This window comes from Xyrauchen texanus, chromosome 3, assembly GCF_025860055.1.
Source record: "Xyrauchen texanus isolate HMW12.3.18 chromosome 3, RBS_HiC_50CHRs, whole genome shotgun sequence".
Taxonomy (NCBI): domain Eukaryota; kingdom Metazoa; phylum Chordata; class Actinopteri; order Cypriniformes; family Catostomidae; genus Xyrauchen; species Xyrauchen texanus.
The window spans coordinates 36,241,451-36,298,991 of NC_068278.1; the positions used below are offsets into that span (position 1 = coordinate 36,241,451).

General features: G+C 36.9%; 4 protein-coding genes across 7 annotated transcripts; 3 read left to right on the top strand and 1 right to left on the bottom strand.

Annotated features, from left to right (window-relative positions):
- Positions 1-3,890: 3,890 nt before the first annotated feature.
- c9 (complement component 9) lies at positions 3,891-9,174 on the bottom strand. The gene is made up of 11 exons (XM_052093933.1): positions 9,027-9,174; positions 8,748-8,856; positions 8,460-8,610; positions 7,338-7,488; positions 6,924-7,062; positions 6,425-6,679; positions 5,601-5,841; positions 5,145-5,276; positions 4,623-4,798; positions 4,297-4,525; positions 3,891-4,209 (listed from the first exon to the last, which is right to left on the bottom strand). Exons 1-11 carry the CDS (start codon positions 9,101-9,103, stop codon positions 4,058-4,060), a joined length of 1,812 nt encoding a protein of 603 aa, XP_051949893.1. The 5' UTR covers positions 9,104-9,174; the 3' UTR covers positions 3,891-4,057.
- A 13,240-nt stretch (positions 9,175-22,414) lies between these two features.
- On the top strand, positions 22,415-33,613 carry dab2 (DAB adaptor protein 2). 4 transcript variants are annotated; one of them, XM_052107795.1, is made up of 15 exons: positions 22,415-22,640; positions 25,612-25,874; positions 26,368-26,507; positions 26,670-26,768; positions 26,880-27,011; positions 27,220-27,303; positions 27,733-27,759; positions 27,845-27,895; positions 28,021-28,083; positions 30,310-30,354; positions 30,798-30,933; positions 31,106-31,747; positions 31,841-32,016; positions 32,121-32,218; positions 33,425-33,613. In XM_052107795.1, the coding sequence occupies exons 2-14, from the start codon at positions 25,736-25,738 to the stop codon at positions 32,193-32,195; spliced, it is 1,809 nt and encodes a 602-aa protein (XP_051963755.1). In that variant the 5' UTR covers positions 22,415-22,640; positions 25,612-25,735; the 3' UTR covers positions 32,196-32,218; positions 33,425-33,613. The 4 variants fall into 4 exon arrangements, with proteins under 4 accessions (XP_051963755.1, XP_051963739.1, XP_051963764.1 ...); XM_052107779.1 differs by having other exon boundaries at positions 25,606-25,874; positions 33,425-33,612; XM_052107786.1 differs by lacking the exon at positions 22,415-22,640 and adding an exon at positions 24,529-24,568 and having other exon boundaries at positions 25,606-25,874.
- A 158-nt stretch (positions 33,614-33,771) lies between these two features.
- Positions 33,772-37,634, top strand: hspb15 (heat shock protein, alpha-crystallin-related, b15). Its single transcript, XM_052107814.1, has 3 exons — positions 33,772-35,170; positions 35,327-35,390; positions 36,082-37,634. The coding sequence occupies exons 1-3, from the start codon at positions 34,804-34,806 to the stop codon at positions 36,239-36,241; spliced, it is 591 nt and encodes a 196-aa protein (XP_051963774.1). The 5' UTR covers positions 33,772-34,803; the 3' UTR covers positions 36,242-37,634.
- A 4,013-nt stretch (positions 37,635-41,647) lies between these two features.
- Positions 41,648-53,018, top strand: LOC127630375 (myosin heavy chain, fast skeletal muscle-like). Its single transcript, XM_052107833.1, has 39 exons — positions 41,648-41,854; positions 41,956-42,099; positions 42,332-42,488; positions 42,630-42,657; positions 42,767-42,878; positions 42,979-43,071; positions 43,198-43,261; positions 43,350-43,448; positions 44,474-44,577; positions 44,661-44,799; positions 44,911-45,029; positions 45,135-45,284; positions 45,381-45,551; positions 45,640-45,940; positions 46,041-46,105; positions 46,189-46,276; positions 46,384-46,501; positions 46,589-46,712; positions 46,813-46,949; positions 47,298-47,553; positions 47,662-47,904; positions 47,995-48,171; positions 48,266-48,411; positions 48,517-48,607; positions 48,682-49,071; positions 49,144-49,270; positions 49,552-49,670; positions 49,752-49,948; positions 50,035-50,218; positions 50,313-50,478; positions 50,893-51,017; positions 51,113-51,421; positions 51,531-51,734; positions 51,839-51,964; positions 52,057-52,227; positions 52,380-52,484; positions 52,558-52,653; positions 52,729-52,860; positions 52,991-53,018. The coding sequence occupies exons 1-39, from the start codon at positions 41,648-41,650 to the stop codon at positions 53,009-53,011; spliced, it is 5,805 nt and encodes a 1,934-aa protein (XP_051963793.1). The 3' UTR covers positions 53,012-53,018.
- Positions 53,019-57,541: the final 4,523 nt, after the last annotated feature.

A 57,541-nucleotide genomic window follows, 5' to 3' on the forward strand; every position in this document is an offset into this window, starting at 1 on the left:
TTTTCATTGTGAGTAGCACTTGGGCAGTACAAATCTGCTCTTGGATTCCATATGCTATTTTGTTCTGTGAAGTTTAATGCTTAAATAACAATACCAGCATAATAGTTAGCATTCACAATATAAAAGAGCAGAAAGTTTTTAGCCAATATATAATAGAATTTGTCCTATCCCTCCACACCTTAAAAATAAAGGTCAGCCTCTCACGGAGATGAGTCATTGAAAAAATGGAGAATCTTTATGCTTGTGTCACATGAGCTCTAGAGATCCAAGATTGCAGCCATGGTGCTTAGTTCATTTCAAGGCAAAAGTAGGACAAGGGTCCTCAGTTTTAATGAATGAAGAAAAAGTCGAGTGGCACTTCTGTCATGCTAATATTAAACATACAATAGAGGCACCAAACAATAACCTGGCACTTCATTCTGTCTTCTAGCTGACACCTCTATAAAGAGCGGCGTGAAAGAGGAGATAGTACAATGTAAATTATGTTAATCTGGTTCAAATGAACAAGTGGAGAAGCTTTTTCAAAAACAATGTTTTATAATATTTTCTACTTTTTGTTTGTCATTAGGTAAATAAAAATTTTGTTTAAATAGGATATGAAGGGGCAATTTATTGCCAAGATATCCCTTTCCAACACACACACATTCCAAAATCCACATATGGAATGTATTGTCCTATCTCTTGAATGTTTAATTTTTATTTTGAAAAGGAGCTTTGGGGTTTCAAATGCCTTATGATGTACAAGTTTTTATATAATAATTATTTAATAGTCCAGATTTTGGTTAATCAAATATGTATAAGACAGCAATTACATATGTATACTGTATATCTACAAATATTAAAGAACCACAAAGAAAAGGACAAAAACTTTATTTTTATAATTCAGATATTTTGTTATTATTTACGGCATGTTGCATAATGGAAGAATTCCTAAATAATTCCTGTTGACCCCTAACTGAATGTTTGTGCTTGTTTTCTGTCATTCAGAGTAGTAACAACCTGAGGTGAAGTGAAGATCCATTCTCATCAGTTTGAGGGCCCCCTTGAGACCCTTCCAAAAGGAAGATCAGACCTGCTGCATTAAAACTGTCACATCCAGTTGTTGTTATGGACAGGACCCTTTAAAACTGACAGCACAGTTGTTAATCCATTTATGTCCACTGATTTAAGAAAAGTGGAGAGAGAAATAAGCAACATTGCAGATATAATTTCTATCTTTAATATTCCTAGTACTGTAAAAGTTTTTATGTTTCTTGTGTATCTTCTTATGTGGCTGAAGTATAGATAAAAGTTAGCTTTAATGTAAGATTGGGGATTCACAACTCTTCCCTCAGATGAACATAATACATCTACACTATGGTGTTACATCTCAGTGATGCCATCTTTAGCTATTGAGATAGAGAGCAGTCACACTTTTTGGAAACCCATAAACAACATACCACAAGACTGGGCAGCATCTATGGGATTTAACAACTTCTCCCATAGCCCATTTCATTTGTAGACTAGAGCATAAACTGAAACCTCAGAGGGTAGGGGGTGGGAGGAAAGATTTACACACAGACTAGCCTTAAGGCCGGTCACTTGGTGTATACGAAAGTGATAGAGGGAAAAGGTTACGTCTGGTTGTCAGGGAATGGGAAGAGGTTGGGGGTTTAAACGGGTTCTTTAAGAAGGAATTTGGGGGAAGGGCAGTCAGAGAAGGGCCTTTGCTGGATGACCTACTTTGACAAATAGAGTTCCCCTCCACACATATACATGCATAAGCCTGAAATGGTGAGCTAGAGACTTGATTGCACTTATATGCCCATTCTTTCTTCAATCATCCTTTATTAAAATGGGGGTGGAGTAGGTGTTTTGTTCAAAAGCTTTGTTAAGACATTTTCCAGTTGTCTATGAAAAGGTGATCAATATCACTAATCACATACATTTTATTTATTTAAATTTATTTTGTAATTATTGCTATGGAATTGGAAAAGAAACATCAGGCAATAGCCATACCAAAGGCCACGTACACATCAATTTGTTTTGTCTCAAAAGTCAGTTGACCTTTACCTAACATCATTGTTTTCCAAAGTATGTAGTATTAAAGAGCATTTTCAAAAGTTTCCATTAACAGTGGAGGAAGTTGCAGTTCCAGTGTGGATGAGAGGTGTAAACGTAGCATAATCAATGTGTTTTTAAAACCGAAAAAATCTTTGTGCAATAAAATGTTAACATCAAACATTTCACAAAAATTAATATCTTTACAGCTATTTACTGTTAAATAATTTCTAACATGCCCTTCTCACTCACCGCTGGCTTTGAACTTTTTATTTTCTTTACTATATTATATATTGTATAGGTCAAATATCAAAGGTGCATAAAGTTCACAGATATTTTTCCTGTGGGTCGATTCCTCTTTGTGTGAATTTTGTGAGCTTTATCTATAGTGGCTTTATACTCAGGGCTGGGAGGGTTACTTTTGAAATGTATTCCACTACAGATTACAGAAAACATACTGTAAAATATCATTTGAAACGTATTCTTTTAGATTATTCAAATTCAGTAATGTATTCTAAATACTTTGGATTACTTCTTCAGCACTGGGAGATTTTTTTCACTTGTTTTGACCATTAAAACTCTGGCAGTACAGAAAGACAAAATACACGTGTTAAAAAATATATTCTCTGAAAAACCTGAATATCTTATACAGTGTTGTTTTTAAAACAAGAAAAATCTAATTGATCTTGTTTTAAGGATTTTTAGATATTTTTACAATACAAAAACTATTATCAAGAATATGATTTTTGCCCTAATATCAAAGATCTTGCTAGAAAAAAGAAATTATGAAAAAAATGTATAAATAAAATATGATCGTGCCTGGTAACGTGCATGTAAAATGGCTAGAAATAGCATTTTATCTTAGCGTAAAGCTGACAATTTACACAGGGTTTATTTCTATTTCTTCTGCTCCAAACATCAAACGTACTTTTCCGTCTGCTCGTATGAATGTAACAACATAAGAAAGTGTTTCACTGCTGTTCAAATGCACTTTGGATCACATCATTTATAAATGTTTTCCATCTGAAAGGACTAAATATTAAATGAAACAAATGACAATAAAATGCAAAGTAATCTCAGTAATCAAAATACTTTTTGAATGTAACTATTCTAAATACCAATGATTTAAATTTGAACTGTAGTGGAATATAGTTACTTATATTTTGTATTTTAAATACGTATTCCCGTTACATGTATTCCGTTACTGATTACCCTGTTTATAATCAATAGGCCTACTGACAGAGAGCACAAGTACTTACCACACACACACACACACACACACACACACACACACTCTCACGGTTTTGCCTTTCCAAAAGTGACTTTTCTCATATCACTTAAATTTAGTTGGTATGTGGGAGAGGTTCAAGCACAGATGACTCAGGCCTATCTAACCTTTGTTAATGTAAATACCATGGTACATGAATATGGAAATCATTCAGTTCCACTGTATCAAAGTATGCCATCACTGTACCACCATGGTACAGCTACAGAACATTTTTGTAACGGAAGGTGCTGACATTGTCCAGTATTCGAAAAGCTCCCTTTTGGAAGATTGCAATGTCACAGTCAAATTATTCATTTTGCACTACCTATTATGACCACAAGCTGGCAGTGTTGTTATAATTGCACATTGCCAATGTGTCCCATTTAGAATTTAATATGTGTGTGTGTCATTGTGACTTCTTTGTCGCGGCCCTATGCTTTTGAATCAATTTTATACTCCACATTAGATCCTCCTCCAGTACTGATGTTTTAAGGCCTATTGTTTCTCCCTAGCATAAAAGAATCATGTAAGTGCAGCAATTCTACTCTTGTCATTCTTTCGATGTGCACAAAAGACGTTGTCCTTTATGTGACATGATACATCACTTGTTTTTTATTTTGTTTGATTTAATTGTACAGCACTTTGGTAAACATTGGTTTCTTTTTAAATATGCTATAGAAATACATGTGACATGACTAATTTTTAAAGAATCAATGATAATTCATGTTTGTATGTGTGAGTTTATGTTTCTTAGCAGTATTCTTCATTGACTGTATCTCCTTTGCATATTCCATTTTGGACGCCTTGACTATTGCAGCTACGTGACCGTGTGTGACGGCCCCCAGTGCATATGGACCAGGCAGACCAGCAGCCCCAGTTCCCCAGCTGTTCAAAGGCTTTACCTAAAAGAAAGAGCAACTGAATGAACATGCAACGAGCAAATGCTAAACTCAAACAAACAGTAAATCATGTTTCACACAAACAAAAACCTTTCGCCAGTTCTGTGTCAATGATCTGGCACGCGACACCCTCAGTCCCTGGTGAGCACATGCATTTACAATCCCCATCTATCTGCATCACAGTGCCACCGTTCTGGCATGGCTGGCATTTACACACACTGTACTCAGCCACATAGTCATCCAGGGCCCTTCGAAGATTGTCCCGCCTCGGCTGAGCATCAGGAAAGTCCAAAGGGATGGCGTTGTAGATTGGTTCAGGCTGCCAGCAAAATGAAAGATGGAAAACACATTTTCTTCACTTATAGCGGCTACCACACATACACTGGCATGTAAAGTGAAGGGAGGTGCATTCTCACATCACTGTGAATGAGAGCAGGCAGAAGAGAGATGGTCTTTGCCCAATTCACATATTGAGTATAATCTAGTATGCCCTCTTTAGTAAGCTGAGACTTCATGGCTACTGCTGACTCTGAACTGCCCCCACTCACTGAGATCAGCACCTTATCGATAAGCCCCTTCTTGGTCTTCTCATCTGGTGAATAAAGTTATGTACAAACATTAAAAAATCTTTTTATCTTTAATTTTTAATAACATTTTGCCTTGCATAATTTATTTTAAATGGTCCTGCAGTGTGACAAATTAATTTGTAAAAGGACAAATATTTTTATGTAGTCTCTGAATTGAGGTCATGAATGTTGCATGAACAATTTGTATTATTATTAGGATTTTTTTTACAATAGTTTTATATTAATTATATATGCATTTCATTCTGCAGGACACCATTGAAAATGTTCGAACAAACCTTGTGTCTGTTGTATTTGATAGCATGCTCTTAAATCACAAAAATAGATTAAACAATAACATACACACACACACACCTGTGGGCTTTGTATTCACACTCTTGCAGTAATTTGGTTTTACGTGTCCTTCTATCCCAACGTCTTTGATTAGCTGGAAGTCAGCTTTAATTCCAAACTCAAAACAGTCCTTCAGCATTTTTTCACTGACCTCTAAATTCAGATAGAAGTTGATTCATCAAAATAGGTTCACTGTTTGGTCATGGCCACATTCCTTTAATGTCGAGTGTGCTACTTTAAACAAATTTCTAATAAGTAGGGGGCATGCATAGGTCTTTAAATCATGCATATCTTAGTGAACATTACATGAGATAGCAGCTAAATTAATTACAAATACTGATATTTCTTCTAAATTCAGTGCCATTGCAGCATTGCTATCAAGAGTGAACTGATGAAGGAATTTTAATGATTGCCCCTAGCCCCCAGACTTATCCAATCTGTAAAGACAAGACTGTTTAAAAGCAAATTTCAACTTACGTTTTTGTTTGACCACATCCTCATTCATTATGTAAACAAGTTCATATTCTCCACCAGACCTTCCATTCTTGGTGAAGTGTGTTCCGTAGTCCTCCAAGAAAGAAAAATACTGTCCCTTCTCATATTTGAGTGGCAGTGCATCCACATCATCCAGAAATGTTGGCGTTACTTCCAAGCCTCGCTGCCTCATCCTGTATGTGGCTAACTGCACTTTGCCTTTAACTCTCATGAAGGACTTTCGCTGAAAGAGAATGTGTGCCAAAGAAGCAGAAGCAACACATAGTTATACAAACTGCCAGATTCAAGCTAAGATTTAGTCTACATCCTACTTGGAAAAAAAAAATTAAAACACCTATATTATTTACCATTTTTCAGATGTACTTGTACAAGATGTGAAATTCAGTCTGTTCCCTGCACATGCTTCATCAAAACCCAAAAGATATGTTACAGTGGTGCCACTGATTGTTTGTTGCGTGTGCTATCTCTGTGACGTGTTATGGTCTCATGGCAACCAGAAAGTTGCGTTCACATAAACAATGGTGAGAGTGATTTGGAGGTTTAAAATTATATTTTTACTCCACTGATAGTTTAGGTTTGGGATTTGGGTTAAGAGTGGGGTTGAGGACATTTCACCTTAACAACACTTTCAACTTCGGCCACTGAGGGCAGTGGTTAAAATTTCAGTAAGCACAGACCGATTTCAGCAGGAGACTTTCAACCTCCAGTCACCAAATTCACAGTGTGATCAGCCTGCTGCAACAGGGTCAAAAACAGCTGCTAAAAGAACAAGCATAAACCTACAAATAAGCCTGATTTTCTTTTACCTTGATCTCTGTGTATTCTGAAAGCTCTTTGATTATTTTTGTTTTTTCATAATTAGCACTGATCCCTCCTGATATGCTAGGCTTGAAGCCATTGCCAGCAGCATCGTCGCCCTCACCAGCACCGGAGTGCTCAGTGAGTGTTATCTTGAAGTTCAAGCCCATGTCAACACCAAAGCTGGTTTCTGTAGTTATCTCTCTTATTAAAGAGTGGATGTCCTCATATACCTCCTTAGAGCTACTCTCTTCCACCTTTGTCTGAGGATAAAAAGAAATTGGTCAGGGCTGTTTTTTTCAGATGGTTGTTTTTGTCAGAATTTCAGTGCATTAATTTACCGATCTGTTGTTTTGTTTGTCTCTTAAATAAAATAAGTGGATTTACACCTAAACACTGCATATTGCATTTGTTTATCCACCTAAGTGGATTTCTTCTTCTTTTTTTTGCAATAAATAATCTAAAACGAGAGTGTAATATCACATTACAGTACACAGAGAGACCCACCTCATAGCTAAGAACTCCAACGTTCCAGGGTAATCTGTTATATTCCAATGTGGTTGGGTCTCTGATGCGGTTACATTGGCCATTATAGAATCTATTATTAAATGGATTCATTCGAGGATCAGATCCCAGAATATTTATTCTGTTGAGACAAGAATAAAATATTTTAAGAATATTTTTAGAACTTTAAATATATAATAAACAAATAAATTCGTTTAATTTTAATTGCAATATAAGATTCTTTTTTCTATTCCAAAGTTTGTTATAGTCTGAAGTGGAAATGTAGTTTTACCTTATTACATTATGTTTTATACGATTATTTGGTTCCATAATGGCCCATAAAAAATGTCAAAGTAATTTCCCCACAATGTTGAGCTCTATTTAAATGTGTTCACTCTATTCACTAAAGGTACTGACCCGTATCCAGCTTTAGAGGCTATGTCAGACTCCACTGGTGACGATTTGCCACAAGGTGCCCTGATGATGTCACAGTCCTCCTCATCAGACAAATCAGACTCACTGCAGTCGTAATCCCCATTACACATCAGATTTTTGTTTATACACAGCCCTGAGGGGAAAATAATATAATTAAGGCTGTGGCTATTTGCACTACATGTAAATAGAAAAAAAAAAAGTATGCTCTTTAGTGTTAGATGCTATTTGCAACCCAAATGAATTACTAACATACAGCATATGGGCATCACTGCAGCATGTTTATTGTGTTTATTTATTGAGTCCCAGACACCCTACACCAACCCCTACCCCTTAATCTAACCTTCCCTTACAAAAATGAACCATGGCTTTACTACAGTAACCATGGTATCACCATTGTTTTACTTCACTGTGACCAAATCACTGCAAGGAAATCAACCTTTATATTAATTTGTATTCATTATTATTTGTAGTATTAAAGTAAATAAAGAGTTGAGACAAGAGTGGGACAAAAGGCGGATAAGAACCCGGGTTGTACTCTCGAAAAAAAGCACATCCACACTGACTTTATACCTCATGCCACTGTAGCATCTCTAGCTGTTGCAGTTTGTCTTCAAATTCTGTTTTACACCAGACTATTGGAGTGCAAATAGTGGTGCTGTGTAGCAGGTGCTGTTATAACTAGTGAAAATAGTCACTCCGTATGTAAATGTTTTATTTTTTTATGTTCAAAATCTTTTCCAGTCTCAATTTAATATGCTGAAACAGTTATAAGTAAACCATTTTGTATTGTTGATTTCCCTGAAATGTTTAAGATTTGAACATTTTCCTCTGTTTGTTTTGAGTGACCCATCCAGCCTGACACAACAACATTGGCTTAGCCAATGGCATGAGTTTGGGGTGGGACTATCTGTTAGTTCAACCAATATCAGATAAAGGGTGTATTCAAAAAGCTGAATAAAGTTTTTATTTTTATTTTTACAATTCATGTTTGCTGGCACAAGTGGTACAGAAATACATTTCAGCTTTAACACTGAATATTGTGTCAAATCTCACACTACAACTAAAATACCAGCTTTGCACAGACATAAATAAATAACTACTAACCTGAAGCACACTTCCATTGAGTGCTTTTGCAGACAGGTGGAGGGTCCATCTGACACTGGGTAGTTGCAATACAGTGCTTACGGTCTCCAATAGGTTCTATGCACCTAACTCCTTTAAACTGACCAAAGACCTCAATACCTCTAGAGCGATGCTGGATCACACAGACACAGGCAAAATGTACACATTTCTTGAAAATCAAACCTCCTGTGTTCGGATTATCATTACTTCTGATTGCTTTTGAATGACATTATAAATCCATAACTGAGAGAAAACAAGAGATTCCAGTACCGTTGTATTGGTGCATGGGTCGCAGGGTATCCACTGGGACCAGGCACTCATTTTGCAGTTTATTTGTGCTGGGGCATTAATTTCCCGGATCACCCGTGTGGACCCTTGCCTTTGAGAGAGACAAATAATGATCAACTTTATAATAATCAATTCCAACTCAACTCAGTTTAACACATTATAAATATATACAAAAACTCCCCAAAATTCTGAAATTAACTAGTTAGTACACTAGTAGTATCAAACACTTAAATTTGGTGATTTGAGTAAATGCATACATACATGTTGTCCTTTATGCTCATCCCATCAGCCTTGTAAAGAATACATATCATTACACATAAAGCAGTTAGAGCCATCATGGTAAAGCTTCGGACAGTCCTTTGATTCTCTGTGTATGAATGTACTCTTGTATTTAAGCATTGATTCAATGTTAATAATTAACATCAAGCTTTTCAATCAGATGTTGATAAGGAGTTTAAAAAGTGTGTCATCAAATGTTTTAAGTTTGTGTATTCTTTATATATATCCATGTGTTTTCCCAGATTTCTACAATCCAATGATGCCACATCATTTATTGTAAATGATTGTCTGAGCAATATACTTCAAGACAGATGTTTGAGCTTGCTTTTACCTATTTGCTATCATAAATTACGAAACATCTTTTAAACTTTGTTACAGAATAAAACATTTCTAATGACATTTAAAAAAAATATTCAATACTATTTTATTAAAGTGATAGTTCACTCAAAAATGTTAATTATGTCATCATTTATTCACACTCATGTTGGTTAAAACACTTTCTTCCATGGAAAAAATAACAGCATCAACATTCTTCAAAATGTCTTCACTTTTAAACGTTAGAATGATATGAAGCTAAATGCATGATGACAGATTTTTTATTTTTGCAGAAACTAATCATTGTGTACTGTGGGGAACAGTGTAAACATTTGGATGTGTCTCACTGTTTCAAAGGTTGTAGGTCAGATAGTCATGAGATCAACACACCAATGTAGATCAGACCTTTTTATTCATACTCTGTGTCTCCTAGAACAAAGGCTATTACTTTAGTTTTACACATATGCGTGTTTCCAAATATAACTGATTCCACACTGATTAAAAAAATGAATACCTTGAATGCAGCGTAAGTCGCACTGGAAAAAAGCATCTGCCAAATGCATAAATGTAAGTGTAATTAAAATACTTCAAGGTTAGCTAATTCTGGAGTTTAGATTTCTTAATGGAGGGAATGTTAAAAGGTAAATGAGCTTAAATAATGCAATGAACTTTTTCAACAAGTAAGTAATATATGTGCTTGCTTTAGTGTCTCTGCAGTGATACATTTTTTTTTTTTTTTTTAAATACACTTTTTCACCACAGTTGTTTGCTGACGTTTATCATTGACTTCACAGACATGTTGCAAACAGTTCTCAAACAAATACTATTGACATATCAAAAGTCCAAAACATTTATACTAGTAACAGGCTCTTGAGAATGTGTGTGTTTTTTGGTGGATGCTATTAAATGTTAATGTTCACACTATTTATTACAATAAATCAACAATATATTAACTCTATAATTTTTATTTATGTCCAGTACCACATCCTTAGGTAGAACACTAACAAACAAATTGTATGATTTAATTCTTAATTCACAATCTAACATTCACACTGTGTGATAAATATGCAAAATAATTGCCTCTATTTGAATTCTTTCAAATATTTTTTTTTATGGTGCACCTTAATATTTCATAGACAAAGATATTTCCATCCGATCTCTCTTTCCCTTTGCCTAGATTCCTTTTCTCAAAGTGGATGACCTATCAGGAAGCCACGCCTCATCCATGCCAAGTCAGCTGCCTTCTTAACTTAAAAAAAAAAACCCTCATCAAATTCAACCATGTCACAGAACAATACAGCTTTGGTGGTCTCCTTGTGCAGGGTCAAAGTGGAACATTTGCCAGGCAAAGTGGAGGTCCATGGACAGATCATGTCCTTTATGCCACAGCTATGTGCTGAGAACACCACTTTTTAATGTTTCAGACATTTCCCCTTGGCTCACTCAGGAAGGTGGAGGGGACATGAACTGCACTGTGCATGATGCACTCCTCTGTCAGGCATTTTCCTGTTTGTTAAGACACTAGCACTGGTAGACTTTAACTAACGTGGAGTGTTGTTTGATTAACCCTGAAAAATCCCAAAACACTTAAAGTTTCGCACAAATCCTGTATACGTTTGGTAAAAGATTTGCAAACGGACGTGTGTCTAGTTTTTCACTTTCAACTCAAAACTGCACTAAAACTCCTAGATGAAAAGTCCCATCTTTTTAAATTTGAATGCTTTATCAGCTAATCTGTACTCCTACAAATTTGATTACTCAAGCCTGCACTTTTAAAATAATCATTAGTTATCATTTTAGATTAAGACTGTGCAAAATTCTAGATGGTAAAAACAAGACTATTGTAAGACTATTCAACTGAGAACCAGTATAATATATTTTGATCAATATGGCATAAGCAATTGATAATGTAGTAAACAGCAGACAATTGTAACGAAGGTCCATAAGCATTTTATTGAGAATCGCAGGTTATAACAGGCGAGGGTCAAGCAACAGGCAAACAGGGTAAACGTGGGCAGGCAGAGTCAATGTCAAACAGGCAGATGATCAGGGCAGGCAGCAAAAAACAATATACGAGTGACAGGCGAGAGTTCAATGAAGGCAGGTTGCAAACAAACGTGGTCAGATAAACAGGGCAAGGTTGGTACGGTGCAGATCAGATAGAATAACCAATAACACTCAGAAATGTAGCCGGTGCAAACAAGACTTTGCAATGAGTGAAACAACGGGCAGGGTTTAAATAGAGAGGCAGAGATAGGGAACAGCTGTAGTGCAATTAGACCAGGTATGTGGGTTTATGGGAATTGTAGTGTCAGAGTCAATATGATGGCCGGTTGAGGAGGCGCCTATCTCGGTGTTCATGACACAATTGCATGAATGTACCAAAGCATTGGAAATTTGTTAAAAAGAATAAGAAATTCCTTTTATGATGTGCACAAGTGACTAGATGATGTGGAGGTTGAACAAGTAGTTTTGAGAATTTCAATTGTGATCTGAGAAATCAGATTATGTGTAGGGTCTAAATTTCCCTTAATGCAGACAGAGAGTTATTGTTTTGCATAAAACAAATTGTTGTGGATAAAATGTTCAAACAATGCAAGGAATGCAAAAAAAAAAAAAAGCTAAATAAGCAGGATCACTTGGCACGTCATGCCATGCACAATAGAGGAGGTAGCGCAGGCATGGGAAAAGTTGTTTAGTACAGGGGCTACATCACACTTAAAAAGGAATAATTTACCCAAAAATGAAAATTTTCTCATAATTTACTCACTCTCAATGTGTATGACTTTCTTCCGCAGAACACAAATGAAGATTTTTAGAAGAATATCTCAGCTCTGTTGGTCCATACAATGAAAGTGAATCGGTGCTAAAATATTAAAGCTCCACAAATCACATAAATTAGCATAAAAGTAGTCTAATCCATGTGCCTCCAAGAAATGCCAAGAAATAGTTTCATGTTTCATTCTAATGCATGATGCACAATTTTCTGATGTTTGTAACTGGTGGAATATTCTGCTGAAATATTGCTCTGCAATATTTTCTATTACTCTGCTCTTTTCTATCTTTATAAAGGCTAATCATAATTATAAAATATTTAATTATAATAATTTTCCTGTTAAATTATTATACCAATTAACACACTCTTTACATCAGTGGTCAGTATTATTAAAAAGGGAACAATATCTTATTAAAAAATATTATTATTAAAAATATTTGATTAATATCCTTTATATGACATAGCCTACTAGACAGTCCTCTATTCAGTTACATGCACACTTCAAGTCCAACATTTTGTTGCAAATATGCTTTTTGTCCCACTTTTCAAATTCACTTTAGACATAAATGACTGCGTTTACATTAAATCCTCACCAAGATGGGCATTGGCGGAATTATAAAGTGTATTTGATAATTTAGGTGCGAACCGCATTAGCACTCAAACATTAGCCGTCTGTCAATCAAACGTTGTGCAGCAACAGATGTCAGGAAATAAAAAGTCAATCTTTTATATTTTATGTAGATCAACCAACCAGTGGTGCTCTTGCTATCGCAATTGATGCAACGAATACCCCTGTTCCAGATGTATAACATAGGCTAAATATAGAAAACTACTGAAAAGTTTGATCGAGTAGATTTCTCTTTTTGCAGATAAACATCTAGATCATTTTATTGCCCAGCCCTATTTATAATATTTCATTAATCTCTCACAGCTGCCCAATAATCTCAGTGATAGATATTTAAAATACAGGATACGTTATAAACACACAAAAACTAGTAAGAAGAAATATGAAATTTACCTAAATATGTTTCTTCAAATTAGAGGCATGATTAATGCTGATATCTGGCTTGAGCAAGTAAAACTCACATGACATGATCATGCAATTGGCCTTTTTCACTGCAAAAATCCCTTTCAGATGTGGCCGGTTATGTTCAGCTGTAAACTGTGCTTGAGGCATTCTCCGCATTCATAACAGTTGGCGCCAGATCTGCAGCTGCCATTCAAGTTTTTATATGTGTGATTTGATTTGACGGGAGTCACAAGACTCTCGTAGCCAATCATGTTGATAGATAAAAATAAAATCAGGACAGAGAAGTAGCGAACACAGATGGTGGGAAAATAGTGCAGTAAAAGTACAGATACAGCACTTAAAATATACTCAGGTAAAAGTATACAATTTTAAACTACTTAAAAAAGTACAATTCTTGGGAAAAGTAGTTAATTACAGTAATGTGAGTATTTGTAATTTGTTACTTTACACCCCTGGTTGTGTTCAAAAAATAAAGGCTGGAGTCCAACTGCTAGTTTATGGGTCTTTATTGGATGAGGCTGTGTAAGATGGAAAATGTGCCTGGTTACTCCCGTAACCTCGGTTCCCTGAGATGAAGGTGTAAAAGTTTCAGCAAGAAGGAAGTGGGAACCTGGGTGGCAGTCTAGGTAAGTCTGTAAGCGTTTTCAACTTCACAATCAAAGTAATGGCTTTTCAGCTTCACAATCAAGGTATTGGCTTTTCAGCAACAAACACTCTCTCAGTATAGCTTCACACTAATGACTATAAATAGCTTTCAGCTTTGGGGAGTGCGTGTCTTGGACTCTCTCTCTTTTGATCGAGGCTGCATTCTTGGTAGCCTTCAAGTCTGTCTCCATCATCACTGTAATGAGACACAGGTATTTCGTTTTAACAATCACCAGGTGGTGGTCCTTACCACTTCCTCTCTCCACAGTGACAGACACATGACCACGTCTCACTCCAGAGAAGGGAACGAGACATGCAGAACACAATGGGGAAATCCCTTTTCCACGACCTAGTTGAATCCCTTGTATCATAACACCAGTCTTGTTATTGGCAATGATGTTTGAGCTCCACCCCTTTAGGTGCGCATTTGGCCTATATAAGTGGGCACTCAAACATAATTTCTTATGAAATTATGAGGGACAAGAACATATCGCTCATTCCTCAAAACTCTGACGTAGTAGTGTGGCCAAGTTTTGCAATGTCTTTTTCCCTGCATCTCAGAGGTTCCGTGAGTAACCGGAGACGTTTCCTATCGATTCAGTTCACTTGACATTGCATTTGAATGATATGGGTAACTTAGTCCTACACTACATAGAACACTTGTGTAAGAATGTGTATATGAGGTCACGGCCCTTCGGGCGTGTATGAAAATTAATAACTCCACATTATTATTGTCAAGTATACTTAAGAGGCTTTCACACTGGGCACGTTTGCTGCGGTCCGATTCAGAGTGTCATTGTTCCCACTGCCCCCCGCAGCGCTGGTGTGGTTTCACACTCACTTGATTCTATCGAACCCCGGTCCATTTGCATTCATCTTACGTCATCACAAACATGCATGAACACAACGCGACTCATCATTTGTAAAAAAGGCTATAGTTACTAACCTCTCTCTAAAATCTCCCCCTCTGTATTTTGAGGCACATGCACACACACAGCACCTTGCCTGAGCCAATCAGCGTCCAGAAACCTTGTCCAGGTGATCTCCCCCGCCCTCACAGAGACAGTATTAACAGTGCAGCGGGACACGGAGACTGACGCTGAAGCTAAAGCAGTATAAACTGTTTATATAGCGCATTTCGGACGAAGTGTTGTGCGTGAATGCAAAAGTAAGTTTGTAATCCTTAATTATACAGTCTACAAGGACTGTATTCGCTCTGGGAAACAAGTTATAATGATGTAACGATATACCATAGAGATGTGTGTGTATTCCCAATTGTTTTCATGCCTGCAACACTCTAGCTCGTATGTCTGTATACATTTATTATTGTCCGCACTAGAGTTACACTTGCTTTATTATTACATGTTATGTTATAGTTTGAAGTGAAGTTTGCTGTATTTTTTTCTATATTTAATGGGAGAATTGTTGTGAACAATTTATTACGCGCATGCGCTCTCATAACCCCGACAGAGCGGCGCCATACAAGCTTCACAGCCTTACAAGGTGTCAGATTACAGCTGTGCGTGGCATATAACATAAAGGTTACAGCCTATCTTACATTTGCTTTCAGTTTATTCTAATAATGTGCCTGTTTAATTATTAATGTTATTTTATCATGCTACATTGTTGCTCATATGTTTAATTGTTGTAATTATTATGTATATTCATGTTTATGTTACTGTTTATTTTATAGAAAACCACAACCATACAAGCCAGTCTGTTGAGTGGTGACAATAAATGGGTTATTCCCAGAAAGTTATTGCATCTTCGTTTTCGTCTCTAATCGGACAGTCTTTGGTGGGTCAGCACCCTGAGCTGGCAACTTGTGTCTTATAAGTGCTACCAATCAAAAGCATTTTTTCATCATTCGTTTAGTTTTTTTGTTATTTTGGTGCCATTACCCACTGCAGAGCAGAGTGAACGACAGCTGTGTATACGTGCGCTTCATGGCGTAACTCATCAGATGTCCAGGGGAATGCGGCTTGCTGCTGCTCGCAAACGGCGTTTTTTGAGGAGACAGCTGATTGCAATGAATTAATTTGCATCTTTGTTTACACTACATTTATGCATTTGTTATTCCATGGTTTACACTACATGCTTACTCACGCTCGTGTCCAAGGTGAAGTTATTGCCACTGTCATCTATTATACCCTATATTTATAACCTATAATAGTATTTATATATAGTATTAAAAAGGTAGATAGATAGATCTTTTTTGGGACTTTCAGGAATGTGTTGATCCTTGTGTGTTGTCAAAACAAATTATGTCGTCATTGGCTAAAATGCATGCACAACAATACAAAACAGCAACAAGACATAGATAATAATAAATAATTATTCAAAATCGAATAGAAAATTAAGTATATATAGAATACAAAATAAGACAATACACACACATATATATATACACATACATACATACATACATACACACACATACATATAGTGTTGGGAGGGTTACTTTTTAAATGTATTCCACTACTGATTACAGAATACATACTGTAAAATGTAATTTGTAATGTATTCCGTTAGATTACTCAAGGTCAGTAACATATACTAAATTATTTGGATTACTTCTTCAGCACTGATTTTTTCACTTGTTTTGATTAGCCAGTACAGTAAGACAAAATACACATGTTAAAAATACATTCTCTGAAAAACCTAAATATAATATGCAGTGTTGTTTCTAAGGAGTTTTAGATATTTTTACAGGAAAACAATGCAAATATTATTATCAAGAATATGATTTTTGCCCTAATATCAAAGCTCTTACTAGAAAAAATTAATTATGATCCAACGTGAATTTTCTTGATTAAAAAAAAATATTATTGTACCTGGTAACATATGCATATAATAGTTAGTTTAGCGTAAAGCTGACAGTTTACACAAGGTTTATTTCTATTTCTTGTCAAGATTTATTTATTTTTGAATTTGTTTAGTCACAATATATTTCCCATAGTTCCATTTATGTTATTCCATTTTTCTGACTTTACTATTATTCTAAAATGTGAATAAAAAAAAACAAAATCAAAGAATAAGTGTTTCAAAACGTTTTACCGGTAGTGTACATACATACATACATATACACACAGACACACACACACACACATGCATACATACATGTCTGTTATATACAGTGCAGGGAAATGTAATGCAGAAGAGGTTGGATGTGTTGGGTAAATATAAAATATACACAAAAATCACATAAAATATAATGTGAATTGCACATTATTGCTAAATGGGGCAGTTTTAACTGTTCATGAGATGGATAGCCTGAGGGAATTTTTTTTTACTGTGCCTGACGGTTCTGGTGCTTAGAGCTCTAAAGCGTCAGCCAGAAGGCAATAGTTCAAAAAGGTAATTGGGCTGGGTGAGTGGGGTCCAGAGTGATTTTTCCAGCCTTTTTCCTCAGTCTGGAATTGTATAGTTCTTGAAAGGAGGGCAGGGGGCAACCAATAATCCTCTCATCTTTCAGAACTGTCATTTGTAGTTCTCTGATATCCGATTTTGTAGCTGAACCAAACCAGAGAGTTATTGAAATTTTTATTGAGGACAGACTCAATGACTGCTGAGTAGAACTGTATCAGCAGCAGCTGTGGCAGGTTGAACTTCCTCAACTGGCAAAGGAAGTACAACCTATGCTGGGCCTTTTTCACAATTAAGTCAATGTGTGTCTCCCACTTCAGGTCCTGTGAGATAGTAGTACCCAGGAACCTGAATGACTCTACTGCTACCACAGTGCTGTTCAGAATGGTGAGGGGGGTCAGTGTTGGGATGTTCCTCCTAAAGTCCACAATCATCTCCACCGTTTTGAGCATGTTCAGCTCCAGGTTGTTTTGACTGCACCAGATGGCCAGCAAGTGAATTACTTACCCTGTCTCACAAGCTGCTGCCTGTCCATCAGAATGCTGGTAATCCACTGACAGATAGACATAGGAACATAGAGCTGGTGCAGTTTAGTCTGGAGTATAGCTGGGAGGCGGAGCCATGGAAGACAAAGCCCTGGGAGGCTCGGGAGGCGGAGCCCTGGAAGGCTCAGGAGGCGGAGCCCTGGAAGGCGGAGCCCTGGAAGGCTCGGAAGGCTGGGGTCGAGGCTACAGGCGCTGGCTCTGGGATGGTCGAGGCTACAGGTGCTGGCTCGCTGACCGTGGCAGCGTGGGCTCTGGCTCGCTGACCGTGGCAGGTGTGGGCTCTGGCTCGCTGACCGTGGCAGGCAGAGACTGGGGAGCAGAAGCCTTTCCTCTTCTCCTCCTCCTCCGGGCGGACGAAGCTGGCAACGCTGGCTCTGGGACGGACGAGGCTGGCAACGCTGGCTCTGGGATGGACGAGATTTCCAGCTTGTTGGCCGTGGCAGGTGTGGGCGTTGGCTTGTTGAGAGTACCCTCAGGAGCAAACCTCTCCAAAATCATATCCACATACTCCATCCAAGTGTACTCACCAGTCTCCGGCAACTCCTCCCATCCATGGGCAAGGAGGCCGATCTGGTAGATGGATTTTAGGTGTCGGTCCGCATATCCAGTGCATCTGGCAATGGTGCAAAACATACGCGAGTATTCAATTAAAGGGAGGTTCGCTCGGCTCAACTGGAGGAAGATTACTGTTAGATCCATCCTAGGTTAGTTCTTCTGTGACGCAGGCAGGCAGAGAATGTGGATCTAAGTGCAGCTTTTATTAATAAAACCAGGAAAACTCAGGACAAAGAAAAACAAAGGAAACCAGATCATAACACATGCAAGAACTAACACTGGAGACAGGGAAACCAAGGACTTAAATACATAAAGGAACAAACAAGGGAATAAGGAACACCTGGGGAAACAATCAGGGAATGAGAACTAATCAGCACAAAAACAAAAGACAACAGTGAACATGACAATTCCAATGTGTCATTTTCATTATCTATGTGTATATTGAAGTCACCAACAATTAAAGCTCTATCTACAGTAACTACAAGATCTGATAAAAAATTTGCTAATTCACCAAGGAAATAAGAATGAGGCCAGGGTGATCTATACACTGTAGCAAGGGTATTTATTTATATCTGACTATGTCACATTAAGCATTATTAGTTCAAAAGACTTACATTTATATCCTGTCCTCTGAGTAACACCAAAAACCTCACTGTAAATTGTAGCAACACCTCCTCCTCGACCCTTCAGACGAGGTTCATGTTTATAACAATAACCTGGGGGAGTAGATTCATTTAAACTAACATATTCTTTCCGGTTTAAGCCAGGTTTCAGTCAAACAGAGCACATCCAAACTATGATCTGTAATAATTTAATTAACAATTAGTGCTTTGGTAGAAAGAGATCTAATGTTTAATAGACCTATTTTTATATGATGTTTATCTTTAATTTGTTTTTGTTTTCTTCAAGTTTGACCTTAATAAAACATTTTCTAAATAATTTAGTGAGGGTTTTGTGGTTGGTAGTTTGGGGAACAGACACAGTCTATGAGACATCTAGGTGACACAGCCTCTATGTGTTGTAGTTTATGTGACCTGTGTGACGTCTCAAGGCAGCTAGCAGATGTTCGGATTAACCAGTTTGTCTGCTTCCTGACCTGGGCCCCAGTTAGTCAAATACTATCATTATTAAGACTATGTGCCAAATTACTAGAGAGGAGAGCGGCAGGTCAGGTCTACCCCAATAACTCTTCCAAGTGTTTATAAATACTATTATATTATCCAGACACCACTCAGGGAGGGGACCAGAGCATATTACAGTGTCTTACATTGTTTTTGCAAATTCACACACCTCTTTAACATTATCTTTAGTGATTTCCGACTGGCAAAGCCGGACATCGTTAGTGCCAACATAAATAACAGTTTTAGAGAATCTACATTTCGAATTAGCCAGCACTTGTAAATTTGATTTGATGTCAGACGCTCTGGCACCCAAAATGCAATTAACAATTGTGGCTGGAGTCTCTATTTCCACGTTCCTTACAATAGAATCACCAATAACAAGGGCTCTTTCAACATGATTCTCAGTGGGTGTATCACTGAGCGGAGAGAATCGATTGTATACCCTAACATGAACGGGAGATTGGTGTCTCTTTGCTGAGCGAGTATGCCGCCGAGACGTCACCCAAATGCATTGCTGCAGGGGCTCTACAGCCGGAACCAAAATGTTTGTGTTGCTCGCTGTTCTACTCACATCCGATACAGTATCTACCGGCTTCTCTTTCTCAATGACCTCCACTAGCGTTCAGATGCATGTCTCTAACTCATTAACCTTCTCCATCAACCTGACTAATTCCTTACATTTATCACAATCTTACCGCAGTTGTTTGTTGTTGTTGGTTGTTTCTGAGTGGTTAGTGTTGAGATTGATGTGAATTCCTCATGCAATTGTTTGTTGTTGTTCTTGATAAGCGGTGCTTTGAGATCGATCCAATAATCTGTGAAGAAAATGGGTGCGTGCTGAAATACGCATGCAATTTAATCTCGATAAAAATAGAAAGCGGATGTAGGTGGAATATGCGCGCAGTTGAATCACGATAAGAGAATAATCCAAGGGAAAATCTGATGTGCGATTAAAAATGGCAGATGTTAAGGATTAAAGGCTGAAAACAGATATATAAGCGATGCCAAAAAACTTGCAGGCTACAAACACAGACTCGAGCTAAGCGTCAGCAGTAACAGGTAAAATACACGCAGATGAAAGTAGAAAAGGGGGAAAAACCTGAAACGCGGTAAAATGACAAAAGATAAAATGATGAACATATGAGAATAAGCAATGCTAAGCAGGCTACAAACACAAACACTCGTGCAGTGTGCCTTCAGCAACAGGAAGTCCAGTGACGTCAGCTGACTTCAACCTTATCAATGCCACAGTCAGCGCTGCATACAGGAGACTTTTTGGAAGTTGTTTCCAAAAACTCTTTCTGCATTTTTGTGAGAAAATAACGGCTGTGACATTCTCTCTGTGCACCATATGGGGAACGACCCCTATTACGTCTCTCACAAGGAGATTTACTACTTTACTACATTTTGTTAAGTGAGCAAGGGAAGTTTCTACTGACAGACACTCAACCCCTCGGTTTTGACCAAGGGAGTGATCCTACTCTGATGTAAGCTTCAGGCAGCTCCATATCCCACAATGCAACTTGATTGTGATATGACAGCAGATTGCACTTAAAAAAAAAACCCCCCACACAACTCTATTGTATAATAGAAGTGAGTTAGGTCAATTAAGCAGTTTAGAAAAGTTATATTGAGATTTAACAGCATAATACTTGTAGCTACCTTAAACTATTTATCACACAGTAATAGTTTTCATTGTTATGTTTACATTTTTGTTCATGTAAATCTTGATTAATCCTATCTAACAAAAATAAACATATGTGATTTATGCATAAACCTCTGAAATAATCTCCGAAAACATTGTTTTCACAGGTGCAAAAATCACAAAATTATTCCACAAACTGATATCAGCCTTCAACATGCTCCAAGTGATCAAGGGTTACAGTAGTGGACACTCGCGCAACGTAAGCAGTGAAGTAGACTACAGTGAGTCCATGAGACGGAGTGAAGCTTGGGTGGGAAGGGGATTAAAATTTGAAATGAAACGCAGCCTAAAAGCGGGAGAGTGCCAGCGCGCCAATTACGTCACAACTGCGACGCTCATAAAATTAATCTAAACGGTAACAAACAAATAAATGTGTATTTTTCTTCCACAAAATAATTTCCTCCTTTTCTTTTCCACACATATAAATCAGTTTGTTGCAGATGAATATAAGTATATGGAGTAAAGTTAAACAGATTATAATTAATACTAGAAAATTAAAATTAAAAAACCTGTCATAGATCTGATTGATCAAGGCATGCACCAGTTTGTATGCATAATTATTGTATATTTTTTATGTGACAAACAGTGAGCAAAGTTAGTGTGAAAACATGGTAGTTTTCAAGACTAGTTACTCACGAAATCGTCTTTACCCTTTAAAAAGTGTACAGAAAGAAGATGATAAAAAAACAAAACTTTTGGTTGTTAAAGAAGACACTGAGATGTGATCTTTCGTCTGACATATGGGTCACGTCAGTTCGACAGGATGTGTTGCCGTAGTTTTATATATATATATATATATATATATATATATATATATATATATATATATATATATATATATATATATATATATATATATATATATATATGTTAGAAATAACATGAGGCACACCACTGCATGCATAACCCTTTAATAATAACCAGCCCATTGACTTTTTTTAATCCCTCTTTAGTTTCATAAGCATTTTATTTACCCTTGTGTATGGCAGCAGTGTCAGCAGAGGAAGGGTAGCAAGGAAGGAAGGATGGACAAAAGAATGCATTTTCAGACATGTTCCAGTGTAAGGAAAAAGCCATCTGCACATTGCATTTAGTTTATGTGAATGTACGAAACAATTCCAATTAATTTCTTATTTGACATATTTGAGCATAATAAATGAACGCAGTGCGTGAGCATAAGCCCGTGCCTTGGATTTCAGTTGCTGTAATTAATAGTGTTTATTAACACAAAGTTGCTTTCGCATTACATCAGAACAGGTGTTCTTACGTAGTTAACTAAGATAACGCAGTAGGCATAAAGGTTATAAAGGTAGAGTTAAGTTGGGTTAATCGCGGTACCTGTGGGAGGCGCTCGAGTCTCGATCAGTTTGGCACCAAGTCCTCAGCAGGATCAACTTCAGGAGGCTGAGGACTGCCCGTCTGGAGCAAGCTGGTGATTTGGGTTCAACACTCATTCAAACTGTCCATAGTGCTCGTCTGTACAATTATAGGTTTGCTATCAGTGTTCCAGGTATGGAGTTCAAGAATGCATAATTGCGGTAAGTGAATGAATCGGTGGCACTCCATCCTCGAATATTATTAACCCTATCTAAGTGGCGTGTGTGTACTGTTGTTTATTATTTAAAAATAGCCTTACCTGTAAGTTCGGCGTAACTTTGTATCATTCTTATCGGGGGAACATAATGTGATGATTGGGGAAAAGGTAAGGAAATTTTATGAAACGGGATTTAATTGGCCTATAAAATTGAAATGACTGTCAGCAGGTGTTGAAATTAATTTAAACTTAACTGCGTGTCCTACTTATGCATAGGCCTACTTTAAATTATGTTGTCACGTGCATATTAGTTTTGAGTGCCCAATTTAGGGATTTCAAACACTTCGCAAGAGTTACTGGCCAAAATAAAACTTATATATTACTTGTATATTAAACGGGCAATTAAGGGGAACCTAAAATCAAATAAAATGTAGGTTTTTCCTGAATGCTCACAGTTATGGTCTACAACGGACCGTGCATGAAGTGAAATTTAGAAGGAAATTTAACAGCACGTGGTGATTGAGATTTAATGCAGAATGTCAGAACCAGCAAAAATGATACATAAGATGCTTTGGCATGAACATTGGTATATATTTTTTAATCTGTTATTCCTCGTTTTTTTTGTTCCTGTTAGTACTCAAAGTAAAGGTATAAGTAATGTATTGAACCTCATAATAGTCTTTTTGTTAGGAAGAGGACATTTTGTGCATGGTTAACATGGGTTAATGTATCACTTTACTGGTCTTATATACTTGTAAGGATGCTGATGTAGAATTATTGCCCCCGTTTATGAACTCTCTCAACTGTTGCTGAATCCTCTGTTTTAATGAAACGTAACTGTTGTGACTTTGGGCTCTACTCGAGTTACTTAACAGCCAGGGCTGTGAGACAAGTCCTCATAAGAATATAAACAAGCCATTACATGGGTTAATTGGTTGCATTTTTATTTTTGAAGATTCAAAAGCACTAATTTCTGTATAATGTACTGAGTGGCTTCAGTGACGAGATTATACTGATTCATTTTTTTTTTTTTTTTTTACTTTTATGACAATTTTATTGTGTGGTTGAGTGGAAAAAAAAAATCATGCAGGTTGCACTTGTCACCCTTTTTATGGTTGATGATTTCACATTCCATGACCCTGGCCACTGGGCAATAATTAGAATTATATTACAGCAATCCTGCCACTGTTTTCCGCTCTTGATAACAAGGCACTGTAATCCAAACTCCGCTGATAAGCTCTGTTTATATTTCTACTAGTATTGCTTTGCATGTCTTTTTTTTTTTTCTTCTTCAGTTTAATGTTGTCAGCTGTTGAGCACCATAAAAAGCACCATTTAGACTCTTAAAATAATGTATTATTTGCTAATGATTTGCCATTATTTTATTTATACATTTATGCATTCTGATTATAATTTATATAGAATATGCCTATGTAAACTGTCTTAGTTTTTTATTGGGAAAGACAAAAAAGAAGCAAGCTACTCAAGGGCATTTTATGACTCTGTCATATGACCTAATAGAATGTGGGGTTAATGATAACTTGAATGCTGCAAATAAATTGAAGTATGGCTTGCATCTCTGTGCTGCCACTAATAAAAATATTTTCAGCTCCATTTTGGACCGTTTTTGTCCCCGCTGCTTTTGGCAGCTGCCCTGTTGCAATTATGTACATTTGTAAGTGTATTAGCATCAGATAATCTCAGTATCTCAGACAGATTTTCTTTCCAAATCCAAACAGGGAAAAATAGTTTTGGATAAATACTTGGAGGACATTAAGAACCATGGGGTGGGAGCTGTGTTGTAGGGCTGAAGAGCTGCTAGAATAAAATTAACCCATTTTAATTGCTCAAACTTTGATCTGTCCACCTTTGCTCTTTCCACTTTTTACTGAGAAATACACAGTTAAACAACATCTATAGGCTGCTCATAAGGTATGTCTTTCAGACATTTAACTAAATCTTACCTTATTTGCCTTTTATTGAATAGGACACTGTTTGAGTTTAACAGACTGACCTGCAGAAGTTTATCAATCTGTTGAGTGATCCTGGATGAGCAGTGTTACTGTGTAACATCAATTGAATCTAATCTTTTGTTAGTTGGGCAGCATTTCCTTTTGGCATCTGAAAGAAGTCTGATAAAGATTGATTCATGCATTATATATCTCACACAGCCACATGCATTGCAGAGTTTTGTTTTCTATGTGGGGAGTTCACATTTATGTCTAAAATTAGGAATTGAAGCATTTATATTTTAACTGATGCTTAAGTTTTGGATCCAGTGTGGAAAATTACATTATGCTTAATAGAAAATATGGGGATTAGGTGTAGAAATGGAAGTGAGAGATTCCTTTACAGAATTTTGTGCCGCCTTATTATATGGCAACTTGCCAAAGAAATGCATGGACATGATACATTATTTAATTATCTTCCTTTTAGATTATCATAAAGCTTCCACTAAGAAAAATAGTCCATTACAACTTGGGGAAAACCATCAGCCTGCTTTAGCAACAATGTGAACACCACAACAATATTCGTTTATATAATTAATGACCAATTCCAAGTTACTTTTTCTTTTGACAAGTTAGGTAAGGTATTTAGTACGAAACCCACTGAGACCATTTTGACTAAAGTCAGTAACCATTTTGAGTCGCAAGATGGTGCCAATTCTATGATGAGAGACTGCTGTGAAAAGAAAACCATATGCTCAGAAAGACATAAAATTAGCCATGGACAATTGGACATGTTGCCATGGACAATTATGCTAATTATACGTTTAGTGGTCATATATGTAAATATTTAAACGGTCCATGCAGCAATTGACTGATCAGAATAAACTATTGAAGAGAGCTGTGTAATAGACGCTTATACATGTGACTAAAACATGGCCAAAATAGATACTGGAAATGTATTTTTGATTTAATGTTTTGAACTACCCATTTTCTGTTGTCTCGTCTTCCCTACCTGTCTAGGTGCAGTGCTGAGAATGTGTGGTTGCTGAATATCCTACCTGATTGCCCTGGTTGTCCTCTGTTTTTGTGCCTCTTTGGCTCAGTTTTGCCCTTTCTTTAGCTCTCATTCTCCTGTAACAAAGCACCCATAATGTCACAGCCATCTGATGCTGAGCCCGTCCCAGTTGTAACTGCTGCCTCAGCAGAACCCTCCACTGAACCAACATCCTCCACCTCAACACCTGTTGCACCTGTGACCAAGGCTGCATTCTGGAAGGAGAGGAAAAAAGGTACTGTAAAACCTCTCTCTCTCTTTTAGGGCTGTTGCATTTTATTATTTTGACAAGTAATCAAGCATTCTGAAAGACATGATTTCATAACAGTGCTTGCATAATGTTATGCAGTTGTGTTTGCCTAAAATGTGTTCATTAGCCCAAATTTGGATTTGTACTCTTAGTTTAAATAATGATAGTGAAACGCAGATAACTAGTGACCAAGCGAAATTATTATAGCTGACAGACATTTTGGCTGCTACATCATTTAGGCCTGTTTTGCACATATTACGTCAGACAGTGTGGACTGTGTCTCCTCTGGCATATTGTTAATTTGTTGAAAGCTGTAGTGTAATTGGGGATCAAATAATGGAATTAAATTGAGTAATTTTGTCAGCCCTTCTCTTTATTTCTTTTATTTTTTTATATCAGGTTGAAGTTGCCTACAGCAAACATGTCAATCTTTTTTTTTTTTTTTTTCTTTTTGTAAACTTTCCCTTTCCCTCCACAGTCCCAGAGAAGACTGATGACTTCCTGCTGGCCAGGTTTCAGGGTGATGGAGTGAGGTATAAAGCCAAGCTTATTGGTGTGGATGATGTCCCAGAAGCCAGAGGGGATAAAATGTGTCAGGATTCCATGATGAAACTAAAGGTGAAAATCAAAAATGGCTACCTCCTCTGCTGTGAATTTTGATTGGTTCACAATGTTGAGATTGCAAGGCAGTCTTTGACTGTCTCTAAAGCTAATGGCACTAGCAATTTCTTCAGTGCCCCAGTTTTTACTCATTGATTTAGTGTTTACTTATGTTTACAGGGCATGGCAATAGCTGCTCGTTCTCAAGGCAAGCACAAGCAAAGAATCTGGGTGAAAATCTCTCTTACAGGAATCAAAATTGTGGATGAGAAAACTGGGGTTAGTAAATTACATGGATGCATACATTATTGAACTAAAAATAAGGTTCCTTTTATTGTTTGATTTCTTTTTGCCAGGTTCTCATTTTGTCTGTGTCTGTGTCTCTGTCAGGTTATAGAGCATGAACATGTGGTGAATAAGATCTCATTCATCGCTCGTGATGTCACCGATAACCGGGCATTTGGATATGTGTGTGGCGCAGAGGGACAGCACCAGTTCTTTGCTATTAAGACCACTCAGCAGGTCTTAGTTTGTTCATGTGACACAAAAAAGGCCAATAACAAATCTACACAGATGACAAATCATGCATATTTAAGGCTCTGCATGCAGTGATTGTGAATTCTATTTAAATCCAATGTTTATTCGAATATGAATTTTTTTATTATTATTTATTTATTATTTGTATCCAAGGTGTAAGCAGAGTATTCATACTCTTCTGCCTTTCCCACAGGCTGAGCCTCTGGTCATTGATTTGAAGGACATATTTCAGCTGATCTTCAACATGAAGAAGAAAGAGGAGGAGGCTGCAATGAAGGTGCTGGAGATGGTTTTAATGCTTTCTGATAAAAGTAGGATTTTCTGACTTGATGTTTACAAGTACATTTAGTCATTCACCTTTATCCAAAACAACTGAAAACATAAGTATCAATATGAATTGTTACATTTAATAAAATAAAAGCATTTGCTTGCATTTTTTAAACATTTGACCATCTTCAGAACATTTAAATAATCTCTCCACCCCACTTCGGTGATTCAGATGGCGTATTCACATTATTAGGTAGATCTCTTTTTAATTTACTTGTATATTTACATTAAGAGTTTTTTTTATTTATGTATCCAATTTATTTTCTAAATGAAAAGCAAATAGTTGTCATTATAGTAGGAGGAAAAAAGACTCCTATCCCTAAATTATATACTGTTTTTCATTCTTTATAAATGACTGAAATCATTGCTTCCTTTGCAGGGTGAAGCAAATGGTTCAGCGATCAAGGTGGGTATAAGCAGTTTTGGCCTGTGTTTCAATATTTAAAAATGTATAGCTTTAATATTAATCTTTCATTATTTTCTATCATTAGAATGGTAGTGATGCTTTACTCACCCTGGATGACAAAGAAAATGCTGTGAAGGTAAGTGCACGCTACTTTAAAAAATTTGTACTATAGATCAAATTGGTTGTATAAAAATCTAATCAAACACATGACTCTGCAATCCTCACAACATAGTTGTCATGTTTTGTATGCATTTCTCTCAGACTGTGGAGCAGATGGACCTGTTCGGAGATATGTCCACACCACCAGACATTCACACTCCTACGGTAATGATCACTATTCAGCGTATACTTTTAAGTTTGGATATTATTTTAAAAATATCCAAAGACTTTCACTTTTGAATGTATAAAGAGTTTGCCTTGATAAATACTAAACATTAAATTTTTTCCTACCTTTGACTGACATTATACAACTTTAGGCTAATTTTCTTCATGTATGCTAGATGCTCATCTGCCAAAGCATCCATCAGATCTTATTTATCATTTAAGAGGCATTTGTATATGCTGTTGTTAATGTAAAAAAAAAAAAGGATCATAAAATGCTGCATTACTGCTCATAATGATTACAATGATTACATTTAAAATGCAAGAGTCCCATTGGCCAGAAGATGGCACCCAAACCTAAAAAAATGGGATGAAAGCGCATCCTGTTACTGGTGTTTGAGACACTTTTTATTGGATATGTTCATGTTACAGATGCAGAACTTTGGACATCATTTCTTTAAAAATTCCTATATCTAAGAATTTTCTAACTATCTGACTATTTTATCGAAGTATGATTCAATCTACCTCTCACCTTTTTTTTTTTTTTTTTTTTTTCTTTCATGTTTCCCTTTCTTTTGTATGTCCCCCTAAAATCAGCCTGACAGTGTTCTGCTGCTTGACTTTGCTGTTGTGATTGATGGCAATCAAGTCACCACTAAAGGAAATCTGTTCTCCTTGTACCCACCTGCCATCAGCAATACACCAGCTGACAGACCCTTTTCATCCACATCAGATCTTTTTCCTAGTCCAGATCTCATTAGTGAAGATCCATTTTCTCCCATCAAAGATCAGTCAGTTTCCATGTATTCTTCCAGTAAAGAGTCAGGTTTTAATAGTTCCATCTTGTATGGGCCAGACTCTGAGCTAAGCCAGAGAGGAAACATCTCTCTAAACAGTCAGCAATTAAATGATCTATTTGATATCCAGTTGCCACATAATAGTTCAAATGCACAAGTAAACAAGCTTCTTTTAAGCGATCTGATTGCCAAAAGCAAAGCCCACTTTAGCCCACCCATTTTAAATGGATTTTACAAATTAGGTCCACCTTTCCAGCAAACTCCTCTCCCGTGTAATGGATTAAGCAAATCAGTGCTCATGTTTGAAACCTCACCCATCAATAATGGCAAAACCTTGCAACCCACTGCCCAAAATGGAGGGTTAATAGCCCTTTGTCCCCCGCCTCAAAGCTTGAAGTCTGGATGCATGCGAAGGAGAGAGAAGGTGAACATTTGTGATGAGAAACTCCTCATGGGAGTTGTCAGTTGGTATTACTATACAGTCAAATGCTGAGAGAGACTACAAGGACTGTGCTGTGCAGGCATAAACAAAACAATCAGTGTTACAGTGAATCAAGGCTGGCTAAATCATCCTTTTGTTAACATTAACTTTTGACCAGGATCTTCATGTAAAAATGTGCATAATGTATGTTTTTGAGTGGTATTACAAGACAAGTACTCTAAAGGATGGTTTAAAAATTATGGTTGAGAAAGTCCTTGTAGGCTGTCTCCTAGTACTGATATTAGTCAATATGGGTGTAGTTTGGTTTGGGGGAAGGTGTTTGGTGTTTACAGGTGGTTTTCAGCACACAGAAACTACCACATTACTAAACTTGTTTTAAAGGGATAGGTCACCCAAAAATTGCAATTTTCATTTACTCACTTTTTGTGGTGGTCACAACTCTTGTGGTGTTCCAAACACTTATGATTTATTTTCCTCTGTGAAACACAAAGGGAGATGTTGAGCAGCATGTTAGTATGATTTACTATTCGCTTCCATTTCTTATTTTTTCATGGAGTGGAAAATGGAGGGGTGGTGGTGGTGGTGGTGGTGGTGGTAGTGGACTAAAGCACATAACTGGTAATCAGAAAGTCGCTGGTTCGATCCCCTCAGCCACAACCATTGTGTCCTTGAACAGACACTTAACTCCAGGTTGCTTCGGGGGGATTGTCCCTTTAATAAGTGCACTGTAAGTTGCTTTGTATAAAAAGCATCTAATGTAAATGTCATTCTGCCTAACATTTCCTTTTGTTTTCTACTGAAGAAAGACATATGGGTTCAGAACAACATGAGGGTTAGCAAATGATGACAATTTTCATTTTGGGTGAACTATCCCTATAAGGGACATGGTATTATTGTACTTTTGCTATAAGAGTGTCTTAAATTGGTAATGTGCATTTTGATGATTAAGAACTGCATCAAGTAATGCCAATAATTTTTTCTCTTCTGAAGAACACAGAAGCTGGATACATATTCGGCATGCATCTAAATGAAAAGGTTCCTTTACAAGCCTTCTAAATAATAGAAAAAAATATTTAATGTTTGTATAGTGGTAGATGGACACAATGTCATAGAATTGCCATGACTAACCACATGCTTTACTAAACAATTGCATGCTCATTGTCTGTTCACTGGCACTTCTAAGAAACACAATTATTTTGAAATTGCACTAAAACACTTTACGTTTTCTTGTTCCTCCAATAAATTGCAGGGTAAGTATTTGACCGTCAACAATCCACCAAGGGATTTATTTATTAATTTTTGTCTTGATCCACAATTGAGTATTAATGTAAAAGTTGTTTCTGTTTTAGTTTTTTTTTTTTTTTTTTTTACTTGTATACCATTTTATCATAATTTCGTAAATTTTTTTAAATCTCAAGTGGCAGTATAATTATTTGCAGATTAAAAATAAACGTTTTAAATAATATTTCCCTTCACAGTCACCTGGAAATAACCTGATTGGAGCTGACCTCTTCGCTCCACCAACCCAGAATGAGTCTCTTCCCTCAAACCAAAATACCTCCATTCCAGCTGACCTATTTAACACCACACCAGCCTCCACCATCAATGCTCTTGGTATAACTGAAAAGGCTGATCTAATTTTTTTTTTTATACTGAGCCAAGTTGCAGTGCTACAGTTTGTTGAGACATATGTTAATTGCTTTATGACTCATATTATTTTCTGTTACTGAAAGTAAGCTTGTGATTTTTGTAGTATGCGTATTAAATGTTATTTGGTGTTCTATAGGTTCATTGGCTCTGGGCCCTGCTTCTGTCACTCAAACTCCTGGAACAGCCCCATCTCCATGGGGTCAGACACCCACAAGGTTTCCTCAGGGTGGTGTTCCTCAAGTTACAGTTCCAGGGACACTGCCAAAACCGTTCCCTCAAACATCTGCCTTCGCAGGCCTGCCTGCACCTTCATGGGGGCCACAAGGAGCTTCACCTTTTGGTCCACCAGCTGCCACACAAGCCTGGGGCCAACCAGGAACAGCAGCTCCTGTTGCGGCCTGTCCTGCCTCTGGTCCTATGGCCAGTCCATTCCAACCAAATCAATTCCCTACCATGATGCCTCCTAGTGCAATGATGGGTGGGCAGCAGGGTGCCTTTGTTCCCCCTCGTCCTCCACCCCGTCCCCCAGTGAAAGGAGAACCACCAGCAGTCAAAAGTGCCTTCACAGCATTGGACCCCCTTGGGGAGAAGGAGAAGAAAACTGGGAAAGACATGTTCAAAGATTTCCAGATGGTCAAGCCCCAGAAAGCTGAACAAGGAACTGACCCAAGCACCAATGGCTCCTTTGACCAGTACTTTTCCAGTAAGGTTGGCTTGGCTCAGGAGGTGGCAGACCATGATGACTTTGACATTAACCAAATCTCAGTTAGCGCAAATGGTATACATTTATAAGCTGTAACTTATGGTTTAAGGCATACAACATGGCAATACTGATGCAGTTTGATAATGACATCAATCATCTTGTTTCCAGGGCCATCCAAACTTGCTCCTCTGGGTCTGACCCTGGCCCCAACAGCAGGGCTTTTCGATGTTGCCTTCTCTCCTAATCCAGCCTCTGCAACTTCAAACCCAACTCTTGCAGCAGGCTTGAACCTTTTTGATGAAACTTTTGGAAATGACCCTTTTGGTTCACCACCCCTGAATACAGTATGTGCATAGTTCTGTTAAATTCTGTAATGGTTGTTGTTTTACATGTGAAATTTGGGGTTGTTTTTATTTTATACGTGATTTCCTTTGCTCGTCTGTCACAGAGTACTCCAGCTACTCAGTCTGCTGTGTCTGCAGATGCTTTTGGAGACCCTTTTGGGGAAAATCCATTTGCCTGAGGAGCTTCTCCTTAGCACATCTGGTGAGAAACACTGCACACACGTGTTTTCTCCACTATCTAAAATCCTGAAACCTCACCAAAGGGAGGTTTTGTCCAATATGGTTCACTTTTGGGTACTTAACCTTTTATACTCTGCAGGATGTTTGGGCTGCCACCTGAAAGTTTTCACAATCAAATTTAAAAGCTCTCTGTTCACACATGCAGTGGACTAATTTCATAAAAGTGGTCCCATTTTACAGATAACCCCTATATTTGAAGAAATTATTGCAATTATTAATAAATAACATTGTATACGTTTTAAATTTTTATGATAAACCTTTATGATAAACCTTTCCTTTTTTTCGTGTCTAATGTTAAAAGCATGCCATTTCAGTTGTATGCTCATGTGTTCATCACATTATACTGATCAGAAATGTAGGTGGTGCTCTAACACATTTTAGCCCTCACCCATTGACAAGTCATTTTTTGTGTGCTGGGAGCTTCCACATTGTTTTGTTGAATATATTGGCCTCTGAGTTGTCTAGAAGCCCAATCTAGGTGTCAATGGAAAGCTTGAGTATCCCAGCTGTTCATCTAAAGATTTTGCTGATGATTTGTTTATCCTACTTTTTCTATCGGACTTCATATTTTGTTTTAAGTTGTATTGACTCAATATGATTTTTCACCAAAGCAAGCCAAGAAACAAGTAAACCAGTAATTTAACTAATTTTAGCTAGCAACCTAAGGTAAGATTTGATATAATGTTTGAAGATATTTGGGGCTTACAGATCAGTGATCAGCACAGAAAAGAGATGTTTGCATTTTATGCCTTACTGAAATAAAATGTCGCTGTGATATTTTTGAAAATAATTAAAACCTGTGGTATTATGGCAAAAAGATAGACAATACAGCCACCTTTCTGATAATGGGAGCTTTCATTTGATATAAATGACTTGTCCATGTACGTGCTATGTAAAGGACTTTTATATTCCACCAGCTAGTCCGTAGAGTTTTAAGAGGATAACACGCGCACATAAATATTTCCTAAGGAGTAAAAATCATATTGGTATGTGAACATTTGCCTGAAAATCATAGCTGTTTCTGTTTAAGCTATCAAGTATTAGAATTGGAATTTTAATTTTATTTTTTTTATTCATGCAATACCTTTATATTTTATAAAAGTATTTTTCTTTTTCCATTTCAGTACATTTAGCTTTGTCAAATAACCTGTTCATGCTTTTATTTCAGTACATTCCCATTGCTCTAGTGCTGCAGAGCCAGAGGACCACACAAGCACTGTAGAGTTGATATCTGCATTCCACTTCATAAAGTGTGCACATTAAAATCTTTTTCTTGTATTTTCTGCTCTACTGTTATCATTCCCATTTTATATCTACTGAAACACCCTCTCTCTGTGTGCCTTTATAACTGATCACAGATCAGTCTTTCTCAAACTCAAAGCAAATCCATTCATCAAGATAATTGATAAGGTAATTGATTGAAGTAGGTTTCTGATAAGTGTGATTTAGATGTACACTATTTTTCTGTATACAAGTATCCTAAGCATTTATGAAAAAGTAAAATGCTTTATCCAAATTATTTGTCATTAAAGAAAATGAATTATTTTGTGGCTTATTTCTGTAATATTTAAAAAATTCTCGATACACCCAGAAAAAGGTCAGTTTTGGATGGCAATATGCACTTCATTTGACTGAATGGCAGTCTGAATTTGTATACACACAAACCTTAATAGTGATTAAGGCTATTTAGAGAAAGTTCACAGCTTTCTTTAGGGATGCATTGAAACTTTGACTACCTAAATGTTATAAATGGGTATTTTTGGTTTTTGGCCATAAGGAAAACAAAGGCAGAAAATCTTGGCTGAAATCTTTAACAGAAACTTACTTTATAATCCGACATCAGAAACATTAACATGGAAAAAAAGACAATCATTTAATGTGCAATTATCCTGGTTTAATTCAATTTAATTATAAATGCAGACTGATGATAACAATATATTTATCTCTTTTTAAAGTAGCATAGTATGGATTACCACAAGTGTATTTGGACTCGTCCCTCAAAATTCGCACTTAGAATGGAAGTGAATGGAGCCAGTTATATAACTCGTATTGAACCCGGGATATTACTTTAACTGGTTCAAATAGTTGTTTACAGAATTGAGGAACTCTCTAGGGCTGATATAAAGGCTGTGAGCACAAACTGTTGTCCAACAAATTTTAGTTACTGTGGTAAAAGAAAGCGCACCAAGACGTGACCAGACTACAGAGGCCCCTAATAAAACAACACTATTGCCAGTGTGCCTATTGTCATTTGCCAAGAATTTGCCATTAGCCCTTTAGATTTATTTATGCAGACAGGATGGCATCATTCTGTGTATGTCAGACTGTAACACTGGGGTGAAAGACTTGCCCAGCATCTTTGTTGATGTTTGGGACTGGATAACTGGACATTTGGGATGGAGGCTATATAGACAAGCAGCTTATAAAAGATTGTGAGTAGCATATTCCTGTAGCTTTTTGCAGGTTGACAAATCAGATTTTGATTGGTTGTTTATAGGTGCTTGCTCAAAATCTCAAAAGTTTTCACTTTTGAAATTCACTTTAATTATGGCTCGTCCCTTGTTTCATCGTAATGGTTGCTGGGACCCTCTCCAGGGCATGACACAAATACAATTTTTTGACCAAAACACCAGCTGCCCCTGTTTCCTTGAACCTGATGAGGTTAGCTGGATTTATTCAGCCAGGAAAAGATTGGGCACATCTACATGGCCAGGATCTATGTACGTGCCTCTATTTAGCTCATTGTGTATGGAGATTCCACCTACATCATTTACTGGATCCAAAGGACCAGTTTCCGATGCCATGTGTGAAAACACAAAAGGGCACCAAAACTGGAAAGTCTGTCTAAATGTTAATCCATTTTCTTCTGAGGAGATTAGCATCAAAACCATGGAGGGATATTTGGAGATAAAAGGTAAGAAGAGTAATATGTTTGGGTTTATTTAACATGAAGATGTAAAATGATGATGCACTGCATATTTATGTACAAAAATATCAGCCTTTGCATTGATATTATGGATTTTCCAGAGTTTTTAATGATTTGCCTCTTAATGTCTGTTTTCTTTAATAGGTAATCGTGAGGAAAGGCAGGGAAATCATAGATTAATCTCCAGAAGCTTTACAAGAAAATACAAGTAAACTTTGTTTATCTTTTATTTTGTGTTATTATTCTTACATCTTACAATTTGTTCTTAACTTTTTTAAAGGTGCACTCAGTGAGTTTTGCCTCATTAAAAAAGTTTTACTTCTGAAGAAATTAAATGCAATTTTGAAACAAATATAAAATCATGAACATTCACATGTGATGAAGACTCCAGTCATAACAGTAACCTTATAAAAGCTGTTTTATTCAACATGGAAAGGGTCCCCTCATGGGGGCTGCCATGTTGAGATCACATGACCAGCCATATACTACTTGCTTTATTTTAGTAACTGCCCTGTGATTGGACACTTTCACTCATGGATTAAATGAATCAAGGCTGACTGTGAATAGTGAATTTCTTCAATGGCATCTGTAACAGAAATCTATTGCATTTAAATAATGCTGCATCCATGCTCTCAGGGGTCAGTGTAAATCCAAGACGACTCAAAAATTTACTGAGTGCACCTGTAAATATGACAAGAAAAACACATCAAACAATACTTTATCTCTCCAAACTGAAATTACAGTAAAAGAAAATGATGCTGATTTAAACAGAATAATTTTGCATGTACATTTAAATACATCTCATAATTACAGCTCCGTGGAATGTAGGGCATTACTTCATCATTACTCATGCCTGGATTCATTTGTGTGTGTGTGTGTGTGTGTGTGTGATTCGTTAGGCTTCCAGTTGACTTAGACCTAAAACAGATCAGCTCCATGCTGTCTCCAGATGGTACTCTCTCAGTGGAGGCCCCATTACCAGGCTCTAATGTCAGTCTCCCTGAAGAGATTGTCATCCCTATTCACATTATGGAAAAACAGGACTTACCGGCAAAGTAACTCACAGTTATCAGTTGTGCAAATGATTAATATTCAAAGTAATTTATGTGTTTTGTGAAACAATTAATAAAATGGAAAGATCATAAACTTTTATTTTCGACTGCTAACATTAGAAATATTTATAAATACTATTTTTGCAACAGACTATGTATAGTATCATAAATCATAACCCAATTACAAACATTACTGCATACAGTAGTGTAATTTTTGTGCTTTATACAGAATGTTCTATGTTTTTGTTTTTTCTCATGCTGATTTATAAATGTTCAAAGATGACTGATCAAAAGCAACAGGTAAGTACTAAGGAGCTAAAGAATGACTAGAGGTTCCCCAGTCTTATGAATACATGTGAAAACGCTTCAGAGTTGGGATAATATTGAGTAATGTCGTTACAATGCTGTTGTTTTTTAAGACTAGAGTTTAGAATGGTGACATCCGTCAAAATAAACAGCAGCAAAATCTAATACCAAATATAAATAATTTTTAATAGATAGATAGATAGATAGATACTTCTCTTTTAATTGCATTATTGTCTAAATCTAAAGAGCTTCAGGTCACTTCCTCTAGGTGGTGTTGGTGCTCAACATTATTGTTGACACCAGATGCTCTGTACTCTCCCCCACTGAGCAAACTGCTGACACAGGCAGTTATGAAACCAACGCCTTCTTTGGTTTCCTACTTGAGCTGATCAGAAGTATGCACAAGTTTTCCCTTACCTTCTTAGTAATACCTTGACTATTTTTGAACATGTTCCACATATTTCATCACCTTTCTCTGGATCAGTCATCAGATGGCAGGTCTCAGTTACACTAAGCATGTTAAAGAAGGACAATGAGTTTGTAAATGATCAAGAATTTTGCTTATGCTTTTACTCTTGTATGATTTAATTGAGAATGCTGTTCTCAGCTATGTAATATGAGTTGGACAGCTGACTTATCCTCTATTATATAAATACTAGAGATGACCATGTGTGCCGTTTCAGAATTATTAGCCATGTTTGTGTTTTTTCTCCATATAAGATTTTTTGCAATGCTTCAACAACAACAACAACGACAACAAAAAGTAACAGGATGTGTTTTTGTGTGTTATCAGAAAGATTAATAAGCATCTGGCACTAGGCTGTTATATTATTATCCTATACATTTATTAGAAGTTTCCATTCTAGGAGTTTCTAATATTTAGCCTATCATGTGTTATTAGAAACTACTCAAGACAATGTGTGTCATATCATTGTTAGATTAGAGTTTCTTGATTTCTGACTTGTATGTCTTTAGAAAAATATAAAAGTTATTTGTACTGCAAAGTATTTGTTGCTTGTAGCACTAAACAGCTTCTTCTCCTTCAGTTGTTAATGTCTCATTATGTTCTCTTGATTATTTTACATCATAATAAAATGGCGATCTGTTTGAACAGATAATCAAGTAGTGTAAAAATCGAATTTAATAACTGACAATTCGATTTTCTGTATTTCCTGAAACAGTTAGTCAATTAAGTCAAGAATGTCCAACCACCAGTAAAGAATCTATTGTATTTTACAAAGGCTTAACCTATTAAAATTCTTATATGATTGCTGTCAGTGTATGCCAGATTTAGTTGAGGGTTGGAACTGGTCCTGTAAATATACTCAGTGGAACTGCCAATTGGCAGGATCATCTAACTTACAAAGAGCACGGGACATGCCAAAAATATGGTCCACACTATCTCCAATTACATTACAACTGTCAAGCTCTCCAGGAAGATAGGGAGTGTTGAAATGTTGAGAATGCCTGCAAGCTCAGCAGGGGCCACTCTCCTCCGTGGTGTAGTGACCAATTAAAGATTTACGGTACAGTAAAAGTCAAAGAGTTTGTAGTCTCTCAACTTGTTCACAATTAAATGTTCTATCGTCAGTATAAATGTGGAAAGAAAAAAACATATATATTTTTTTCTACTCAGGAATACATACAGTAATTCACATGTATGGTATGGTGTTTATAGTGCAGTTTCACCTAATACACATTTTAAGTACACAATGGTCATAATAAAGTGCCCTACATGATCTTCGGTTGTTGTAGCTCATCCGCCTCAGGGTTCGATGTGTTGTGCATTCTGAGATGCTATTCTGCTCACTACAATTTTACAGAGTGGTTATCTGTGTTACTGTAGCCTTTGTGTCAGCTCAAACCAGTCTGGCATTTCTCCATTGACCTCTCTCAACAAGGTGTTTCCATCAGCAGAATTGATGCTCACATTATGTTTTTTTTGTTTTTGCCACCATTCTGAGGAAACTCTAGTCTAGAAACTGTTGTGTGTGAAAATCCCAGGAGATCAGCAGTTACAGAAATACTCGAACCAGCCCATCTGGCACCAACAATCAGAGCATGAAATCACTGAGATCACATTTTTCCCCATTCTGATGTTTGATGACAACATTATCTGAAGCTCCTGACCTGTATCAGAATGATATTATGCATTGCACTGCTGCCAAACGATTGGCTGATAAGATAATTGCACAAATATGTAGGTGTACAGGTCATCCTAATAAAGTGCACAGTGGGTGTATGTTAAGGATAAAAAAATCAGATATGAAAGCAATAGTCACTTAAAAATAGTGTAAGGTACCACATTTAGTAAATAAATATTTTAACGCAAGGAAATCCCTTTCCTCCATACCGCTTAGAATGGAGTCTTTGGTTTTGAATTCGAATGATATGAAGATAGAAGTTTATAACGTTTGGCATTCTCTGCAGGCGGGCCAAATTAGCAGCAGTAGGGACATTTTGTTTCATTGTGTTTCTAACATGGGCATTTTGACATGGAGACAAATGACTAGACAAAATATAACACATTTCAAATAAACAAATACACATCTCTACATAAAAATACACAGTAAACAAAGAAAATAAATGTATATAAATGTGCTACATTCCAGGTACACTTATCAACAGTAATCGGTTGCAATATTATCATTATTTATTATTATTATATTTACTTTTTTTTCCTGCCATGCTGCAAAACTGACATTTTTGGGTTATCTTTTGATTTGAATATGTCTAGCCTCACCGTGTAACACTTTTATGTACTTCCTACAGCCCTAACCCACTTAAAGACTATGCATGCTAAGAATGCACAGGGCTTAAAGCCACATGCACTTGCCCTGTTGTAAAAACAGACAAATGTTATGCTAGTGTTGATGTCTGTTTTCTGGGCAGATAATAACATAATCATAATGTGTAAGATTTACACTACCAGTAAAAAGTTTGGAAACACCAATTAATTTGTTATTATTACTTTTCCTTCACATTTTGGAATAAAAGTAAAGTAATCAAAACTGTAAAATAACACATGAAATTATGGGAATTTTAGTGTCCAAAAATTGTAAATCAAAACCTTGCTAAAATTTTGCATTTTAGCTTCTTCAAAGTAGCCACCCATTGTCTTGTTTACAGCTGTGTCCTCTCTTGACATTCTTGCTTTTTAAACAGTCTTGGAGTTGTTGGCTGCTTTTTTGTTACTATCCTGTCCAGGGGATATTTTTTATTTGTTTTGCACAATCCAACAAAAGAACATTAATATACCCCAGAACAGATTAAGTGCAGGGAGTATCATAAGGAGATAATGCAATATTGAAATGTAATATTGTCACTTCAAAGTTTCTATGAACGGCCATGACATTGCTGATTGTAATATTCTTCCAGTTTGACTTAACTTTTTGTAAGTATAGATTTGAATATTTAATCCGACATTTTCCAGCACTTGTTTTCTCCATAAATTTCAAGACATAAGTTAAAGAACTTACATCTTTTAAATGTCTTAATACTATTACCTACGAACCTTGAAACCACCAAACCCTGTAATCTAGTAGTGATGATGCTGCAAGTCAAGCAGTTCTACAAATGTCTCCTTGACATTTAACACAATTAAGAACTAATCTATGTGTGACTAATCCAGTGCTGGTTTCAGATGCACTGATGTAACATAATACATCTGTTGACATTACGCATGCTCTAAGGAAGTGTTGAATGTCTTTTATGCTGTAATTAATCAGTGACATTGTGATAAATGTATCACATTTTTTTATTGTGTGCCTGTGTCACTTTTCTCTGTCCAAGACAAAACAATGAAACAAATTATCAATCAAATTGGCTCATAAATTAAGATGTTGTGTTTAACCTTTTGATTAAATATATTCTGGAAGAAAATTAGTATGCATTTAGAAATAGTATGCTTTCTATTTACATCTGAATGATTGCCAGCACCAAGTTTCAACTGATCGATTCCTTGACTCACAATTGTGTCACATCTGACATTAGTTGGCCATATTTAATTTCTGCTTGGCTAGCAGAACAAATCCAATATAAGGAGGTATGGATAAGCCCTTGAGACTGTTGAGGTGACAGACAAGATTGTGGTGAGAAATTCATTTTCTTTAATTATGCTTTATTGTCTGATAGCCACTGATGATTACATTTCCAACAGATGTTGATTAGATTGAGATGAAAATAGAGAAAGAGGTGACATGAGACTAAATAATATTTTGGATGTATAAAAGCAAGCCTTTTCAGTATTTTATATCTAGATATATGGGAAGAGAGACATTATCTGAAAAGAAATTAATTATGTATTGTGTAACATTTGAAATGTACTACAGGTCTGCTGGCAAAAACCTCATCACTCGTGGGAAGGTAGAAAGGTAAATTTTATCACTGTTTATGTTGGATTTTTTATTTATTTTTAGGTTTCATCTGTTCCATGGATGGTTTTCAATTATTAATATGTTTTATCTTTATTTGTGGTAGTAGCAGCAATAGTAGTACAAGTAGCCTAAAATGTCTAAAATAATATTTTTTTTTTACATAATGCTTTATATCTGGACCATATAGTGTAGGCATAATGACAATATGGATAGTGTAATTTCAGTATAAAACAGGGAACAGGAAAGTACCATGGTAAGCTGTTTGAGTACATAGTACTTGGACTACAAACTGTTCATACAGTATAAGAAACGGAAACATTTTACAATAAGTTTTCATTTGTTAACATAAGTTAACAACAATGAAACAATGAACTATACTTTTACCACATTTATTAATCTTGGTTAGTGATAACTGCAACTTGGTTAATTGCAACATACACTAATACATTTGTAAAATCATAAGTTTTATTTGTTAACATTAGTTAATGCACTATTCTACTAACAAAGATCAATTGTATTTTTATTTACTAGCATTAACAAAGATTAATAAATGTTGCAAAAATATCTTGTTTATTGTATGTTCATGATACCAAATGCATTAACTAATGTTAACGAATGGAATCTTATTGTAAAGTGTTACCCAGAAGATGCAGTGACTATGTTTAAGAAGGAATATAATAACTTAATTTGGGAATAAAAATGATTTCTTATGACTGCAGTAAGCCGCCATCATGAGTACTGATGCGGAGATGGCCGTTTATGGCAAGGCTGCCATTTACCTCCGTAAACCTGAGAAGGAGAGAATTGAGGCTCAAAACAAGCCCTTTGATGCTAAGTCTGCTTGCTATGTGGTTGATGTTAAAGATCTGTATGTCAAAGGAACAATCAAGAGCAGAGTTGGTGGCAAAGTCACCGTTACTTTGCTTGACACTAAGGAGGTGAATTTTCCTTATTCCATGTAAACTCATCTAGTTTCATTGCATTAGTGACAAGCATATATTATATGGCAAATCTAAAATCTGCTGGATGACATTTATAGGAGAGAGTTGCTAAGGAGGATGATGTCCACCCAATGAATCCTCCCAAGTATGACAAGATTGAGGACATGGCCATGATGACCCATCTCAATGAACCCTCTGTGCTATATAACCTCAAAGAGCGTTATGCAGCATGGATGATCTATGTAAGTTATGAAATAATGTTAATCAGCATCTAACTCAGTGGTGTAGAAACAATTATAACTGGGTTATAAGGTTTGTTCCTCCACACTCTTTTTTTGAAGATAATTAAAAGCCTTGATGTAGTGAGTCTTTGCACTTATAGTGTCGTTGCACTTTCAAATAGTTTCTTCAGCAAACATACAAATTAAATTGGTCCATGATGCTGTAATCTGACCACTTATCTGCTCCTTTCAGACCTACTCTGGACTGTTCTGTGCTACTGTGAACCCCTACAAGTGGCTCCCAGTGTATGATCCAGAAGTGGTGGCTGCCTACAGAGGCAAAAAGCGTATGGAGGCCCCACCCCACATCTTCTCTGTCTCTGACAATGCCTATCAGTCTATGCTTACTGGTAAGGCTTTTAAAGAATTCAATTCTAGTATATAATTTTAATATGATAAAAATTACATTTTTGGATTTCTGCTGTTCGCTCTTTATAAAGAAATATTAATGCTGAAACTGATGCTTGATACTAAAACTTTACAATCAACAGATAGAGAGAACCAGTCTGTCCTGATTACGTATGTATCTACTGTTATGAGACGTAAAGTACAGTTATATTTCCTTCTCATGGAACTTGTACATGTTTAATCATCTTATTTAATCGTCTTATCATCTCTCATAAACCAGTGGAGAATCTGGTGCTGGAAAGACTGTGAACACGAAACGTGTCATTCAGTACTTTGCCACAGTTGCAGTGGTGGGTGACAAGAAGAAAGATCAAGTTCCTGGCAAAATGCAGGTTTGAAATGAGATATAAAAATATATTTATATCAATGTTTATACACTTTTACAAATTATCTTTACAAGAGACATTTAAAATTTAACCCCTTAAACTACAGGGATCTCTTGAAGACCAGATTATTGCTGCCAACCCTCTGCTTGAGGCTTATGGTAATGCCAAGACTGTGAGAAATGACAACTCATCTCGATTTGTAAGTTCACCAGTTTTTATTTAAGTGCATACACACAGTATTTATAAACAGTTATCTAAGAAGTGTATTCTGGTTTTAAAAAGTTTGCTGCTTTTAGCAACTTAAATGTACTTTTGTTTTAAACAGGGTAAATTCATCAGAATTCACTTTGGCTCAACTGGAAAACTGGCACGTGCTGATATTGAGACATGTAGGTGGACGTGCTTTTAATTTATCAATCTGTATATATCTCTGTCTATCACTCTTCAGAACATGACTTTCTTACATTCTCTCAACAGATCTACTGGAGAAGTCTAGAGTGACATTCCAGCTTCCAGATGAGAGAGGCTACCACATCTTCTACCAGATGATGACCAACCATAAGCCTGAACTGATTGGTAGGTGGACACATTAAATTCAAAGCTCTTTTTTTAACCTCCTGAGACCCGAGTGTGACTGCCGTGTGCATTTTAAGAGGACTTTTTTGATTTGTAACTAGTAGCAACTAATAAACATGCAAAATAATAATAATAATAATAATAATAATGAAAAAAATACAGAGCAAAAAGTTTTCCTAGAAATTTGACATATGTGGACAGCGGGACTAAATTGTGAAATTTTAAATAATATCAAGCAATTGAAAGTCAGATTTTAATTATCAATCAGTTTATGATGTTTCCAGGTGTGTTGGTTATTCATATTTTTGAGACGTTACAAACAGTACTTCAGAAATTAGAATAATGAATTCTAAAGAACATTTGATAAGAAGTTTGGATTGAAGGCACTTAGCTGCATAGAGAGCTAAAGTATGCTCCCTTACTCCCTATTTAGTGAATGACTTAACCTCCAGTGTGCCTTCTGTATGCATTGGTCTCATAACTGTTCAAAAGCACCTTATTTTCATTCTAACTTCATATAATTTTTTAACAATTGCATGAACCCACTGATTCTCAGTTTGATAATTCACAGTAAATATAGGATTTATAATAAAAATTTGCTAAAGTACACATTAGGGTACGTTGTGTTTAGCAGCAAGGAGTTTCACGATAAATCACTCAAATTTTTAAAATAACATATTGGATGATACTAGAGTCTCTTAGTTTTTGACTCAAGCAGGTTTCAACATAAAAACCTAATTAGGTTTCTTACCAAATGTAGTTTTGTTGATGTTTCTCCCAAAGACAAACTCTGTGATCAACGCCATGTTGTTGTTTTGTCACATGACGAAAGTTTTACCCTTTGCTGACAGCACACAGTCTCCTAAATTGAGATCAGTCAGTTGAAATAAATTTTTTAATATGCCTTGCATGTAGCAAAGCCAAAATACAATGTCTACGCATGTGTATGTGGAGTCACATGAGGTTAAATGCTAAATAATATTGTAAAAAAATACTTAATCATAAATTCTCTGCATATTTTACAGAAATGACACTCATTACCACCAACCCCTATGACTTCCCTATGTGCAGTCAGGGTCAGATCACAGTGGCAAGCATTGATGATAAAGAGGAGCTGGTTGCAACTGATGTGAGTCATTGCTAATCTGATTAATGACATTTGCTATATAAATATGTCAGATCCTAGTTCTCATCCTCTACTGTAATATCTAGACTGCTATTGACATTCTGGGCTTTAGTAATGAGGAGAAGATGGGCATCTACAAGTTCACTGGAGCTGTGCTGCATCATGGTAACATGAAGTTCAAGCAGAAGCAGCGTGAGGAGCAAGCTGAGCCTGATGGCACAGAGGGTGAGACAAAAAAGTTTAAATATGTGTTATCCTTGATTGAGAGAAAACATTTGTTTGAATTTTCAAGGCAAGAAATAGGATGAATTTATTTTGTAATCTTTTAAATTACAGAGGCTGACAAAGTTGCCTACCTCATGGGCTTGAACTCTGCTGATATGCTGAAGGCTTTGTGTTACCCCAGAGTGAAGGTCGGAAATGAGTTTGTTACCAAAGGTCAGACCGTGCCACAGGTATGTAGGCCTAAGAAATACACCTGACAATTATGAGTGAATCTGAGTAATTATTGCAAAGGCAAAGAAAGTTTGTATAAAAATTACTCTGTATTATATCCACAGGTGTACAACTCGGTTAGTGCTTTGGCCAAATCTGTCTATGAGAGGATGTTCTTGTGGATGGTCATTCGTATCAACCAAATGTTGGACACAAAACAAGCCAGACAGTTCTTCATTGGTGTGCTGGATATTGCTGGCTTTGAGATCTTCGATGTAAGAATGATTCTGTTTTCTGATTAATCTTTTAATGCAAATTAACTGATTCATTATCAGTATTCTGGAAATGTTTCTTTCTCTCTCTCTCTCCAGTACAACAGCATGGAGCAGCTATGCATCAATTTCACCAATGAGAAACTGCAACAGTTCTTCAACCACCACATGTTTGTGCTGGAACAAGAGGAGTACAAGAAGGAGGGCATTATTTGGGAGTTCATTGACTTCGGCATGGACTTGGCTGCTTGCATTGAGCTCATTGAGAAGGTTTTACTGGCTTACTTCTAAGTTTGTATAATTTACTTTTCTCAAAATTTTAAATGTTTAGTAAAACTCTTCATCCATTTTCAAATAGCCCATGGGTATATTCTCCATCCTTGAAGAGGAGTGCATGTTCCCCAAGGCTACAGACACTTCCTTCAAGAACAAGCTTTATGATCAACACCTTGGCAAAAACCAAGCCTTCCAGAAACCAAAGCCTGGCAAAGGCAAGGCTGAGGCCCACTTCTCCCTGGTTCACTATGCTGGAACTGTGGATTACAACATTGTTGGCTGGTTGGACAAGAACAAGGATCCACTGAATGAGTCTGTTGTGCAACTGTACCAGAAATCTTCTGTCAAACTTCTGGCTACTCTCTACCCACCTGTTGTTGAGGGTAAGTGTGTATGTTTTACAAGAGAATATTTTAAATACAGAATGATTGAATTAGCTTATTTGAATTGGCAATTTGGCTCATTGTTTCAATGTTTCTAAAGATACTGGCAAGAAGGGAGGCAAGAAGAAGGGTGGCTCCATGCAGACTGTGTCCTCCCAGTTCAGGGTATAAATATTGGATGTTGAAGTGTATATGAAAACAATATCGCTTAATTAAAAAAAGTGAGAACCATTTTTTATTCTCAACAGGAGAACTTGGGCAAGCTTATGACCAACTTGAGGAGCACTCATCCTCACTTTGTGCGTTGTCTAATTCCCAATGAGTCCAAGACTCCAGGTAAAGTAATGAAGGACTTACAGATATTCTGATATCAACACAATATATGATAATGATCACATGAACTGTGCATGTACCAACCTTAGGATGCAAATTGTTCTGTACAGGTCTCATGGAGAACTTCCTGGTTATCCACCAGCTGAGGTGTAACGGTGTACTAGAGGGTATCAGAATTTGCAGAAAGGGCTTCCCCAGCAGAATCCTCTATGGTGACTTCAAACAGAGGTAAATAGGACAGCATGAAAATACTACTTTCTGTTTGAGGAAGGTCGCAATTTAAAGATATGAAGCATTTAAAAAAATGTTCCACAGATACAAGGTGCTGAATGCCAGTGTTATCCCTGAGGGACAGTTTATGGACAACAAGAAGGCCTCTGAGAAACTCCTGGGATCCATCGATGTTAATCATGAAGAGTATAGATTTGGGCACACAAAGGTTCATATTCGGCATTACAACAAGTCATAGATTCAGTAACCATGCTGTAGGTTTTCAGCTATGATTTAAACATACTCTGCATTATTGTGCATGAATTCAGGTGTTCTTCAAAGCTGGTCTTCTAGGTACTCTTGAGGAGATGCGTGATGAGAAACTGGCAGCTCTGGTCACAATGACTCAGGCTCTCTGCCGTGGTTATCTGATGAGGAGGGAGTTTGTAAAGATGACAGAAAGGAGGTCAGTAGTGTCATGAAACAGGACAATGACCTCTGGTCCTTACACAGTGGCCTGGTTTACTCCAATGATTCATATGCCATGAGCTAGCAGTGCTATTGGAATAATATTAGAAAACACATGGTATAAATATTTGTATATCTATATTTATATCTGTTTATAAACAATAATTTTATTTCATCATATTGTCATCTTGGAAACAAAATATTCAAGAAATATAAATATCAGATTAATTCATCTGAGTAAAATAAAAACACTGAATAGTATATTCAGGAGTACTGCATTGACAAGTAAACATATTTAACATTTACAAAAAATCATTATATTTAATAATTGTATTTGTTTTAACAGGGATGCAATATACACTATCCAATACAACATCCGCTCATTCATGAATGTCAAACACTGGCCATGGATGAAGGTTTACTACAAGATTAAGCCTCTGCTGAAGAGTGCTGAAACTGAGAAGGAGCTGTCAAACATGAAAGAGGATTTTACAAAATGCAAAGAAGATCTTGCCAAGGCTGAAGCCAAAAAGAAAGAGCTTGAGGAGAAGATGGTTTCCCTGCTGCAAGAGAAGAATGATCTGCAGCTTCAAGTAGCCTCTGTGAGTATGCATTGATCATGCATACAGATCAATTCACTAAAATGTTGTTTCATTAAAAAATTATACATATTATTTACAATGATATGTAAAATCCTTTTTACCTGTCAGGAAGGTGAGAATCTCTCAGATGCTGAAGAGAGGTGTGAGGGTCTGATCAAGAGCAAAATCCAGCTTGAAGCTAAACTCAAAGAGACAACTGAAAGACTGGAGGATGAGGAAGAAATCAATGCTGAACTCACAGCCAAGAAGAGGAAACTGGAGGATGAGTGCTCTGAGCTGAAGAAGGACATTGATGACCTGGACCTCACCTTGGCTAAAGTGGAAAAGGAGAAACATGCCACTGAAAATAAGGTTTGAGATTGAGTTGGTTTAACATTAGATTTATTCCTGTTTTAGTTTTTTATAGAAAGTTAATTGAGCTAATTTGGAAAAATCACACAGGTCAAGAACCTGACTGAGGAAATGGCAGGACAGGATGAGAGCCTTGCCAAGCTTACAAAGGAGAAGAAAGCCCTCCAAGAGGCACATCAGCAGACTTTAGATGATCTCCAGACAGAAGAGGACAAAGTCAACACCCTGACCAAAGCTAAGACAAAGCTTGAGCAACAAGTTGATGATGTGAGTTATTATAAAAACATGCTTCTTATTTAATAAATTCCATATGTACATTTCCTTTTTTCATTAAATCATTTGCCATGTTGTTGACCCATAGCTTGAAGGTTCCCTTGAACAAGAGAAGAAGCTCCGCATGGACCTTGAGAGAGCCAAGAGAAAACTTCAAGGGGACCTGAAACTGGCCCAAGAATCCATCATGGACCTGGAGAATGACAAGCAGCAATCAGATGAGAAACTGAAAAAGTGGGAATCTAAAAAAATAAATCAAAAAACCATGACTCAAGAAATGTGACAACATTATAACTTATCTTGACATATTGCAAACATGTTTTTGCTTAATTTCAACAGGAAAGACTTTGAAACAAGCCAGCTGCTCAGCAAGATTGAAGATGAACAATCTCTGGGAGCTCAACTCCAGAAGAAGATCAAGGAGCTTCAGGTATATAATTGTACTGTTTTACAACATTGTTAAAAATGGTAAAATCTATAAAGTTTCACTAATTGCCACTGTAGGCTCGCATTGAGGAACTGGAGGAAGAGATTGAGGCTGAGCGTGCTGCTCGTGCAAAGGTGGAGAAGCAGAGATCTGATCTTTCCAGGGAACTTGAGGAGATCAGTGAGAGGCTTGAGGAGGCTGGTGGAGCAACTGCTGCTCAGATTGAGATGAATAAGAAGCGTGAGGCTGAATTCCAGAAGCTGCGCCGTGATCTTGAAGAGGCCACCCTCCAGCATGAAGCCACTGCTGCTGCCCTCCGCAAGAAGCAGGCCGACAGTGTGGCTGAGCTGGGAGAGCAAATCGACAACCTCCAGCGTGTCAAGCAAAAGCTTGAGAAGGAGAAAAGTGAATACAAAATGGAGATTGATGATCTCTCTAGCAACATGGAGGCTGTTGCCAAAGCAAAGGTTGAAACTTAATTAAGGAATATATAAAGTGTTTTAGGGTTGCCAAAGATCTAATGACTTACTTGATTGCAGGCCAATCTAGAGAAGATGTGCCGCACCCTTGAGGACCAACTCAGTGAAATTAAGTCCAAGAATGATGAGAACCTTCGCCAGTTAAATGATCTCAGTGCTCAAAGAGCAAGACTTCAAACTGAAAATGGTAAAAAAAGAAGAAAAAAAAAACATTATCTCATTAAAATCAAACAATAATATTTAGCATTTAATTTCCTCCACTATGAAAATATAATTATTGTTGTAAAATGTTGATCATCCATCGGTAGCATAAGATAAGCAATTATTAAAATGTATCAATGTCCACTGATGATAATTTGAGATAATAAATGACACATTATTTTCTCATGGCATCAGTAAATAGTTTTATTTGAACTGAACTGAACTGACATATATACAAAGTCACACATTGCATCTAAATCTTAAAAGGTGAGTTTGGCCGTCAGCTGGAGGAGAAGGAGGCTCTAATTTCTCAGCTCACTAGAGGCAAACAAGCTTTCACTCAACAAATTGAGGAGCTTAAGAGGCAGATTGAAGAGGAAGTTAAGGTAATATAATGTAATCATAGGGAACACATATTTGCCACTTACTGAACAACAAAGCTAACATCATCTAACTTGGTCTCCTAGGCCAAGAATGCTCTGGCCCATGCTGTGCAGTCAGCCCGTCATGACTGTGACCTGCTCCGTGAGCAGTTTGAGGAAGAGCAGGAGGAAAAGGCTGAGCTGCAGCGGGGAATGTCTAAGGCCAACAGTGAGGTTGCTCAGTGGAGAACCAAATACGAAACTGATGCCATCCAGTGCACAGAGGAGCTTGAAGAAGCCAAGTATGAATATCATAAGTGCTGAAAAACTCTTGTTAACATATGAAAATTCATGCATAATAAGATTAATGTTGACAAATTCTTAACAGAAAGAAGCTGGCTCAGCGTCTGCAAGAGGCAGAGGAACAAATTGAAGCAGTGAACTCCAAATGTGCCTCTCTGGAGAAGACCAAACAGAGACTCCAGGGTGAAATGGAGGACCTCATGATTGATGTGGAGAGAGCCAATGGCTTGGCTGCCAACCTTGACAAGAAGCAGAGGAACTTTGACAAGGTAACAATTTCACTCATTTTGTGATATGGTAATCCATCTCACCCGTTAAATTAAGTAATAATACGTAATAAACCCTGAAATGTCTCTACCCAAGGTCCTGGCAGAATGGAAGCAGAAGTATGAGGAAGGTCAGGCAGAGCTGGAAGGTGCCCAGAAAGAGGCTCGCTCACTCAGCACTGAGCTGTTCAAGATGAAGAACTCCTATGAGGAGAGTCTGGATCAGCTGGAGACACTCAAGAGAGAAAACAAAATTTTGCAGCGTAATAATTAAATTGTTGATTGAATAATCACTACAATATGTTAAAGTTTTAATAAAATAATACACCATGACAGGAAATGTGTTAAAGCTTTTACCCTGGTTCATATTGTTCGGAAAGACGGGAAGCAGAGTAATATAATATAGTTCATTAGCATTACTGTAGCAAAAACCTTTAGAGTGCTTTAATGTTTTGTAGCAACTTCATGCAGAGATATATACAGTATACATGTATATTTAATTAATTTGCTGTGTGGTTAGAGTTGTGTTTAAATCAGCCATTTAATAAATGTTTTGAACATGGTGCATCCAAAAAGTATTCAGTGCCGGAAGAATTCATTTTATAAAATGTCTGTAATAATTCACAATATATGTACGGTTCATTGAAGGTAAAAAATATCTTCTTTCCATTTTATAGAGGAGATTTTTGATCTGACAGAGCAGTTAGGTGAGACTGGTAAAAGCATTCATGAGCTGGAAAAGGCCAAGAAGGCAGTGGAGACTGAGAAGTCTGAGATTCAGACCGCCCTGGAGGAGGCTGAAGTGAGTTCCTCAAAATGAATATGTCTTACTTACATTTTAGTTAGAGCCATTATTTAATAGTTTTCATAAACAATCTGTTCATGCATTTTTCATAGGGCACCCTTGAGCATGAAGAGTCCAAGATTCTTCGTGTCCAGCTTGAATTGAACCAGGTCAAAAGTGAGATCGACAGGAAGCTTGCAGAGAAGGATGAGGAGATTGAGCAGATCAAGAGGAACAGCCAAAGAGTCACTGAGTCCATGCAGAGCACTCTTGACTCTGAGGTCAGAAGCAGGAATGATGCCCTGAGAATCAAGAAGAAGATGGAGGGAGATCTTAATGAGATGGAGATTCAGCTGAGCCATTCCAATCGCCAGGCTGCTGAATCCCAGAAACAGCTAAGAAATGTTCAGGGACAACTCAAGGTATTGTCTTTCAGTTGTGTATGTATATGTATGAATATAACAGAGTATGAAGAAAAAAAATGAAAAGCAAAAACTCATCAAGGAACCCTTAAATATATGTTGTGTACAGGATGCCCAACTGCACCTTGACGATGCCCTGAGAGGACAGGAAGACATGAAGGAGCAGGTGGCCATGGTGGAGCGCAGAAACACTCTGATGCAGGCTGAGATTGAGGAGCTGAGAGCTGCTCTGGAGCAGACAGAGAGAGGCCGCAAAGTGGCTGAACAAGAGCTGGTGGACGCCAGTGAGCGTGTTGGACTCCTGCACTCTCAGGTAAGTTATTAGGTATTTTATTTATTTTTTACTTTTTACATTGAAATTAAGGCAATTCAAAGCATAGTTAAAAAAGACAATAAAATATCTTATCAACTTTGTAGAACACAAGTCTTCTGAATACCAAGAAGAAGCTTGAATCTGACCTTGTTCAGATTCAGAGTGAAGTTGATGACACTGTACAGGAAGCCAGAAATGCAGAGGACAAGGCCAAGAAGGCCATCACTGATGTGAGTAATTGAAAACTCAAGGTTTCTCAAGAATCTGCACACTGAAATATTTAGACCTAATGAAAATTTGTGGAATTTGTGAATTCCAAAAGGCTGCAATGATGGCAGAAGAGCTCAAAAAGGAGCAGGACACCAGTGCTCACCTTGAGAGGATGAAGAAAAATGTGGAAGTCACAGTGAAGGACCTGCAGCACCGTCTGGATGAGGCTGAGAATCTGGCCATGAAGGGAGGAAAGAAACAACTTCAGAAACTGGAGTCCAGAGTAAGCTTGTCTTTTTTCAATGTTCATCATCTTGATGTGGGTAGAGTGAAACGTATGTTATGTCCTAACATTGTACTGTATATTATATTTTGGATTGTCAAAACAGATTTTCTTTAAGTTGAATGAGATGTAAAATATCTGTTTTTTTTTAGGTCCGTGAGCTTGAGACTGAAGTTGAGGGAGAACAGAAGCGTGGAGCTGATGCTGTTAAAGGTGTTCGCAAATATGAGAGGAGAGTGAAGGAGCTCACCTACCAGGTACAGAAAAAAAAATCTCAGGTGTAATTAATATCATTATCTTTCGAGTCTGATGTATGTGTATTTCCTGCAGACTGAGGAGGATAAGAAGAACATCAACAGACTGCAGGATCTGGTTGACAAGCTTCAGCTGAAGGTCAAGGCTTACAAGAGGCAGGCTGAAGAAGCTGTGAGTACCTCATTTAAGAATTATGATCATTTGAGATGTTTTGCTGTTGTGAGAGCTATGTACCTGACGTTGCAGGATGAACAAGCCAACACTCACCTGTCCAAATTGAGGAAGTCGCAGCATGAGCTGGAGGAGGCTGAGGAGCGTGCCGACATTGCTGAATCTCAGGTCAACAAGCTCAGAGCCAAGAGCCGTGATTCTGGAAAGGTAATTTTTATTTAATTTTTTTTCAAGTGCATGCATTTTCAAATTTCAACCACAAATGTATAGTTACATTTAAATGGCTCATTCATTTTCTTTAATACTAATACATTTTCTCACTATCTTTTTTTTCAAGGGCAAAGAGGCAGCTGAGTGAAAACCATGTATACCTCTGAAATTGTGAAATTAATACTGAATAAAGCTAGAAATGCAACAGCTTTTCTTAAATGTTCTTTATTGATTTTTCTTGATTTAGAGTGAAAGTTGTTTTTGAGCTAAATACTCAAGAGAACTTTGAGGTTCTCTTTATATTGGGCTGTACATTTTCCATACTAGCAACATTAGCCTTTATCCAAAGTGAAACATTTAAATGATATGATACTGTATATCACAAAACTACCACAAAAATGTTGTAAATATTAAAGCTAAATCACATGAACACAAATTTTATATCTTTTGAATTAAATGTGAATTTAACCATGTCTCTCTGATGAAACGCCACCCTTTTAGGCACTGGGTAATGCTAAGCTAATTATTAGCTTAAAAGAATAGGTAAAGCGTTAAATAATAAAAGTTTATATTAGTGATTACAACATAGAAATACTGAAAAGGAGAACATTGTTCACTTGCTTTTAGCATGTGTGACAGCCAGTCATATTTCTGCTTGCCATCCTCTGCAGGTAAAGATGATAACGATGTAATGATTGATGGCATTAACTTAATATTTTTTTTGCCATTATGGATACTACGGTCTCAATTAGTAAAACATCATATTATTCTGATATGATATAGAAATCAACTGCCAAGTTTGGTGGTATGAACTAATGCAAGGTTTTCTCATTGCTGACGTGTGAGCAGACTTCAGTTTATGACACACGATCAAAAGTCATTGGGAGGAAATTATTAGAACATGGATTCAAGTAAATTCAAGAATTTTTTTTATTTATATAGCACTTTTCACAACACACATTTTTTACATTTACATTTATTTATTTAGCAGATGCTTTTATCCAAACCAAATTACAAAATGAGGAATGATACCATATAAGCGATTCATCTTTAAGAGATAGTTCGCCCAAGAATGAAAATGATCAGAGTCGCGTGGCGCCATGTGAGGTTCAGACGCGTGAATGGCAAGCTCTGTGCACTTTGCTAGTTTTAATACTTTTTGTGCCATAAACCAGTGATAGACAACCAGACATTTTGTCAAAGAATTCAGAATCCTCGGGCTCTGGAGACATTAAAAGACACTTGCGTGCTCATGCTGAAGCCCCTGAGCAGCAGGCGGAAAGCCCAGGACTCAATTTGACCATTGATGTGAAAGAGACTCAGCGTCAACTGTTGAACATGTCGGCAATGCTGATGAAGGTCGTTGCAGATTTGAAGGATCTTACTGTTGATGTAAGATGAAATTCACTGAGTTGGTTACAAGAGTGGCAGATTTTGAGAAACGGATCGATTATCTGGAGTCATCGGAGAGGGAATTAGCTGCTAACACGGTAGCGACCAAGGCATACTTGGAGCACATCTGGGAAAAGTTGGAAGACCTTGAGAATCGTAACCGGTGAAACAACGTTCGAATTGTTGGAATTCTTGAGGAGATATGGTGAAATTCCTAGACGAGCTCTTCCCGAGTCTGCTCCACATAACAGGCCATAAACTGGAAATCGAGCGAGCTCACAGTTTCGGCTCGGAGATCCATGGAGGGAGACAGGCCCGATCAATTCTGGCCAATTTCTGAGATCATCTAATAAAGATTTCGTGTTACGCAAGGTGTAGAGTAAAGGAAGGCTTTCTTGGAAGGATCACAGTTTTTTCTTGTTCCCAGGCTTTGCAAATTCGAGAAGAGAGAAACGTGATCAATTCAAGGAATGCAAGAAACTATTACATCAACGGAAGGTCACCTTTTTACTGATGTTCCTGGCTAAATTGAGAATAGATACTAAGGATCGTCGCAAAATATTTACATGCGCACAGCAAGCGATATCCTTTATAAAGTCAATGGAATGAGTAAGTCAATGTGTGATGCTCTCGAAGCAGCCGAGTGTGCCTGCCTCACTGAACATTCACTTGACTGTCCAAGGAAACTGAGCGCCTTTTGTGTATCTATTAGTGTTGGTTACATTGAATATTCGATTGACTTCCCGAGGAAACGGAAGGTTTTTTTTATTTGGTGCTGGTTACACTAGTGGCTGAAGCTTGTTTTGTGGAGAAACACACCTTCTGAACATTTATGTGGATGAATCTACACATTCTTTGTGCTCATTTCGCCTATTGGCTGGAGTTTGTTTTATAGATTATTTTCTGTTGTGTAATTCTGTCTCACAAAAATTGTATAGAAGCACAGGATTTGAGCAATCCGACAGGAAAGTTGTCATTGGGACTATCGTAAGGCATTTATGGACTATTTGAGTTTTGAGGGATGGACACTGGTTGGCGCTGTCATGCGTGGAGTTAATGTGCATGTTTTTATTTTTTCTGTTTTTTTATTCTGGAGGATGTTCGGGGGTTGATTGTTGCACCAATGTTGGAATGTGGTCTTTATAATTTTATTTTTGACACATAATAACAAAATTCTCATATGTCAAAATGTCAAATGTTAATATGAGCGGATTGTCTCTTTCCACATGGAATGTGAATGGGTTGGGGCACCCCATAAAAAGAAGGAAGGTTATTTATTTTCTTAAACATAAGAAATATGATATAGTGTTTCTTCAAGAAATGCATCTTTCCCCACAGGAGTCATTACATTGATAAGTAAACATCTACAATTAAAATGTCTCAAACGTATTAAAGATAAATTAGGAAGAGTTATTATTATTTTAGCAGAAATTCAGGGGCAAAGGTTGATTTTGGCTAATTTTTACACACCTTACACTGATGATCAGGCCTTTTATAGATCTTGAAGGGATGTTGCAAGCCACTGGCACCCCACATGATACAATTTTGGGATGAGACTTTAATCTTTTGATGGACTCAATGCTTGATCATAGTGAAGCAAAATGTGTGTAAGCCCCCTAGAGCAACATTGACGCTTCACAGGATGTGTAAAAATCTTTGTATTACAGATATTTGGAGACTTTTGAACCCATCTGGTCATTAAGATTTATTCTAGAATAGATTATATATATATATATGTATATATATATATATATATATATATATATATATATATATATATATATATATATATATATATAAGTCTCTTATTTTATCTGTTGTGGATTGCTCAATTTGAAACATCTTAGTCTCAGATCACACCCAGGTGATTTTTAGAGATGTTGCCACATACAGAGAAAAATAAATCATATAGTTAGCGCTTTACTGAATCTCTTTTGCCAAATCCTGAATTCCAACAAATGTTAAAGGCTGAAATCAATGTTTATATGGAGATCAACTGGTCCTAAGTATCCTCTGTGGGAGTGGCTTGGGAGGCACTTAAAGCGGTCTTTAGGGTCGGATTATATAGTAGGTCTCATTCGTCAAAAAATCCAAAGCACTTGTGGAGTTGGAAGGGAAGTGCTGAGGCATAGCTGAAGCGCCGAATGTCATCTCAGAGAATTGACCCGATTGAAATAAAGATATTTACATTTAGCAGACGCTTTTATCCAAAGCGACTGACAGTGCAATTATTACAGGGACAATCCCCCTGGAGCAACCTGGAGTTAAGTGCCTTGCTCAAGGACACAATGGTGGTGGCCGTGGGGTTTGAACAGACCTGTGCTTTAGCCACTATGCCACCACCACTCCTAGATATAATACTATTTTGTTGGGTTACAAAGCAGGGAAGACTTTGGCTAGATATATAAAGTGGAGAGAGTCTTTTTCTACCATTTTATTACCTCAGCAATTGATATTAATAATTCTTGTAAAGAATCTTGGTCTTTATACTTCCACATCTTCATCTATTGATGAAGATATTAGAAACTTTGTGGAGCTTGGCAAGGTAATTAAGATCTTTCCTACAGGTAAGGCTCTGGGGCCAGATGGCTTTGCCTTAGAATGTTTTAAATCTTATGCTACAGAACTGGCTCCTCTTTTCTCTATAAGTTTATATGGAATCATTAACCCTCTGGGGTCGACGGATGTGGTGGCGCATCCTGCTGGATTTTTTTGTCTTTACAGCGGAAACAACTTAAAATACTCTATCATTTTGGGGCATACAGATAAGTGTAAGACATCATTAGAGACTATAAACGGTCTACTTTTATTTGTGTACACTCACAATAACAACAAAACCTTGTGCTTTTGTAAAATAAAGAAAATAGAAAGGGTGAGGTTTCAGCAGTCTCTGTGTTTGCGAGCATATTTCTGAAACAAGTCAAAAAAATGAACTGAAACTCTGCGAATACTTATAACACAAACATGAAACATGTGTCTAAAGAAAGCTTAAAATGTCTACTTATAAATAAAACAATTCAAATTTAAATCAAATGTTCTCCTGCCATGTAATCTGTATGAAACAAAGCAATGTACAGTTTCTACTGGTTCAGCTAATTATCCCTAATATGATCACACCCACGGGCAGAGGGCGCTATTCATACGGTAATATGCTGTGCAGAGGCAATCAATGCAAATAGTAACTGCCCCTGACTGTGCCTTAAATACATAAAGTTCATTAATTTTCTGTGCATTTGGAAGATACACGATACATGAAACTCCTTGATAGCATCGAAGAGTTAACATT

Excerpts from the sequence above, each read along its gene's own strand:
- c9 (XM_052093933.1), bottom strand. The coding sequence starts at position 9,103 with ATGATGGCTCTAACTGCTTTATGTGTAATGATATGTATTCTTTACAAG. Across the intron at positions 7,063-7,337 it reads GCCTCTAAAGCTGGATACGG|AATAAATATTCTGGGATCTG; the intron begins GTCAGTACCTTT and ends TTGTCTCAACAG. Across the intron at positions 6,680-6,923 it reads TTGGAGTTCTTAGCTATGAG|ACAAAGGTGGAAGAGAGTAG; the intron begins GTGGGTCTCTCT and ends TTTTATCCTCAG.
- dab2 (XM_052107795.1), top strand. The coding sequence starts at position 25,736 with ATGTCACAGCCATCTGATGCTGAGCCCGTCCCAGTTGTAACTGCTGCC. Across the intron at positions 25,875-26,367 it reads CTGGAAGGAGAGGAAAAAAG|TCCCAGAGAAGACTGATGAC; the intron begins GTACTGTAAAAC and ends TTCCCTCCACAG. Across the intron at positions 27,304-27,732 it reads AGGAGGAGGCTGCAATGAAG|GGTGAAGCAAATGGTTCAGC; the intron begins GTGCTGGAGATG and ends CTTCCTTTGCAG.
- LOC127630375 (XM_052107833.1), top strand. The coding sequence starts at position 41,648 with ATGAGTACTGATGCGGAGATGGCCGTTTATGGCAAGGCTGCCATTTAC. Across the intron at positions 42,100-42,331 it reads ATGCAGCATGGATGATCTAT|ACCTACTCTGGACTGTTCTG; the intron begins GTAAGTTATGAA and ends TGCTCCTTTCAG. Across the intron at positions 46,277-46,383 it reads CAATGAGTCCAAGACTCCAG|GTCTCATGGAGAACTTCCTG; the intron begins GTAAAGTAATGA and ends TGTTCTGTACAG.
- hspb15 (XM_052107814.1), top strand. The coding sequence starts at position 34,804 with ATGGCTCGTCCCTTGTTTCATCGTAATGGTTGCTGGGACCCTCTCCAG. Across the intron at positions 35,171-35,326 it reads GGGATATTTGGAGATAAAAG|GTAATCGTGAGGAAAGGCAG; the intron begins GTAAGAAGAGTA and ends TTTCTTTAATAG. Across the intron at positions 35,391-36,081 it reads AGCTTTACAAGAAAATACAA|GCTTCCAGTTGACTTAGACC; the intron begins GTAAACTTTGTT and ends GTGATTCGTTAG.